Genomic DNA, 72,089 nt, shown 5'->3' with positions numbered 1-72,089 from the left:
GGAACACCAGGTGGCGGCCACCTTCAACCCAAGATGTAAGGACCCGAACGGTTCCTCCAAGAAGTGACATGGCAGATGGCCGAAGAATGTCAGCAGGTGGTAGCTCGACTGGCAGGATGACGTTGAGAGACCGTAGTTCCTGTGAAAAGCTGAATGAGTCAGACTCAGGCCAGACAGTAGGCTTAACTAAGGCCTCTTTCACACATCAGGTTTTCTGCTTCAGGCGCGATCCGGCCTAAAACCGGATCCGTCGAAATGCAATGCCGGATCCGGTTTCCCCCCCATTGACTTGCATTAGAGCCGGATCGAGCCGGATGGCCATGCGTTTCATCCGATTTTCGCCGGATCCGGCAATGTGACGCGATCCGGCGTCTGGAAAAAACGGTGACTGTAACGTTTTTTGTATCCGTCGAAAAAGCCGGACACACCGGCTCCGGCGTGTCCGGCTTTTTCATACAATGAAAGCCTATGAGCGCCGCAATGCGCCGGATCCGGCGACAGCCGGATCCGGCGGCCGGATCCGGTTTTTTTGGTCTGAGCATGCTCAGTAGCTCTGCCCACAGGACATATATAAAAGCAAGACAATGGGACCCTCAGCCACACCCAACATGCCACCCAAGCCAAGAACCAGGAGCAGGAGAAGGCAGCAGACATCTGCAGCAGCAGCACCATCAGCACCACCCCAAATGGAGCAGCATGCTGAACAACGGGAGGGGAGTCCAGCAGCAGATGAGAGACGGTAATTATCAAATCCCCCATTCCTCCAAACTAGGGCTATGGAATATCAAGATATTCATTGGCCCTTTGTTTCTCTTTATTCAACAGCCGCCCAATAGATGCAGCAGCAGCAGCAGCAGCAATGGCAGCAGCAGAAACACCACCCACAGCCATGGAGTCTGGCCATGAGGAAGACAGCACATCTTCTGGGAGCCCTCCCTCGCATCATCAGCGTTTGACGGTAAGTTTTTATTTCCAAAATCCATCATCTCTGTAATATATGTGTATTCATTGCCTTTTATTTCAAAACAGGAATCACAAGATGAAGAGGAGCTCCCAGAAGAAGAAGGAAGGGGTGGACAGACACTTGGAGTGGGCTCACAATTGGTAATTTTTTTGCATCAAACGCAGAAACACAACATCACACTACACACAACACATAGAAAACAATGTTCTGCAGACCACACACAGCAAACAAATGCCTACATCCAAAGACATAACATTTTTTGTTTTCTTCTCTAGTCTTCCCAATCTGGTGCTCGGCCAAGAGGTCCTCGCAGTGCCTCCCAGGGTCGTCGGCGACAGCAACGCGGCGGTCACCAGCGTGTAAGTATAAATATTTTTGCTTTTTTTTTTTTGCACTTTTTATTTCATTTCTTTTGTGGAGGCTAATTATGTTATTTTTGTCTTTTTCTTTAACAGCCTTCACAGCGTGCTCCCGACTCTGACGGTGAGGATGGAGGGATTGATGTGTAGCGCCTCATCGATCTCGTCAGAGAAAGGGAGCCGCTCTGGAATATGGCTGACCGCCGCCACGCTGACCTTATCGTTACCCGACGACTCTGGGAGGAAATCTGTTCGCTCCTTGTGGACCGCTGGGAGGACCTCGAAGCTCGGGCCCAGATTAAAGAGCGTAAGTATATACAGTACCGGTTGCTTGATTTAAACCTGTGTTTCCCGAACTCCAGTCCTCGTGGTCCCCACGGATCATGTGTTCAGGATTTCTATTTACTTTGGAAATCCTGAAAACATGACCCCTGGGGACCATGAGGACTGGAGTTTGGGAAACACTGATGTTGTATACTAACCACTTTGTCCTTTCTCGTTTCAGGGGAGAGAATTGTGAAGCGGTGGCGGTCTGTGAGGGATCGTTTCAAGAAGGAGTTCAATAAAGAGATGCGGGCCCCGAGTGAATCTGGAGGACGCAGGAGCAAGTACAAGTACGCACGAGCCCTGTCGTTCCTCCGGGAGACAATGCTCACCAGAAGGTAAATATTACACACCACATGTGACAAAAAAATGTTTAGATGTAACTTTTTTTTTTCAGCCAGGGCCATACCATGTCACTATTTTAATTGTTTTTTTTTTCTCTTTATTCCACAGCACGGTGAGCAGCACTCGGGAGCCTGCACGATTGGACCCTTCTGAGGTGATCCCTGAGGAGACCGGCACCGAGGGAGACTTTGACCGCCCCGGTACATCTGCACCTTCCCAGCCTTCCCACACATTCGACCCATCAGTCCCATCCACCAGCACAGGAGCATCGTGGCCGCCTACATTACATGAAGCTGCTGGTGAGGAGATCGCTTTCCCTTTACCCCACCCTTCTGCCCCTGCCACCTCTAGTACACCTGCGGGTACTGGGCGGCAGCGGCAGAGGGGTCAGGAAAAGACTTATGCGCCAGAGTTCTTGCATCTGAATGCATCTTTCCAGAACTGTCTAAAAGTCTTGTCAGAGCAAATCTCCGCAGGCTATCAGGCATTCAGAAGCAAGATCTTCGCCAAACCACACCTTTTTCAGGTCTGTTGTGGAGCGCATGGAAACGCTCTCTCCTGCCCAGCAGATGCATGTAATGCATTCATGCCACGCTGCTCTCCAGCAAGTTACCTCCCAACCTCCTCCTCCCACCACAGTAGTTCCTCCACCTGCACCCCCTCCAGCCACTTTCCATTCCATCCTCCCCCTCCTATTACATCTACACCCCCTCCAGCCACTTTCCATCCTCCCCCTCCTATTACATCTACACCCCCTCCAGCCACTTTCTATCCTCCCCCTCCTATTACATACCATCCACCTCCCCAGCACCATCCACCTCCCCAGCACCATCAACCTCCACAGCACCAGCAACCTCCCCAGTACCAGCAACCTCCCCAGTACCAGCAACCTCCCCAGTACCTGCAAACTCCCCAGTACCAGCAACCTCCCCAGTACCAGACATCTCCCCACTTCCAGCAACCTGCCCCATACCAGACATCTCCCCACTTCCAGCAACCTGCCCCGTACCAGACATCTCCCCACTTCCAGCAACCTGCCCCGTACCAGACATCTCCCCACTTCCAGCAACCTGCCCCGTACCAAACTCCTTCCCCATACAACTTGCCATCAACATCATCTGCTCCTACAGTCCCTGCCCAACCCTCCACTCCACCACCCACCACCTCTTCTGCTTCCCACATGTCCACCCATTCTGTAGTTTTTTCCACACCTTCACCTCTAACTGTTCCTTCCCCACCACGATCCCAGTCCTCTCTCCACACTCCCAGTGTCGAAGTGTCCCGCAGCCCCTACAGCAGTATTTCCACCACACACTACACAGATTTATAATGTGTGTATTTAAATAAAAATGACCAGTTTTATGGTTTCAGTTTTATAGTTTCAAAGCTTTATTAAACAAGTTTTTTAAAATTTTAAAAAAGTTTACTAAAAAAAACATTTTTCAATAAAAGTTAAATTATTTTACACTGGTTGTCTGTCATTTCTTTCTGGGTATTTAAAAGGTGAAATGGTATTCAAAACTAGGTATATAACTGTGGGTAAATTTTAGCTTTTTGCCACAGTTGTGTTCCTGGTTGTGTTTGAAGCAAAGTATTTCACCTAAAAAGTTGTGTTTATTGTTGGTGATTTCCTAACAATGTACACAACTTTTGTTAAAAGGTGAAATACTTTGCATAAAACACAACCAGGTACACACCTGTGGCCTAAAGATAAAAATAGAGACCATGACAAGATAGCCAACTTTGGTTGGCAAAGGTATATACTGTTGGTACAGAAGGTACACAAGTTTGGTTGGGCACAAATCTTTCACACTCTGTCATCCTGCCAGTGTACTCTGCCTTGAGGTGACATAAAGTATAGTGCAAAATTGTCCCTCATTACTGAAACCGTCACAGAACTTCTAGTGGTAATGTCATGGTAATCTTGCAAGGTGGTTTCTTCAGAGGTGTCCTCAATGGAAATGGGTTCCTTGCAGATAACAAAATTGTGGAGTACCACGCACGCTTTGATCACCTCGTCCACAGTTTCTGTCTTGAGGTTGATCGCAGTCAATAGGACCCGCCATTTGGCTGTCAGAATACCAAAGGTACATTCAACCATTCTTCTTGCTCTTGTGAGGCGGTAATTAAAAATGCGTTTTGGTCTTGTCAATCCTCTGCTAGAGTACGGTTTCAAAAGGTGTTCTGACAGCTGGAAGGCTTCATCCCCTACACAGACAAATGGCATAGGTGGACCAGATGTTTGCGGCAGCGGTCTAGGTGGTGGGAACTGGAAGGTGTTTCCATACAGTTTACGCCCCATGGCAGACAGTTTGAAAACTTGAGAGTCATTGGAGCGGCCATAGGCCCCAATATCAACTGCAATAAATTTGTATTCCGCGTCAGCGATGGCCATGAGGACAATTGAAAAATATTTCTTGTAATTGAAATATTCCGATCCCGATCCAGCTGGCTTTACAATGCGGATATGTTTCCCGTCCACAGCGCCCAAGCAGTTGGGAAACTGACATATCTGTTGAAACTTGTCAGCAATTTCAATCCACCTCTCTGTTGTGGGCTCTGGTAAAAACTCTTCAGCTAAGGAGTCCCACAGTGCACGGCATGTGTACTTCACTATTCCAGATATGGTGGAAATCCCGAGTCTGTACTGGAAATGCAGTGACGAAAGGGATTCTCCAGTTGCAAGAAATCTGTGGGGAATTAAAAAACAATAAATTAGTTTTAAATCACAGCATTACATACCAAAACTGAGCTATAACACTTGGAGATACAAACTACCACCAACAAGATTGCAGTGAAAGTGTGCTCTGATGCGATCACATCCAATACATGTGGCTTACCTTAAAGTCACCATCAGACGCTCTGTGGGTGAAACAGAGAAGCGGCAATAGGTGTCCGCTTTTCTTATGAGGTGTGCAATGCGCTCCACCAAGTAATCAAAATTCTCCATTTTCATCCTAACATATCCCAAAAATTTATCCGGGTTTCGTCGAAGGTCCATGCAGAGTGTAGAATAGACCCCACGCGTCATTCTCTTGGCTGTGATGGGGTGGATCCACAAACGTCGTCTACGATGCCTGATGCGCTGCTGTCTCGCTCTCTCCTTCTCCAGAACAATCACCCTCAAACAATTCGCCTCCGCTATAAAATCCGCCAAATTCTTCAAAATATTTCCAATGACAACATCCATCTTCGCCAATAACTTGCTCTTCTCTCCAACCTGCACTTTCTCCTCTACAACCTGTCAAAGAATGGCTGTAGGAACATGCTATATATAGTTTTCCAGTAGCCAATCCCGTTCGGAAGGCCACAAGGGTCAATTTTAAAAACCGGATCCGGCGTAATCCGTCGAAAAACGGATAGAAAAACGGATGAACCGGATGAGACGGATCCGGTTTTGTCTGTCAAGAAAAAGACGGATCCGGCAGAAAAACGGATCCGTCACATCCGGTTTTACTAAACATTTGCCGGATCCGGCGTTCCGGCACGACGCCGGATCGCGCCTGACGCCGAAAACCTGAAGTGTGAAAGTAGCCTAAGATTTATGACAGTACCAACCGAGGTAGCTGGTCGGGGAATGGAACAGACAGAGAAAGGAATGGGATGTCTAAACAGTGTCTGATGACGCAGACAGACTGTATCTGGAGTGCCAAAGATCAGAGCCGATATTCTGACTGCTGGGGGCGGGGAGGCCTAACGTAGAGATGAGGACGTATGACAGAGGGAGATGGTTCTCTCGACCTGTGGGGCAAGGTGTAATGAGTTCCCGGTCTCGAGATCCTGGGGTTATGCTGTGTGTTCAACCCCATAGGTTTGAACAAAGGGAGGAGGTATGTGGTGTAGGGGGCTAGGGGGCACTGTGGGGATGTCCGAGGAGAGAGGATGAAAGGCAGTGTCATGAATGACCATTATGTATCTCAAGGTGGGTGGCCTTGAGATGGAGACTGATGTGTGTATTGATCAGCAGTGATATTGCTGAGGTGTTGTTTCAATGTGTCAGGGAGAAGTCTCCAGGTAACTGGGGAGACGGGCAGACCCAGTTACCTACAAACCCACCCAGGGGGTGTGTTTAACGACGCTATTGCAAAGAGTGTGTGAATGGGTCAAGGACCTGTGATGAGGTCATAGCCATGTTACCCGGTGGGCGTGGTTACGGACCATATATGGTGGCCAGAGTTGGTCACATGTGGTGAATGCTGGGACCCGGTTGGTCCAGTGTGGTAGGTCCTGCTGAGATGGAGCTTCCTGGCTAACAGCCTGTGAAGTGGCTGTGAGTAATGGTGACGTGTGCCTGTTAGTTCCCTGGAGGGAATGAATGTGTGCAGCATGGTGAAGCAGCATGAGGAAACCCTGACAGGATGAGATAACTTGGGGCTAGGAAGCCTGTGCATTGAACACTGCATAACTTATATGACTATAGGATAACAGAGGGAATCTCTGTAATGGACGCTATGCTGATTATATGCTGTTTTCTGTTGCTGTGATGGTTTATGATGCTGAAAAAAACGAAAGGACTGTTATGAGGTTATGGAAAACCTGTGCCTGATCTGATTTTGTGGCTGCTGAGCGAGTATCCCCTACTTGAATGACAGCGCTACCTCACAAAATATATATATATATATATATATATATATTGTGAGGTAGCGCTGTCATTCAAGTAGGGGATACTCGCTCAGCAGCCACAAAATCAGATCTGGCACAGATTTTCCATAAACTCATAACTAGTGTTGAGCATTCCGATACCGCAAGTATCGGGTATCGGCCGATATTAGCTGTATCGGAATTCCGATACTTAGTTCCGATACTTTTTTCATATCGAATACCGGAATCGGAAGTTCCCATAATGCTAGGAGCCCGCTCGATTTGATTCAGCCAATGGGGATCCTCAGAAGTGTGGGCACATCCTGTTAGGCATGTAGGCATGTTAACTACTGGCATGGCTGTGATTGGCTGCTGAAATGATGTCATGATGCACTATAAAAACCGCTGCAGCCGCCATTTCTGGTCACTCTGCTGTGAATTCAGTTAGGGACAGGCTGCTGTTGAAGACTGTGAGGGACAGTTAGAAATAGCGATCATCCAAAATATCTATTGCTCTACCCAGGCTACATAATCCACCACTGTAGCATTTTTGTAGCCCAGCAGCGCTGTTTTAATAGCTGTCTGCAAGGACTGTGTTAGTGCAGATGCACGCTGTGTAGTGTGTCCTGCAGGCACGTCTGCTTGTAGGCCACCCAGCGTGTGTCTCTGCCTCATACACATTTTTCTTTTATTGCTGCTTTTTTTTTCTCCTGTATAGTGTGCTTCCATACGTATCCATATACGTTGGTTGCAAACACTAAAGGAGTGGACAGCGGAGCCTTTCAGCAGCCTTTCAGTGCTATAGCCCATTTCTCCGCACTGTTTTTGGCTGTCTGATAGGTCTCTCTGTGTGTGAGTGCAGCTCACGTTGCAGTGTGTTCTACAGCCACCGCTAGCTGTAGTCCGCTCAGCGTGCGTCACTGCCTCATACATAGTCCTTTTTTTGCAGCTAATTTAGCCAGATTTTTGCTCCCATATTAGTGTGCTTCCAACCGCATCCATTGTCATTGGTTGGTTGCAAACACTATATAGGATTAGATAGAGGAGCCTTTTTGCTGGTTTGTGCCCTTCAGGGCCAGCCAGACTAGTATCACCCTATTTTTTGGAGCCTCATCAATTGCATTGTAGGTTAGCTTCCTGCATTGTAATCGCTCCAAAAAGTTTGTGATACTATAGCTTTCAAACTTTGGTCACATCCTTTTCTTTCCCCCCCGCCCAAAAAAAAAGGAAATAAAGTTCACCAAACACTCCACTTTAGAGTTGTCTAGGCCACATTAGATCATATTAAAGTGTAGTACACACACTCTTAGCCAAATTAGTGTTTCTTATACTGGTTAGCAGGTGTTTAGGAATAAGAACACTAATCCACCCCTTTTTTACTTTTCAGCCTATCTTTATCAGTCTACCAAGATGAAGAAGGCAGGGAGTAAGGCACATGGTCGTGGCTGTGGAGTTTCAGCAGGGAGAGGACGTGGGGATTCAGCAGGGAGAGGACGTGGGGATTCGGTGTCTGCTGCGGCCACCAGTGACCCGGCATCCCCCACTTTTACCAGGCAACAGTCCTTCATGCACAGCTTTGTAGGACCTCGCCGTACCCCACTGCTGCGTGACGAACAAATTGAAGCCGTTGTCGGATGGATGGCAGCTAACGCATCCACTTCAATGACTTCCGCATCCTCCCAAGGCCAGAGCACTGAAGAGCAACCATCTGTCTCTTCACCACCTGCCAAATTGCCCAGGCAGTCTGAGAGCCCTGGACAGGAGCCATCTCAATCTTTACTTCTGTTCTCAGAATCTGTTGGCTTGGAAAGAGGTGGTCAGCCAAGCAGCATTCTAGAGCGTGAAGAAGAGGGAGTATGCAGTGATGCGCAACTGCTTTGTCCCTCTGAATCTGAAGAGGCGGGTGGGCCAGTGCCTATTGTCAGCACACCTCAGTGCTCATCTGATGATGATGAGACTCAGTTGCCAATTTCTGGTGCGTACGGTGCTGGCGAGACAACCCAGGACCAGCCGGTGCTTGAAGATGGGAGTGGAGATGATGAGGTCCTTGACCCATCATGGCGTCAGCCACAGGAAGGTGGTGGGAGCAGCTCTGAGGAAGAGATTCCCCAAATGGCCAAAAGAGGAGGGAGAGGGCGGGGGCAGACTTGGTTGCCTGTAGCCTCCACTTTGGCACCCGTGAGGAGCAATCCTCTTCCAAAACACAAAACGGGCGCTCCCAGGACTTGCAGTGTGTGGTCTTTTTTTGACACAGTTGCAGATGACATTTGCTTTGTCAAATGCAAGCTGTGTCATCAGAAAGTGAAACGAGGGAAAAATGTGAGCAACCTCAATACCACAAATATGTGGAAACATGTGCGTACCAAGCACGAGGTGGAGTTACACAGACACACTGAAGATGTAGGCCAACCTTCAGCAGTACCTACCACCTCTTCAGCTCGTGTTGGGTTGGGGCCTCTTCCTCCAGCTCACACACAGCTGGTTCGGCTTCCTCACTGGAACGCCATGGAAGAACCACTGCCACTGTTGTCCAGAGACCCAGTGAAATTACACCCACTGAACCATGTTCGCAGTCATCAGCACACTCCCAGGCCACTCACCAGCAATCGGTAGCACAGGCATGGGAGAAAAAGCGGCCATACTCGGCAAACCATCCCCGAGCACTGGCTCTGAATGCCGGCATTGCCAAACTACTGGCCCTTGAGATGCTGTCATTCAGGCTGGTGGAGACTGACACCTTCCGGAACTTTATGTCATTGGCAGTTCCACAATACAATGTGCCCAGCCGCTTTTATTTCAGCAGGCAAACCGTCCCTGCCCTGCAAAAGCATGTGGAGGGAAAAATTAAAAATGCGCTACTAAATGCCGTCAGTAGCAAGGTCCACCTGACCACCGATGCGTGGACCAGTAGCCATGGACAGGGATGATACCTTTCCCTCACTGCCCATTGGGTCAATGTTGTGGAGCCGGGTACAGATCTGGAGAGTGGCTCTGTACGTATTCTGCCAACTCCAAGGATTGCAGGAATGCAGTCTGTACATATTGAGTCCTCCTCCTACTCTAGTTCCTCGGAATCAGCACTGCGTGAGCCTGTTAGGCCAGATATGAGCACAGGTGTGGCCAAACGTCAACAGGCCATCCTTAAATTAATTTCTTTGGGGAATTGGAGCCACACAGCACAGGAGCTCTGGAATGCCATCAAGCAGGAGAGCGATGTGTGGTTTGTGCCAGCGAATCTCCAGCCAGGTTTGGTAGTGAGTGACAATGGCCGAAATCTAGTGGCAGCTCTGGGCCTAGGCAACCTCACTCACATACCATGTCTGGCACACGTGCTCAATTTGGTCGTGCAGAGCTTTCTGAGGGACTATCCGGATCTTGATGCACTGCTGCACAAGGTTCGCCTAGAGTGTGCTCACTTGCGGCGTTCCAGCATGGCAAGATCGCGCATTGCATCTCTGCAACGCCGATTCCGCCTGCCAGAACATCGCATCATATGTGACCTCCCCACCAGGTGGAATTCAACGTTACATATGTTGGAGCGGTTGTGTGAGCAGCAGGCAGCAGTAATGGAGTACCAGCTGCATCAGGCGCAAGTCGCACTGTGCGCCGGACACACTTCACCACCACTGAGTGGGCCACTATGAGGGACATCTGCCAAGTTTTGCGTGCCTTCGATGACTCCACGCGGATGGCCAGGGCAGATGATGCACTAATCAGCATGACTGTCCCCCTCATCTGTCTGCTTCAAAAAACCTTACAAGCACTAAGTGAGGAGGTTTTTGAAGAGGTCGAGGATGAGCAGTCAGAAATGCCATCTGCTTCTGGCAAGTCTGCGCAACGTGCTTCCACACAAAGGCCCAGGCAGGGAACACTTAGTGAGGAGGATGACGAGGAGTCAATGGAGGAGGAGGAACACATCTCTCCAGAGGAGGGAGGTACACAAGGCTCTAGTAGTCAGTGTGTACAGCGAGGGTGGGGTGATGCTGAGCAGGCAGAGATGCTGCCTCAAGCTGGGGACAGCGTTTCCGGTCCAGTTGGCAGTCTGCAGCACATGGTTGATTTCATGCTGCAGTGCTTGTTAAATGACCGCCGCATCGCCAACATTCTCCACACGGCTGATTATTGGGTGTACACCCTCCTAGATCCTCGCTACCGGGACAACTTACAAAGCCTCATACCACAGTTGAACCGGGAGCGAAAAATGCGGGAGTACAAAGAAACACTTGTGCAGGCCATCATGTTCTCCATTCCCCCCGCAAGTGTTGCTGGTAGTGCTTTTCAAAGCAGCCATGTGGGTAGAGGCAGTGGAGGAAGCTCTGCACAAAGAGGTAGCAGAGGCAGTGCCACAGGACAAGGCAAGGCCAGTATGGCCCAAATGTGGAAAAGTTTTGTGGGACCGCCACAAACGGCTACACCATCACAGACGGCTCCAGTCAACAGGAGGCAACGTTTCCGTCAGATGGTGACAGACTACTTGTCTTGCCCTGTTAGTGTTCTCCCAGACGGCTCTTCCCCATTCAAGTATTGGGTCTCTAAGCTGGATACATGGCCAGAGCTTAGCCAGTATGCATTGGAGGTGCTGGCTTGCCCTGCTGCCAGTGTATTATCGGAACGTGTCTTTAGTGCTGCAGGTGGTGTGGTAACAGACCGTCGCACGCGACTATCCGCCGATAATGTTGACCGGCTTATTTTTCTGAAAATGAACAAGGCCTGGATCTCACCTGAATTTGCCAGTCCTCTTCCAGAATAAATAATTGGCTGGCAACAGGATCCAGGTCTCCTGTTGTGTTCATGTTTCTATGACCTGAACTTTATTTCCTGGGCTACAGCAACGCCCGTTGTTGCTCAGAAGTGCTGTCCACACAGACAAGACACTCGCTCATGTGTAAGTGGGGTTTGGTAACGTCAGCTGATCCCCTGCTGTGTGTATGGCAAAGTGTCCTGCTCCCTCCACAGTCAAACAACCTCAGATTTACACCTGGCTCCAAGTAGGCCTCGGCCTACTACCTGATTTTCCCTGGGCTCCGACACCGCCAGTTGGTGCTCAGAAGTGCTGTCTGCACAGACAAAACACTCGCTCATGTGTAAGTGGGGTTCGGTAACGTCAGATGATCCCCTGCTGTGTGTACGCCAAACTCTTCTGCTGCCTACAACTTCTGAGTACCTCTGATTTAATATGTTCTCTGATTTTCCCTCTGTCTCCACTGTTTTGAGTATTTCCTCCGGCCTACAACACCGCCTGTTTCTGCTCTCAAGTGCCGTCTGCACAATCCACACTTGTTCCTGTGTTACCTGGGTCCTGTAACATCTGCTCATCTCCAGAGGTGAGCACGGCAATGTCTCCTGCTTTGTATACATTCCCACTACTTGTAGTGGAAATGTGGACAGAGCAGGAGACATTGCCTGACTCACCTCTAGGGAGAAGCTGCTGTTACAGAACCCCAGTAACACAGGAACAAGTGTGGGTTGTGCAGACGGCATTTCAGAGCAGCAACTGGCGTGGTTGGAAGCCAGAGGAAATACTCGAAACAGAGTGAAGACAGAGGCCTAATTGGAGTACGTTGACAGTTAGTAGTAGTCTAGAAACAATCGCAAACTGCCACCAAGTAGGCCTCGGCCTACTACCTGATTTTCCCTTGGCTCCGACACCGCCAGTTGGTGCTCAGAAGTGCTGTCCGCACAGACAAAACACTCGCTCATGTGTAAGTGGGGTTCGGTAACGTCAGCTGATCCCCTGCTGTGTGTACGGCAAACTCTCCTGAAGCCTCCAAATTCAAACAATGTCTTATCTTAAACTGCCTCCAAGTAGGCCTCAGCCTACAAAATGACTATCCCTGGGCTCCAACATCGTCAGTTGTTGTTCGGAAGTGCTGTCCACACAGAAAAAAACACTCGTTCATGTGAAAGTGGGGTTCGGTAACGTCAGCTTTGGAGGGCAAAGAAAAAAACACTCGTTCATGTGAAAGTGGGGTTCGGTAACGTCAGCTTTGGAGGGCAAAGTGCTGCTGCCTCCAAATTGTAACTACTTCAGATTTAAACATTCTCTGATTTGGCCTCTGTCTCCACTCTGTCTCTAGTATTTCCCCTGACCTCCAACACCGCCAGTTCCTGCTCACAGTTGCTGTCCACGCATTCCACACGTGTTCCTGTGTTACTGGGGTTCTGTAACGTCAGCAGATCCCCCAATATGTGTCTGCCACTGTCTCCTGCGCTGTCCACCTTCCCACTGCAAGCGGTGGGAATATGGACAGAGCAGGAGACAGTGGCAGACACACATCAGGGGATCTGCTGACATTACAGAACCCCAGTAACACAGGAACACGTGTGGATTGGGCAGACGGGTGCTGTTCGCATAAACTGGCAGTGTTGGTGGTCACGTGAAATGCTGGAAACAGAGTGGAGACAGATGCCTAATTGGAGCACGTTGAAAGTCTGTTGTAGCCTACAAACAATCTAAAACTGCCACCAAGTAGGCCTCGGCCTGCACCCTGGTTCTCCCTGGGCTCCAACAACGCTAGTTGGTGCTCGGAAGTGCTGTCCACACAGAAAAAAACACTCGTTCATGTGAAAGTGGGGTTCGGTAACGTCAGCTGATCCCCTGAGGTGTGGAGGGCAAAGTGTCCTGCTCTCTCCAAAGTCAAAATACCTCAGCTTTACACCTGGCTCCTAGTAGGCCTCGGCCTGCACCCTGATTGTCCCTGGGCTCCAACAACGCTAGTTGGTGCTCGGAAGTGCTGTCCACACAGAAAAAAACACTTGTTCATGTGAAAGTGGGGGTCAGTAACGTCAGCTGATACCCGGCTGTGTGGAGGGCAAACTGCTGCTGCCTCCAAATTGTAACTACTTCAGATTTAAACATTCTCTGATTTGGCCTCTGTCTCCACTCTGTCTCTAGTATTTCCCCTGACCTCCAACACCGCCAGTTCCTGCTCACAGTTGCCGTCCACGCATTCCACACGTGTTCCTGGTGTTCTGTTACGTGAGCAGATCCCCCAATGTGTGTCCGCCACTGTCTCCTGCGCTGTCCACCTTCCCACTGCAAGCGGTGGGAATGTGGACAGAGCAGGAGACAGTGGCAGACACACATCAGGGGATCTGCCGACATTACAGAACCCCAGTAACCCAGGAACACGTGTGGATTGGGTAGACGGCTGCTGTACGGATAAACTGGCGGTGTTGGTGGTCACGTGAAATCCTGGAAACAGAGTGGAGACAGATGCCTAATTGGAGCACGTTGACAGTCTGTTGTAGCCTACAAACAATCAAAAACTGCCACCAAGTAGGCCTCGGCCTGCACCATGATTGTCCCTGGGCTCCAACAACGCCAGTTGGTGCTCGGCAGTGTCTTTGGCACTGGTACTCCCTGTTGCCCAGCCTGGTTTCAGCACGCCAGCTGTTTCCGGGTAGTGTCAAGGTCACTATGCCACCAATCTGTTGTCCTGTCGTCTTGCGGCCGGGTTAGCCGACTCTACGGTGCCTGCAGTTTAGGTGACTCCTATGTGGGCTGCGGGAACTGGCACTGAAGGCTGGATCCGTAGTGCCAATGGGACATGGACCCCCTGTAGGACTGTGGGTTTCGGTAACTGCGGCCGGCTTGCGGCCTGGCAACTTTGCTTTGAATGGGTACCTTCTGCTACCCACCCGGGTTCCAGCACTGTCTGCTGGTTCTCGCCAGAACCTTTGGCCTAGGTGCCTCCATCTCAGTATCCGAAGTCCAGCACCGTCAGCTGGTCCTTGGTAGTGCTTTCTAGCACAGGTACCTCCTGCCTAGTAACCGTGGTCCAGCACCGTCAGCTGTTCCTCGGTAGTGCCATTGGCTCTTGTAGCTTTTGCTACCCATCTGGGTTCCAGCACCGTCAGCTTTGTTCTCGGCAGTGTCTTTGGCACGGGTACTCCCTGTTGCCCAGCCTGTTTTCAGCACGCCTGCTGTTTCCGGGTAGTGTCAAGGTCACTATGCCACCAATCCGTTGTCCTGTCGTCTTGCGGCCGGGTTAGCCAACTCTACGGTGCCTGCAGTTTAGGTGACTCCTATGTGGGCTGTGGGAACTGGCACTGAAGGCTGGATCCGTAGTGCCAATGGGACATGCACCCCCTGTAGGACTGTGGGTTTCGGTAACTGCGGCTGGCTTGCGGCCTGGCTACTTTGCTTTGAATGGGTACCTTCTGCTACCCATCCGGGTGCCAGCACTGTCTGCTGGTTCTCGCCACAGCCTTTGGCCTCCATCTCGGTATCCGAGGTCCAGCACCGTCAGCTGGTCCTTGGTAGTGCTTTTTAGCACAGGTACCTTCTGCTTAGTAACCGTGGTCCAGCACCGTCAGTTGGTCCTTGGTAGTGCCATTGGCTCTTGTTCCTTCTGCTACCCATCCGGGTGCCAGCACTGTCTGCTGGTTCTCGCCACAGCCTTTGGCCTAGGTGCCTCCATCTCGGTATCCGAGGTCCAGCACCGTCAGCTGGTCCATGGTAGTGCTTTTTAGCACAGGTACCTTCTGCTTAGTAACCGTGGTCCAGCACCGTCAGTTGGTCCTCGGTAGTGCCATTGGCTCTTGTTCCTTCTGCTACGCATCCGGGTGCCAGCACTGTCTGCTGGTTCTCGCCAGTTTCTCAGCCTTCTTGTACCTTCTGCTACATTTCCAAGATCAAGCTTTTTGAAATTGTCTTTGGTAATCCTTAATGATCTCCATGACGACGACCCTGATGACGACGACCCTGAAGACCACACCAAAGAAGACCAGAAATATGACCCTAAATAATAAGATAATAAGACCAAGAGGACAAAGAACATGAAGACAACCACCAAGATACAGAACAAAAGACAGAAGAACAAGAAGCAGAAGAAGCAAAAGCAGAAGAACAGAAAGCAGAAGAACATTAAGCATAAGACTAAAAATCAGCATAGAAGAAATCAAAATTATAAGCAGAAGAAGACTAAGCAGTAAATGGGGGTGAGTCCGTTCCTCCTCGTGGTGCCCCTGGAAAATGCCTGCTGCTGCAGGCCAAACTGAACGCGGACAAATCCTGTTGTAAATCTTTAGTGACAGGCAGAACGTAAGGTGTAATCTTAGAACTTTTATAGATAAGTACTACAGGAATGCCTGTCACCATAAGAAAATGAAGACAAAGAAGAATAGGAAGAAGATGAAGAAATAGCATATTAAAATTAATAATAGCTGAATAAGAAGAATATGAAGAATGGAAAAATAAAATTAATGGGAAGAAGATGAAGAAGAAGATGAATAAGGTGAAGAAAAAGTTGATGAAAAAAATGCTACTGCTGCGGATCATGAAGGAGAAAGTGTGGGAGAAGTACAAAAGAAGGTGAAGAGCATGGAAGTTGTGAAACATACATATCTGACAAAATCTAAAAAAGGTTAACATAGTCAATATCTTTTTAACTCCGAACGTCTTGAAAAAAAAAATTGGAATTAATGCTATGCCATGTGATTTGAATAAACCACTATGCCTTTAATGTCTCCTCCACCTCCCACAATACATTCTACATGATTCTCATTTGTTTTCAATTATGTAGAATTAGCCAACAAGGAAATAAAGGGCTTTTTTTAATTCCGATACCGGAAGTCCCATTGACTTGAATGGGACTTCCGGTATCGGAATCGGCGATACCCGATATTTTTTTCGTATCGGGCGATACCATCCGATACGATATTTTTGGGTATCGAACGGTATCGCTCAACACTACTCATAACAGTCGATGTGGTTTATTCAGCAGCATGAACCCATAGAAGCAGCATAAATTTCTTATACAGCATAGCGTCCATGACAGAGTTCAGCTCTGTAATTCCTGTAGTCACATAGGTTAAACATACACAGGCTTTCTAGCCTCAGTTATCTCACCCACGTCAGGGTCACTCATGGTTCCTTTAGCATACTGCAGACGTCCATTCCCTCCAGGGAATTACCAGGTACGTGCAGCCATTACACACAGCGTTCACTTGCTGTCAGAAGGCAGCCACACGAGACCTTCCAAACGGACCAATCGGGTCCCTGCATTCACCCCATGTGACCTACCCTGGCCACAGTATATGGTCCATAGCCACGCTCACCGGGTCACATGACTATGACCTCATCACAGGTCCTTCACACACACATATACACTTTACAATAGCGTTATTAAGCACACCCCCTTGGTGGGTTTGTAGGTAACTAGTCCCTGACACATTGAACTAGCACATCAGCAGTATCACTGCTGATTAACACACACATAAATTTCCATCTCAAAGCCACCCACCTTGAGATACATAACAGTAATTCAGTATCTTGCCATTCATCCACTCTCCTGGGACATCCATACAGCGCCCCCTAGTGGACACAGTGGTCACTACACCACATACCTCCCCACTCTGTTCAAACTTGTGGGGTTGAACACACAACATTACACCAGGATCTCGAGACCGGGCACTCATTACACCTTGCCCCACAGGTCGAGAGATCCGTCTCCATCCATCATACGGCCTCCCCTGACCCCAGCGGTCATAAGTCTTATTTAAGCCTGACTCTGACTCATTCAGCATCTCACAGGATCTACGGTCTCTCAACGTCGTCCTGCCAGTCGAACTACCACTTGCTGACATTCTTCGGCCATCTGCCATGTCACTTCTTGGTGGAACCCTTCGGGTCCTTACATCTTGGGTTGAAGGCGGCTGCCACTTGGTGTTCCGAACCTCTTTATTGATTCGCCGACGGTCCAGCCTCAACTGCTCAATCTCTTGCTGGTACCCCACTCGATACTCCAAGAGCATCCAAAAGTTTCACAAGCTTTCCATGGAGCCAACCACCAGGACTGGAATCCTACCCTCTTCACTGGATACCTGGTCTTCATCATCAGTAGGGATCCTCACCCTCACCACACCGGAGCTATTTACAAGGTCTTGCATTACCTTCCCGAATCTTCCAATGATTCTCCCAATCAGACCTTTGGGAACCGGAACTACCTCTTTCCGCAAACCCAACCGATCCATAGCCTCTCTTGCTAACTCTAGGCGTCAAGCAGCTTTCATATTACTCCCCCTAACCAACTGTTTGACATGGAGACACTGCAGATGCATGTTTTTCAGGACAGCCACCTGCTTTGCTGTGTCTTCCCTGGCTGACATTATCACCAACTGCCGAGTCTCAGGCGCCCAGTGCACCTTACACGTTTTGACCACCTCTTTGAAAGCCTCATGCACACCTTCCTCAGCACAGGCCTCTTGCATGTCTTTTGGTACATCAATCACAAACTTGAAGGTCGTGGCCTTGCTCTCTTCCTGGCTAGGAGGCTCTGGCTTTACCACAGACACTTCCCTCACTACAGTTGACCCGACCGGGTGACTGTCTTCTTCAGCTCTTACAGTTTCTTTGAGCTCCACGACTTCTTTCTCGAGCTCCTCGACCCTTATCTTGGCCAGTTGTCTCAGGACTCTTTCTCGTTTGACATGTTCTTCCATCTCCTCCCTAAGTGTCTTGTTCACGTTTTGCCACGTTGACAGGTGACCTCTGAGCTCAGAGACTTCCTTCTCTAGCCCTTCTATTCTGTGCTCTCTTTCTCTCCCAGAGCCATAGTCATCCCCAGAGTCTGAGTCACCCCGGCCTGTCGAGTAATTCTTCCAGTTACTTCTACATCAGACCTGTCCACTTTAGGAGGCGTCACCGTCTCAACGTCTGTTAATCCAACAGTAGAAACGTCTCCCTCATTCGACCATACATCATCAAACAACACAAAGTCCCGGCCCCTCTCCAAGGCATAGACTAAGTCACGTGGTATCCCGCCCCCTTGGCACTCACCACCTTTGCTCCCCTCGAACATTACTCTGTCTACTGCATAGTTCACCGTGACACCATGTTTACAGCGAACCCTGGTGTTTTTCTCGGTCTGAGATAAAATAAGAGGAGTTCCTGTCAGAGTCACCAGACTCTCTGAGTCCAGTCTACCAGAGACTCCTTCCTGGTGCAGCATCACGGTACACACCTGTGGGCCGTCATTATCCGGAAAATAAATGCCGTACTCCTCAAAACTCATACAGACACACTGCAGTTACCCAGACATACCCACTGAGGCAACCAGTGCTGCCATTTCCTGAACCACCCCAATTTGGGTCACCGCCCCCCTCTGGGATGCCACTTCTTTTTGGGTTACCACCCCAATTTGGGTCACTGCCCCCTTCTGGAACGCCACCCCCTTTTGGGCTACCACCCCAATTTGGGTCACCGCCACCTTCTGGGACTCCACCCACTTTTGGGCTACCACCCCAATTTGGGTCACCGCCCCCTTCTGAGACTCCACCCACTTTTGGGCTACCACCCCGATTTGGGCCACCGCCCCCTTTCCGGATTTCCCCATGTCTGTTATACCGGTCTTCTCAGACCACAGTTCACACCACACAGTTTGTCTCTTTTACGATACCACACAAGTCTCTGTTGGCACCACCACTGCTCCTGCTGTCACCGATCACCGACACCACCGGCTGCTGTTCACACACAGCGGCTGGTGTCCTCTTCGTAACCCCGCCGAGTTACAGGAAGCCGCTTGTCCCCTTCGTAACCCCACCGAGTTACAGCAAGCTCCTTGTCACCTTCTTGACTCCCACTGAGCCACCGCAGGCTGAGTTGAGAAAAGACAAAAAAAAACACACAAAAAACTCATGTGTTCTGTCTGTGTGCGATTCAGGACGTACCGTCTCCTCTCCTGAGACCGTCCAACACACAGGGCGCACCAGGTGCTATTCAGGGAGCGACCCTCCTCCCAGGGTTTCCCAACACACCGGCCACACCAACACACCACACAAAACTCACGTGTCCTGTCTGTGTGCTATTCAGGACGTTCCGTCTCCGCCTGAGACCGTCCAACACACAGGGCGCACTGGGTGCTATTCAGGGAGCTGCCCTCCTCCCAGGGTTTCCCAACACACCGGCCTCACCAGGTCCAGGGGCTTAGCGGGTGCTCTTCAGGACATCCGTCTCCGCCTGAGACTGCCCAACACTCACGCCTCACCAGGTCCAAGGTCATACCATGTGCTGCAGGGATCCGATTCTTCTCCCAGAACCTCCCAACACTGACCCTCCAGGACCTTGCTCACTGAACCCTCCAGGTACACAGTCTTTCCCACTTACCCAGGTCAGTACAACACGAACATCTGTCCGTTACCTGTGTCGGCCACACAGGTCCTCGGATACCTCTTCTCCACAGAGGCACCCTATAGCAATCACCAGTCTCTTTCTCACTGACCCCGGTCAGTACAACACGGCTTTCACGACCGTCACCTGCTGGCCGCGCAGGTTCTCGGACCCCTCTACCGCAGAGGTATCCTATAAGTCTCTTTCTCCTGGGGAAACGGCCGCACTGGGCTCATCGATCCGGACAGTGCCTTGCTCACTAGGCCACCCCACGGTTCCAGAACCACAGCTGGGCAGTGGCTTCCCAAATCGTCAGCCCTCCTGGCTCAGCGTTGCCCTTAGCAACCGACTTTGCAGTCCTCTTCTGTTGCTCCCAGCAACAAGGCTACAACAATGCCCATAGCTTTCTCCACCAATTGTGAGGTAGCACTGTCATTCAAGTAGGGGATACTCACTCAGCAGCCACAAAATCAGATCCGGCACAGATTTTCCATAAACTCATAACAGTCCATGCGGTTTATTCAGCAGCATAAACCCATAGAAGCAACATAAAGTTCTTATACAGCATAGCGTCCATGACAGAGTTCAGCTCTGCAATCCCTGTGGTCACACAGGTTAAACATACACAGGCTTTCTAGCCTCAGTTATCTCACCCACGTCAGGGTCACTCATGGTTCCTTTAGCATACTGCAGACATCCATTCCCTCCAGGGAATTACCAGGCACGTGCAGCCATTACACACAGCGTTCACTTGCTGTCAGAAGGCAGCCACACGAGACCTTCCAAACGGACCAATCGGGTCCCTGCATTCACCCCATGTGACCTACCCTGGCCACATTATATGGTCCTTAGCCACGCCCACCGGGTCATATGACTATGACCTCATCACAGGTCCTTCACACACACATATACACTTTACAATAGCGTTATTAAGAACACCCCCTGGGTGGGTTTGTAGGTAACTAGTCCCTGACTGTCACGTGGACCCGTCCTGTGTGACGCGACCAACAGGCCGGTAACTAAAACAACAGGACGTGGCTCGTGATACTGTCCTGTGTGACACGGCTCGCAGGCCGGTAACTAAAACAACAAGACAAGGGGTAGGGAAACAGTTACAATAGTGGGCCCTGCGATAGGGACAGGGGACATGGAAACCTCCTGCATGCCCCTGAGTCAGTTTCCCTAACGCTCCCAATGTTCCCCATGCCGGTTCCGCACCGGGCGCCGATCACGAACCTGTCGCCCTAGCACACCCTACACCTATCCCTTGCTAGGGAGCTGGGTGGCGCAGGCACTGGCCCCACCACTGCACTAATACACACTAAGGAGAAACACAAACAGGGAGACACCACTTAGCTTTACTCTGTTGCACTTGCTCCTGGCAACAGAGTCCACCACCAGCATGCAGCTCTCCTCAGAATCGCTGCAACCAAGCTCTGTCAGAGCTAAGGAAATCCCCTATGACTCTTTTCACACCAGGCTCAGTCAGAGCTGCTCTCCAGCTCCTTCCTCCACCAAGGATGGTTGAAATGAACACTATCACCAACCCTGATTGCAACATCTGTGACTCTTTTATAGCAGAGCCAGCAATCACACCTGCATTAATCATGTGCACTTAACTAAGAAACCAGAGTGCAATGATGCTCACCACCACGGCGGGGAAACTTAGAAAAATCGACACCACAGTGCAATAATCCTAATGGCCTCCGGGGGCAAAAACCCACCATAAGCACAGCTTAGGAAAAAAAACATATTTAGTATTGCCGCGTCCATAATGACCCGACCTATAAAATTGTCCCACTAGTTAACCCCTTTAGTGAACACTATTAAAAAAAACTAGGCAAAAAAACAATGCTTTATCCTCATACCACCGAACAAAAAGTGGAATAAAATACAATTAAAATGATGGATATAAATAAACTTGGTATTGCTGAAAATGTCATTTTGTCCCACAAAAAACAAGCTGCCATTTAGCTCCATCAGCAGAAAAATAAAAAAGTTATAGCTCTTAGAGTAAAGTAAAGCAAAAATTATTATCTATAAAGTAGTTTTTACTGTATAAAAGCGCCAAAACATGAAAAGGTTATATAAATGAGGTATTGCTGTCATCGTACTTATCTGAAGAATAAAACTGCTTTATCAATTTTACCACACGCGGAACGGTATAAACGTCCCTCCCCCCAAAAAATGGTACAAATAAAAATGTCAACTCGTTCTGCAAAAAACAAGATCTCAAATCACTCTGTGGGCCAAAATATGGAAAAATTATAGCTCTCAAAATGTGGTGATGCAAAAACTATTTTTTGCAACAAAAAGCATCTTTTAGTGTGTGACAGCTGCCAAAATAAAAAGCCGCTATAAATAGTAAGTCAAACCCCCCTTTATCACCTGCTTAGTTAGGGAAAAATAATAAAATAAAGAAAATGTATTTATTTCCATTTTCCCTTTAGGGTTAGGGCTAGGGTTAGGGTTGGGGCTAAGTTTTAAATAGCTGGCTTGTAGGTAACTATTTTTAACAGCAAACTGGTGTCAATAACTTTGCTAACACACTGCAACAAAATTTAAATGGAGGCCAGAAATGGCAGAATTTTGAGCACACTTATATGTGATCCGTGTGATGGACAAACCACAGTTTTAAATAGCTGGCCGGTAGGTAACTATTTTTAACAGCAATCTGGCATCAATAACTTTGCTAACACACTGTAGCAAAATTTAAATGGAGGCTAGAGATGCCAGAATTTTGAGCGCACTTATATGTGATCTGTGTGACAGACAAACCACAGATTTAAATAGATGGATTTTTAGTGAAGGAATATGGGAAGGATCTGGCTGTGTTCTGCAATGCCAACAAGCACATGAGCAGAAAACCGGTGTTCTCTGGATTGCTTTTTAAGCAAATAATCAGGATTAAAATCCAAAAAAAATTATTCCTGGCCCCTGATACCTGGGGCTTTGTCTAGAAATATCTGTAAAAGTAGCAGGAGCAGACAGAACTGGAATGGACCCTCTTGCTATATGCACTGCAGTCTGCCACATACACTGCCTGCCTGCCTAGTGCTGATATCTATAAGCTGGATTAGTCCTCAGAAAGACTGTTAGTTGAGATGGATATATGTATAATATATTGTGGTATACCTACACTATCTAAGAAACAAACAAATCTCTCCCTAGCTCAGCAGCAACTCTCCCTACACTGCCTGATTCCGGAGTAGACTGTGACGAGCATGGGGTGCCAGGTCTGATAAAGACCTAATGACGCTGTACGGCCAGCCAATCACTGTAATGCCACAACCAACATGGCTGCGGAATTACAGTGTGTGGCAGACAATCCCTGCATGTTCATTGGCTCTCTAAAGAGCGAAAAATATGCAGGGCGGGGACCCAAGCTCCCGCCGAGCAACCCAAGAAATACTTGGCGAGCTCCGAGCATCTCAAGCAGTGAGATGCTCGGGCAAGTACCGAGTAGTGGGGAGCATGCTCACTCATCACTAATGCCTACATATACAACCTCCTTCATTAGATATCTGTATCTTCTCCCCATTGACACACCAAATCTCATGAGTGTTTAAAAAACACAGGGGTAGTAAAACTTTTATTTAGGGCAAATTTGTCTTTATGAAATACAATATTACTTTTTGTCCATTCAGTGGACTTTTTAATTGGGCACATAAGATTTCCAAAGAACAGGGAAATGATATTGATATTAATTATCACTTTTATCCATAGGTTTTGATGTGCTATACTAAAGCAATGTTCCAGCTGCTATTTCTAATGAACTTCATGATCAAACAAGAACTTGCTAATTAGTAAGTTAATGAGGACAAGTTCATATAAATATTTAAGTCAGTAATTTTAAGTTTCAAAGAAATGCTGAAACAGTGCAAGATCACAAGTTTTGGCTACAACTGCATTTTATTGCATTCTCCCTTTGAATGTAGATATATAGAAAGCAGAAAGTCAGGGACTGAGACAGAAGAGGGGGTATGGAAGGATAAATAATTTCAGTCTTGCTTGAGATCATTTGTGATTATCATTGGCAACAACTTGGCTTGAAGAAGTCTCATCAAGGAAAAGTGGAGCATTCATGAAACCATTTCAACCAAGATAGAGGTGGGGAGCAGGAAAACCCTATGCAAAACAATGTATTCCCTCTGGAAGTGCCATTTGTCAACCATAGACCTATAGCAAACCCCTCACTAATATATTTGATTAATTTTAAGCCACAAATACTTAATCCTTTAGACGGGCTTATCTAGACAATTAAATGACTGTTGTTTGGCTTGATGCAAGACGATTGTCAGATTCTTAAGAAAAACCAAAAAAACTGAACTGGAGTAGACTGGAATGACATGCATGATGTAAAAGCATGTTCACACTGGCCAAAAAAGCAAACAAAACTGCTCTTATGGCCAGTGTGAACATGCTTTTACATCATGAATGTCATTCAAGTCTACTCCAGTTCAGTTTTTTTGGTTTTTCTTCAGCATTTTTGTATTCAGTACAAATAGGGTGTGGCCTCCTTTCTACTGAGCTGTGTAGTTCACTTATAGTCCCTCTAAAGCTGGGTGTCCGTTTGGGACCCAGAGACTCTGCCACTATTCACACTAGGTAGGTTTTAACCGTTAGTGTAGTGACTGTCTCAAATGGGTACATCTTGCCGTGGTGGGACAGCTTTATACTTTTTGATCAAAATAGTGTTTACCAAGATACCCTATGTTATTTAATGCACATGCTTTTTTACTTATTTATTTTCATTAGGGTATATACACACATTGGTTTTTGTGGTTTTGATTGTCAGATTCTTGCCTGTTTAGACAGGGTGTTGTACATTTTATAAGCACAGAATGATTGCTAATATGATTGATGTTACCCAATAGACTATTATATTATTGGCAGCATATCATCTGTTTACATAGTGCAATGTGCTGCTGATAACTGCTCTAAAATATGAACCCCGCCAGATCATAGGCCAGACAGCATCCACAGTGCCTCCATCTGCCTCATTATAGAGAATCTTCTTGTGGATGGTCCATCTGAATCATGTATTTCAGTGTATAGCGCTGGATAAATATGCGCCGAGCCTTACTGTGATCTTTGGGAGGCAGAATGAACAAATCAACAGCAGGTCAAGTATTGGTTTTATTTTTTTTATGCCATTCCTTGTGCAGTATTAGTGATTAGACAACTTTATTCTTTGGGTTGCTGTGATTACAGCGATACCAAATTTATATTGGGTCATTATGTTTGGCTGCTGTCACCTACTAAAAGATGCTTTTTTTTGCAAAAACTAGTTTTTGCATCGCCATATTTAGACAGCTATAATTTTTCCATATTAAACTAGCAGAGTCATATGAGGGCTTGTTTTTGTCTGACGAGTTGACGTTTTTATTGGTACCATTTTGAGGCACATGACATTTTTTGATGGCTTTCTATTCCGATTTTTGGGAGGCAGAATGAATAAAAACCAACACTTCGGGAATTGCTTTTTTTGTTCAATGTGTAGTAAAATTGATGAAGCAGCTTTTTTCTTCAGGTCAGTACAATAACAGCGATACCACATTTTTTAAATGTTTTTGTGCTTTTACACAATAAAATCTATTTTATAGAAAAATAATTATTTTTGCATCGCTTTATTCTGAGGGCTATAAGTTTTTTATTTTTCCACTGATGGAGCTGTATGATGGCATGTTTTTTGAGGGACAAGATGATGTTTTCAGCAGTACCATGCTTATTTGTATTCATCTTTTTTATTGCATTTTATTCCACTTTTTGTTTGGCGGTATGATAATAATGCATGCTTTTGGCCTTGTTTTTTTTTTTGCTTTTTTTTACGATGTTCACTAAAGGGGTTAACTAGTGGGACAGTTTTATAGGTTGGATTGTTCCAGACGTGGCGATACCAAATATGTGTACTTTTATTGTTTATAGATTTTTTTCACAGAAATATTTATTTGTGGATAGAACATTTTTTTATTATTTTTTTATATACTGTATATTTTTACAATTTTTTGTCACTTTTTAAAACTTTTCTTTAACTTTTTTTTATCTTTATTTTACCATGAAGGAAAATGGTTTGATCATACCACAGCTACTGAGCAGGAGCAGACACTTATATATACAGACATTACAGCAGGGGATCACAGCTGATTCTTTGTTTCAGGTAAAACATTGCTTAAAAACATTGCTTAAAAATTAGGCTGAGAAATGTTTTGCCTCAAAGAAAAATTAGTTGTGATGCCGTGCTATAATATCTTTTTGCTTCCTCCCTTTCCAAGGAACTGTGATATGATCAGACCATGTCCCTGCACAGTCAGACACAGCCATTACACAGTACACAGCAGGGACGCATTTAAAAGATTATCTCAGCACAGGAACATTATACTGAAACACATCTAATTCTAGAAATAATTATTATTTTTCCAATATTTATTTATTAAAATGTTGATTCAAATTAACTTTGTTCATGGGAAAACCCCTTTAATAAAAAGAAATGCATGCATAAAATAAAAGCAAGCATATGAGAGGTTGGTGTCATCACATTATTACCCTGTGTAAATTAAGGCTACTTTCACACATCCGTTGTGTGGGGTCCGGCGGCGTGCGGCGAAAAGCCGGGCCGCCGGATCCGGCCTGCAGCCGTGACACCGGATGTGTATGCGGCGAGACATACGGCTCGGACATGATTTAAAGGAGCTGCAGGAGGAGGTGGACAGAGGCAGCCGCTGAGAGACAGCTGCTGAAAGGGAGGTGAGGGGAGGGGAGGGGAGGAGAGGAGACAGAGGAGAGGGGAGGGGAGAGGAGAGGGGGTGGAGAGAGAGACATGGGGGGTTAACACTTAGTGTCCAGGCGAGAGAATCTCTCTCTCTTGCCGGGCACTTGTGGGGTTAACCCCACAGAGAGATCTCTCTCTCTCACCCAGACACTGTGAGTGTTAACCCCACAAGTGCCCGGCGAGAGAGATCTCTCACAAGTGTCCGGGTGACAGAAAGAGATCTCTCTCTCTCTCGCCGGGCACTTGTGGGGTTAACATTCACAGAGTCCGGGCATGCGCTGTGGAAAAAGCCGGTCCGGCGCTGACAAAAAGCGTTGCAGAGAACGTCTTTTGCAGATGCCGGACGGCTAATTTTTGCCGTGTCCGGCAGCAACCGGACACGACGCATAACCATCCGGCACGATGCAGTGACCATGAAAGCTTATGGGACAAAACCGGATCCGGTGCTGGATCCGGTTATGAAAAATTTCGCCGCATCGTGCCGGATTACAAAAACCGGATGTGTGAAAGAGGCCTAATCCTAAAGGTACCTAAATCAAAAGCACAAGCACTAAATCAAATGCAGTCCATCCACTTATATTAATAATAATAATAATAATAATCTTTATTTATATAGCGCCAACATATTCCGCAGCGCTTTACAGTTTAACAGTTTCAAAACACAAGTCATAAGTAACAACGCTAACAATACAATAATTAAAGCAAAATAAGACGAAATAAGACGACCCTGCTCGTGAGAGCGTACAATCTACAATGAGGTGAGGGAGATACAGAGTACAGGTGTGTATTTACAATGGTGTATTTACAATGAAGGTCCAGCCATCTTGCGGGAGTGAAGGATGGATGGAGATAGTGAATGGGCTACACACGCACACTTACACAGAGAATGACTTTGATTAGTGAATGTGATAAGCCGCTCTGAACAGGTGTGTTTTGAGGGAGCGCCTAAAACTATGCAAATTGTGGATAGTCCTGATTTCTTGGGGTAGAGCATTCCAGAGGATAGGAGCAGCACGGGAGAAGTCTTGGAGTCGGGAGTGGGAGGTACGGATTAGTGCAGAGGTTAGTCGAAAGTCGTTTGCAAAGCAGCGATCGGCTAGGCCGATAGACAGAAATGAGAGAAGAGATGTAAGGGGGTGCCGCACTGTGGAGAGCTTTGTGGGTGAGAACAAGTACTTTGAATTGGATCCTATAATGAATGGGCAGCCAATGTAAGGACTGGCGAAGAGCTGATGCGTCCGAGTACCGATTACCCAGATGGACGATCCTGGCTGCTGCATTGAGTATGGACTGGAGAGGGGATAGTCGAGTGACGGGGAGGCCAATTAATAGAGCGTTGCAGTAATCCAGGCGAGAGTGGATCAATGCAACAGTGAGGGTTTTTGTTGTTTCCATAGTGAGAAAAGGGCGGATTCTAGAGATGTTCTTTAGGTGTAAGCGGCAAGAGCGGGCAAGGGATTGTATATGGGATGTAAAGGAGAGATTGGTGTCAAACATAACACCCAGACAGCGCACCTGCTGCCAGGGTGTTATTGTGGTACCACCCACGGAGAGGGAAATGTCAGATTTAGGGAGGTTAGTAGACGGCAGGAGCAGAAGAAGTTCAGTTTTGGAGAGGTTGAGTTTCAGATAGAGAGCGGACATGATATTGGAGACTGCGGACAGACAGTCACTGGCGTTCTGTAGTACAGCGGGGGTAAGGTCGGGGGAAGACGTGTATAGTTGTGTGTCATCAGCATAAAGATGGTACTGAAAGCCAAATCTGCTGATGGTCTGTCCAATTGGGGCCGTGTAGAGAGAGAAAAGAAGGGGGCCAAGGACTGAGCCCTGAGGTACCCCGACAGCAAGAGGAAGAGGAGATGACGTGGAGCCAGAGAACAAAACACTGAAGGAGCGGTCAGAGAGATAGGAAGAGAACCAGGAGAGTGCAGTGTCCTTAATGCCTAGTGATTGGAGCCTAGAGAGTAGGAGATGGTGGTCAACAGTATCGAAAGCTGCAGATAGGTCAAGAAGAATGAGCAGAGAGTGGTCACCGTTACGTTTTGCTGTCAGAAGGTCATTGGTCACTTTGATGAGTGCAGTTTCAGTCGAATGTAGGGGGCGGAAGCCGGACTGTGAAGGGTCTAGAAGGGAGTGAATGGAGAGGTAACGGGTAAGGCGGGAGTAAACTAGGCGTTCCAAAAGTTTAGAGATGAAGGGGAGATTGGAGACTGGTCTGTAGTTGTTTGTGCAGGATGGGTCGAGAGCAGGTTTCTTTAGTAGTGGAGTAACGATGGCGTGTTTGAAGGAGGATGGGAAAATGCCCGAGGAGAGGGAGAGATTAAAGATTGTAGTTAGGTGGGTTGTGACGACTGGAGAGAGAGACTGGAGGAGATGTGAGGGAATGGGGTCGGTAGTGCATGTAGTCGGACGAGAAGAAGAGAGGAGTCTGGAGACTTCTTCTTCTGTTATGGGATCAAATGTGGAGAGTGAGCCAGGGGAGATGTAGGAAGGGATGGGAGTCACAGCACTAGGTGGTTGGGAGCAGATTTCTTGACGGATATTATCTATTTTTTCTGTAAAGTGGGAGGCCAGGTCATCAGCACAAATGTCTGTGATAGGGGCTTGTGCTTTTGGCCTGAGGAGGGAGTGAAAAGTGTCAAAAAGTTTCTTGGGGTTGTTGGCTAGTGAGGAGATCAGGGTGGTGAAGTAGGTCTGTTTGGCAAGGTGAAGGGCAGCGTTATAGGTTCTTAACATAAATTTGAAGTGGATGAAGTCTTCTGGTGTGCAGGTTTTTCTCCATAGGCGTTCAGCACTCCTGGAGCATCGCTGGAGAAGTTGAGTTTGCGATGTGAGCCAGGGCTCTTTTACTCTGTGTTTGGAGGTTCTGAGGGTGAGGGGAGCTACTTGGTCAAGGGTGCTTCTAAGAGTGTCATTGTAGTGATGAACAGCCAGATTAGGACAGGAAAGAGAGGAGATTGGGGACAGAGATGAGTGTAGGGAATCTGAAAGTGTCTGAGGGTTAATAGCTTGTAGATTTCTGACTGTGTGGTAGGTAGGAATGAGCTGGGGTGGGCGAGGATTTGTGAGCGTGAAGGAGAGAATGTTGTGGTCAGAGAGTGGAAGCGGTGAGTTGTTTAGGTGAGAGATTGAACAGAGCCGGCAGAAGACCAGATCAAGGGTGTTACCGTCCTTATGTGTCTCAGAGGTTGAAAGCTGTGAGAGGCCTAGAGAGGTGGTTAGTGATAGAAGCTGGGATGCAGATGTGGAATTAGGGCTGTTAATGGGAATGTTGAAGTCTCCCAGGATGAGGGTTGGTAGTTCTGAGGACATGAAGTGTGGCAGCCAGGCTGAAAAGTGGTCAAGGAAGAGGGTGGGTGAGCCTGGGGGCCGGTATATGACCGCTACCCTGAGGGAGAGGGGACGGAAGAGCCTGATGGTGTGGACCTCAAAAGAAGGGAATAAGAGTGATGGGACTGGGGGGATGACCTGGAAAGTGCATTGTGGGGACAGGAGTATGCCAACTCCACCACCAGGTCTGTTTGTGGGTCTCGGGGAGTGAGAGAATTGTAAGCCACCGTAGGAAATGGCAGCAGGAGAGACAGTGTCAGAATCCTGAATCCAGGTTTCAGTGAGGGCCAACAGATTAAGAGAGTTGTTCAGAAAGTAGTTGTGTAGGAAAGGAAGCTTGTTACAAGCAGACCGTGGATTCCAGAGGGCACAATTAAAAGATTGAGATGAGGGAGTGCAAGTAATGTTAATCAGATTATTGTGGTTTCGATATGAGGGAGGGTAGGGGTCGAGGTTGGGGGATGGTGGACCAGGGTTGGGGGAGATGTCCCCTGAAATCAGTAGGAGAAGGAAGATAAAGAGCCAATAGTTGTTGGAGTTGTAAGTAGTTTTTTTCTGCGATGTGTTTGGGCAAGATGGGCTGAGGTTTCTCAGGAAGGTGAGGAGTGTGTGGGAGCTGTACATGGGAGAGGGAAGTATAGAGGGGCTGATGTGTATGAGTCGTGATGGAGGGGGGATAGGGTGATGAATGTGGATGGCAAGGGAACACAGGAGGATAAAAATAAAGCACATGGTTAAAGGGGAAGGCAAGGTGTGGGTTACCTGACTCCTGCCCTGACTAACTAGCATGTATAACTGCCGTTTTGCTGGATGCTTATCTTCTGTGATGCTTTGCTTATGGGATGCTTGCGTGCTGTACCCCACACTGCGTGCTTCCCCTTAGCAACTACTACATATATAGGCCACACTACAGGGTCAGGAGAGAGGGATTGTGGGAGATGGTTGGGTATAATTTGGCAGCTGGGGCCAGCACACCAGGGGATGGTTAGATGATCAAAGGCACTAGACCAAGATGTGGCAAAATGCTATAGCACCTTCCACCTGATAAGATCTAGAAAGGCCCCAGTCACAGATCTAAAGCAGTAAGTATTACATACAGTGCAACAAATGAATTATACCAAAGCTTTAGCAAGCACATTTAAATATGCAGCAAAATGGTCAAGCAGCAGAAGTATGGAGTTGTACCATTTGGATATATTACAGCAGAGAAATAGAGGCAGCAGAGGTGGGAAGTTGTATCATTCAGGCTGCTTGCTGGCAGTGAATGGAGTAAATACATGCAGGGTGGCTCAGTTGATTACCATTTGGATATATTACAGCAGAGAAATAGAGGCAGCAGAGGTGGGAAGTTGTATCATTCAGGCTGCTTGCTGGCAGTGAATGGAGTAAATACATGCAGGGTGGCTCAGTTGATTACCATTTGGATATATTACAGCAGAGAAATAGAGGCAGCAGAGGTGGGAAGTTGTATCATTCAGGCTGCTTGCTGGCAGTGAATGGAGTAAATACGTGCAGGGTGGCTCAGTTGATTACCATTTGGATATATTACAGCAGAGAAATAGAGGCAGCAGAGGTGGGAAGTTGTATCATTCAGGCTGCTTGCTGGCAGTGAATGGAGTAAATACATGCAGGGTGGCTCAGTTGATTACCATTTGGATATATTACAGCAGAGAAATAGAGGCAGCAGAGGTGGGAAGTTGTATCATTCAGGCTGCTTGCTGGCAGTGAGTGGAGTAAATACATGCAGGGTGGCTCAGTTGATTACCATTTGGATATATTGCAGCAGAGGTGGGAAGTTGTATCATTCAGGCTGCTTGCTGGCAGTGAATGGAGTAAATACATGCAGGGTGGCTCAGTTGATTACCATTTGGATATATTACAGCAGAGAAATAGAGGCAGCAGAGGTGGGAAGTTGTATCATTCAGGCTGCTTGCTGGCAGTGAATGGAGTAAATACATGCAGGGTGGCTCAGTTGATTACCATTTGGATATATTACAGCAGAGAAATAGAGGCAGCAGAGGTGGGAAGTTGTATCATTCAGGCTGCTTGCTGGCAGTGAATGGAGTAAATACATGCAGGGTGGCTCAGTTGATTACCATTTGGATATATTACAGCAGAGAAATAGAGGCAGCAGAGGTGGGAAGTTGTATCATTCAGGCTGCTTGCTGGCAGTGAATGGAGTAAATACATGCAGGGTGGCTCAGTTGATTACCATTTGGATATATTACAGCAGAGAAATAGAGGCAGCAGAGGTGGGAAGTTGTATCATTCAGGCTGCTTGCTGGCAGTGAATGGAGTAAATACATGCAGGGTGGCTCAGTTGATTACCATTTGGATATATTACAGCAGAGAAATAGAGGCAGCAGAGGTGGGAAGTTGTATCATTCAGGATATATATATATATATTGGATATAGTCATGGATAGGCTTAACTGTGTCCATGGAAAAGATTCAGTAGTTCGGTTTGCTGTCCAAGCAAGGCATCTAAAAACAGTGAACAAGGCCCAGTGATTTTAGTCCTCCTGGCACCCAAAATATAAACTTTATATCTCATCAGACCACCCTTACTCTCAGTTATTTTCTTGAATCTTCCTGCAAAATGAAATATATACAGTATATACACTCACTGGCCACTTTATTAGGTACACCTGTCCAACTGTGTGTTAAGACTTAATTTCTAATCAGCCAATCACATGGCGGCAACTCAGTGCATTTAGGCATGTAGACATGGTCAAGACAATCTCCTGCAGTTCAAACCGAGCATCAGTATGGGGAAGAAAGGTGATTTGAGTGCCTTTGAACGTGGCATGATTGTTGGTGCCAGAAGGGCTGGTCTGAGAATTTCAGAAACTGCTGATCTACTGGGATTTTCACGCACAACCATCTCTAGGGTTTACAGAGAATGGTCCGAAAAAGAAAAAAAATCCAGTGAGCGGCAGTTCTTTGGCCGGAAATGCCATGTTGATGCCAGAGGTCAGAGGAGAATGGGCAGATTGGTTCGAGCTGATAGAAAGGCAACAGTGACTCAAATTGCCACCCGTTACAACCAAGGTAGGCAGAAGAGCATCTCTGAACGCACAGTGCGTCGAACTTTGAGGCAGATGGGCTACAGCAGCAGAAGACCACACTGGGTACCACTCCTCTCAGCTAAGAACAGGAAACTGAGGCTACAATTTGCACAAGCTCATCGAAATTGGACAGTAGAAGATTGGAAAAACGTTGCCTGGTCTGATGAGTCTCGATTTCTGCTGCGACATTCGGATGGTAGGGTCAGAATTTGGCGTAAACAACATGAAAGCATGGATCCATCCTGCCTTGTATCAACGGTTCAGGCTGGTGGTGGTGGTGTCATGGTGTGGGGAATTTTTTCTGGGCACTCTTTGGGCCCCTTGGTACCAATTGAGCATCGTTGCAACGCCACAGCCTACCTGAGTATTGTTGCTGACCATGTCCATCCCATTATGACCACAATGTACCCAACATCTGATGGCTACTTTCAGCAGGATAATGCGCCATGTCATAAAGCTCGAATCATCTCAGATTGGTTTCTTGAACATGACAATGAGTTTACTGTACTCAAATGGCCTCCTCAGTCACCAGATCTCAATCCAATAGAGCATCTTTGGGATGTGGTGGAACGGGAGATTCGCATCAGGGATGTGCAGCCGACAAATCTGCGCCAACTGTGTGATGCCATCATGTCAATATGGTCCAAAATCTCTGAGGAATGCTTCCAGCACCTTGTTGAATCTCTGCCACGAAGAATTGAGGCAGTTCTGAAGGCAAAAGGGGGTCCAACCCCTTACTAGCATGGTGTACCTAATAAAGTGGCCAGTGAGTGTATATATATATATATATATATATAATTATTATTATTATTATTATTTATTGTTATAGCGCCATTTATTCCATGGCGCTTTACATGTGAGGGGGGTATACATAAAAACAAGTACAATAATCTTAAACAATACAAGTCATAACTGGTACAGGAGGAGAGAGGACCCTGCCCGCGAGGGCTCACAATCTTCAAGGGATGGGTGATAATACAGTAGGCGAGGGTAGAGCTGGTCGTGCAGCGGTTTGGTCGATCGGTGGTTACTGCAGGTTATAGGCTTGTCGGAAGAGGTGGGTCTTCAGGCTCTTTTTGAAGGTTTCGATGGTAGGTGAGAGTCTGATATGTTGTGGTAGAGAGTTCCAGAGTAGGGGTGATGCGCGAGAGAAATCTTGTATGCGATTGTGGGAAGAGGAGATAAGAGGGGAGTAGAGAAGGAGATCTTGTGAGGATCGGAGGTTGCGTGCAGGAAAGTACCGGGAGACGAGGTCACAGATGTATGGAGGAGACAAGTTGTGGATGGCTTTGTATGTCATGGTTAGGGTTTTGTAATGGAGTCTCTGGGCAATTGGGAGCCAGTGAAGGGATTGACAGAGGGGAGAAGCTGGGGAATAGCGGGGGGACAGGTGGATTAGTCGGGCAGCAGAGTTTAGAATAGATTGGAGGGGTGCGAGAGTGTTTGAGGGGAGGCCGCAGAGCATGAGGTTGCAGTAGTCAAGGCGAGAGATGATGAGGGCATGGACTAGGGTTTTTGCAGATTCTTGGGTGAGGAATGAACGGATGCGTGAAATATTTTTGAGTTGAAGTCGGCAGGAAGTGGAAAGGGTTTGGATATGTGGTTTGAAGGAGAGATCAGCATCAAGGATTACTCCGAGGCAGCGAGCTTGTGGGACTGGGGAGAGTGGGCAGTCATTTACTGTAATTGATAGGTTCGTAGGGGGGGTCACGTGAGATGGGGGAAAGATGATGAATTCTGTTTTGTCCATGTTGAGTTTCAGATATCTAGTGGAGAAGAAGGATGAAATAGTGGACAGACATTGAGGGATTCTGGTTAGTAGGGAGGTGATATCTGGTCCAGAGATGTAGATCTGTGTGTCATCAGCATAAAGATGATACTGAAAGCCATGAGATTCTATGAGCTGTCCCAGGCCAAAGGTGTAAATAGAGAACAGCAGGGGCCCTAGGACTGAACCTTGTGGGACTCCGACAGATAGGGGGCGAGGTGAGGAGGTGGTGTGTGAGTGGGAGACGCTGAATGTCCGGTCTGTTAGGTATGATGAGATCCAGGAGAGGGCCAAGTCTGTGATGCCAAGGGATGAGAGGGTCTGTAATAATAGGGAATGGTCCACTGTGTCAAAGGCAGCCGACAGGTCCAGGAGGAGGAGGACAGAGTAGTGTCGCTTGCTCTTGGCAGTTAAGAGGTCATTGGTGACCTTAGTAAGGGCAGTTTCAGTGGAGTGGTGTGACCGGAAGCCAGATTGTAAGCGGTCGAAGAGGGAGCAAGAAGAGAGATGGGAGGACAGTTCAAGGTAGACGTGTTGTTCCAGTAGCTTGGAGGCGTATGGGAGAAGTGATATAGGGCGATAGCTAGATACAGAGGATGGGTCAAGAGAGGGCTTTTTGAGGATAGGTGTGATGGAGGCATGTTTAAAGCTTGAGGGGAAAACACCAGTTGTTAGTGATAGGTTGAAGAGATGGGTTAGGGTTGGGATGAAGACTGTGGTGAGGTTTGGGATGAAGTGGGATGGGATCGGGTCGAGTGCACAGGTGGTGAGATGTGATCTTGAGAGTAGAGTGGAGAGTCGATCTTCTGTAATGGTGGAGAAGTTGGTTTTGAAGGTGGAGGGCTGGGAAGTCGGGAGGAAGGGCTCTGGGGGTTGTTGACCAAAACTGTCCCTGATGTTATCAATTTTCTGCTTGAAAAATGAGGCAAAGTCTTCAGCTGAGATGAGTGGGGAGGGAGGAGGTGCTGGGGGGCGGAGGAGAGAATTGAAGGTGTTGAATAACTGTTTAGGGTTGTGAGACAGGGAGGATATGAGAGATGAGAAGTAGGTTTGTTTAGCTGTGGCGAGTGTGGTCTTGAAAGTAGTGAGGGACTGTTTGAATGCGATGAAATGCTCGTTGGAGTGGGATCTTTTCCATCTGTGCTCAGCAGCCCTGGAAGCTCGCCTCAGCTCTTTGGTCAGGCTGGTGTGCCAGGGCTGTCTGTTGATTTTGCGAGTTTTGGTATGTGTAAGTGGGGCAGCGGATTCCAAAGCTACAGCTATTGTGGTGTTATATAGAGCGGCAGCGTCATCCGCATTGTGTAAGGAACTTATATCTGTAAGAGGGAGGAGGGATTCGGAGAATGAGTGTAGGTCAAGGTGTTTAAGATTCCTGCGAGGGTGTGAAAGTTTGTGGGGTGGGGATTGTAGACATGGAGTGAAGAGGGAAGAGAATGTGAGCAGGTTGTGGTCAGAGAGAGGAAGAGGTGAGTTAGAGAGGTTAGATAGGGAGCAGAGGCGGGTGAAGATGAGGTCCAGTGTGTGGCCATCTTTGTGGGTGGCTGTAGAAGACCATTGAGTGAGGCCGAAGGAGGAAGTGAGAGATAGAAGTTTAGTGGCAGCTGAGAGGGAAGTGTCAATGGGGATGTTGAAGTCGCCCATGATGATAGTAGGGATGTCCGCGGAAAGGAAATGAAGTAACCAGGTGGTGAAGTGGTCAAAGAAGGTGGTGGCTGGCCCTGGGGGGCGGTAGATGACAGCCAGTTGGAGGTTGGAGGGGGAGTAGATGTGCACAGAGTGCACCTCAAAGGAAGGGAGGGTAACAGAGGGTGGCAGTGGGATTGGGGTGAAGGAGCAGGTATCTGACAGGAGAAAACCAACTCCTCCACCATGTTTGCTGCTGGGGCGGGGGGTGTGAGAAAGGTGGAAGCCGCCATACGAAAGTGCAGCAGGAGAGGCTGTGTCAGAAGGGGTGAGCCAGGTTTCGGTGATGGCGAGGAAGGAGAGTTTGGTAGTAACAAAAAGATCATGGATGTAGGAAAGCTTGTTGCAGACAGAGCGAGCGTTCCACAGAGCTCCTGTTAGTGGGACTGGGGAAGCGGGGGCTGGGTGAATGGGTATAAGGTTGGAGAGGTTACGGAAGGTTGTGATAGAGCGTGGATGGGAGGTAGAAATGACTGTGGGAATGTGGTGAGGAGGACCAGGATTTGGAGAGATATCACCAGCAGTGAGAAGGAGCAGAGAAAGTGTTAGCAGGTGGGAGCAGGAGAGGGCATGAGGGGGCTGTCTGTGTTTGGAGACAGAGGATTGTATGTTAAGGAACAGTTTTGAGGCGGAGGTGAGGTGGATGGGGAGGATTGAAGAAGAGATGAACAGTTCCTTACTAGGAGTAGGGATTAGGGGAATTAGCAGAAAGTGAAGGATTATTGGGGTGAAAGTGAAAACAAACAGAAACATTGTTTACAGTGACTGTGTCCAGTTACCTTCAGTTCCCTTCTGGTTCAATTCTGGTTTTAATTCTTAAATTAATCTTCACACTTCTATATATATATATATATATATATATATATATATATATATATATATGTTAGGCTTGGAAGCGTTAGTAGGCTGAATGTTCAAGTGTTATCTTCTGATGCCAGCCCATTCCTATCTTAGACACATTGACCTACAGTACATTACTTCAGTCAGTGGTGCAAGAAATCCTCTGAATATACAACAAAGCAATAATAAAGGCAGCACTCAAGAAGTCCAAATAGAAAAAAATTGAGTTTTATTCACCCATAAAGGTGCAACATTTCAGCTTTTACAAAGCCATCTCTAAGGATATTTCCTAATTTTATGCAGTGATGTAATGGATGCACAATAGACTTCTCAATCTGTATCTTAATTGTGTAGGATATTCAAGGCAAATGATACTGTATTGAATTTGGGATTTCGTTGGTTAGGAATGAGATCTACAGTTTGCCAGGAGGTGATGTAATGTCAGACATTGTTGCCCAACACTAACAGGAGACCAGAAGAAAAACAATAATGAAATCAGGCCATTAGCAGGAGACCTGCTGTGGTCCCACAGCTAAAACCTGCCTGTGGTTGAATTTCCCAGCATTTAGAGATGCTGTTTGCATTCTGTGGTTCTGATCTTGTGTGTTGTAACTGTTCGAAGGGGGAGTCTGCCCGCTGGGTGGGTTTCCTTTCCTTCCAGCCGCTCAGGGGAGGTGAGAAGGTTCCGTCAGGTCTCCCCCTTGATTCCCTCAGCATACAATAGATTTTCCAGCAGGTCCCTCTGCCAGGGAGCTTTACCCTCTCCCATCTCTCACACTGAGACATTTTTCCACATTTCCAGGATTATGGCCACTTTCACTTAGATCTATGTGTGTTGCATCCACATACAAAGAAGCACTTGGGGACAGGATTAGTAGGATTAGAAGAGATTCACATATGTCCAGTTCAAGCAATTGGCATTCAAAGCTTTACACTTTCAAATGCCACCAAGAGAGAGAAAAGGGCTTGAGCGCTCACTTTGCATTTCAGCACCCTCATGAGGAGGCCTGTTTGCTTCAGCTATAGTGGAGTCTACAGACTTGGTAACTGAAGATAAACAAAGTCTACTATCTGTTTAATCCTCTAACATTCACAGGCTGAAGTTTACATCACAAAAAAGCTCCAGCACCTCATAAATAGAGAAAACATTTATTTAGATGACTAGGATGTTGAGACCCAGGACAGCTGAAGATGACTCATAAACCATGGCTATCTTCTGGCACTAATATGAACTTTGCAATGAAACAAGACTGAGGAATTCTAAGTTGAACTTCAATTTTCTTAAAATTCTGGTGATTAATATTGGTTAAATGCTATTCTGAATTCAATAATATTGAGTCATTTATAGTAATCAGATATTAGAAAAAAACTAATAATAATAAAAGTCATTACTAATTCTGTAGAGGATCAGAGAACTGCAAATTGTTCACATAATATTGGGCCAGATGGTGTCCATACGACTTGTATTGCTCACGCCAGTCTTGATATGGGTGTGGTGTTATTAGAAGTGCCTTGTACATTAAGAGGCTCACAACTATCAATGAATAAGGCGCATCTTAAAAGTGGTGTCCTCATCATAAATTGTACTCCAGTCAGACACTGGAGTAAAATTTGTGGTGTAATGTGCAGCCACAACTTATCATGACTTAGACCAGCGTGTATTGCCAAGACATTTCCTGCCCCATCCAATTTGGTGGTACTAGCCGAAACTGGGGTGAAAACCTTAAAAGTCAGAAAACTTTCAAAGTATTTTAGACCACGTTTCTGGTGTAATCTCTTTGATTAATCAAGTCCTATAACGTTATACCTAAGGCCCCCATACACATTAGACTAAAGTTGATCAATCCACTATTATGTATGGCTTCAGCCGACAGTCTAATGTATATGGGGGGCCCCCAACAGATGATTGTTGAGGGAGTTAAGGTTCGGCATGTCCTATTTCAGACCAATGATCTTTTTGTTCGTTAGAGATAAGTTACCGCAAGAGTGAACAGAGCAACTTATGTCAGCCAAGACTACAGCCCTGGCTCCCCTCACACTTGGCGTAGTCAGCAGGATCTCGCAACCTTACAACGTGGGAATGCTGTGGATACAATAAAGAAAGATGAAAATATCGTTAATGTGACTGATACTCTGGATGTGACTGATACCCTGGATTTGACTGATACCCTGGATGTGACTGACACGTTAATGGTGGCAAAGATGGCGACTCTGAAGATGGCGGAAAAGGGCGCCAAGATGGAGGACGACAACTTTGATCTCACCCCTCATGGGTGTCCTGACTCCAAATTGGCATGACAGTCTGTCCAGCAGTCTGCGGCCTAAGTTAGAGATACAGGCCCCAGTGAATAGTGCCCGCCCATGGTGGGCATGATGGAGGAGAAGAAGACCTCGTCCCTTACAACAGATTGCAGAGAAATGGGTGGAGTGGCTGGAAGCGACCCAACCTTGGAACGGGTGGGGCCCAGAAAAAAATCTTGTGTGCAGCTGCGCGGTGCCATTGGAAGATACGGCACCAGCAGTGATGGACCACTTATGCACATGGAGTTGCGGTGGCATAGGCTGCATCTAGTGGAAATGGTGACAGGAGGAAAACAGGCCCGACCCAGAAGACTGAGGGGAGTCGCTGACGAGTTCTGGACCTACTGATTCCCCATACCTGCAGATGAGCGGTGGCGGCGGCTGCCAGAGCCGGAACAATGTCAACGGGAGCTGGAGGCCAGTGGACCGGAAACAGTGACTGACTCGGAGTAGCCCGCGCCGGAAATGGAGTCCAAGTCGGAGTACGCAGCTGCATCGGTGAAGGGATCCGACGGGCAAGGGATGGTCGCGGCCAGGATGCTGGAGCAAGTGGCGGTGAGTGATCCTTGGCCCCTGACCCTGGAAAGCTGGACTGTACCTCGGCCCCAAACTCTAGAGAGCAGGCTCATGCTCAGCAGCACCTTACCCTTCGGCTTGTCGCGGTTTCATCAGACGACAGAGGTTCCCTTCTCATTCCCAGGGCAGGCTGCCTGGATTGATGAGGTAATTCAACGTAAGAAGCAGCGGGAGAAGGAGGTGTGGGCAGAGCTGCGCCGACCAGGAGGGGGCACTATGGCCAGATGCCGTACCATTGGGCAGCTGGTATACCCGGATGTGGGCCACAGCTATGGCTTTATTCGGAAGGTGGACACAAACGCAAAGGTATATGTGAATGCCAGCTCCGTGAAGTATGGGAGGCCCCTGAAGGAAGGAGACTGGCTCTCCTTCTTTAGAGAAGACGGTCCTAGGGGGTACTACACTGTGGCTGTTAACTTTTGTTAGGAGGATGATGTGGAGCTTTGTGTGGGCCTGGAACAGGCACAGTTGGTCCCCTGTTCCCTGGCCACAAAACAGCTAAGGCCTACCCCTCTCCTGTCACTGCGGCAGGAACCCACAACCTCTGCGGATGCAGAGTCATCAGCGGTCAGAACACGGGCATGGTGCCCGATGGACAATAGAGCAGCACGGGATGCATGCTGTTGAAGAAACCTCAAAGCAAAAAATAATGGTGCTCGTTGCACAGTACAATAATAAATAGGACTGTTCCGCGTCCCTGTGAGCATAGGAGCCCTGGAGCACCCCCAAAGTCGGGTGCAGTGAGGCCGGTATGGGCCACAGTTGAACATTGTTTTCCCATCCCAGTTTTGTTCGGCCTGTTGTGCCCCTCCTGCTGAATGGCAGGACTTTGACCGCGCAGGGAATATGCCTGTGGACTGGGAGAGGACTGGGTGTCAAAGACTTGGCTTTAAAAGTTGAATGCAATGCCCACGGTTCTCCAGGGACCGTACTCTGCACAAAGGAGGGGGAAAGCCCCAATGACTAAGGACCTGCCGAGCAGGTCAAGTGAATATGGTATGGACTGCTTATATGCAGATACGACCGGGGCTCCATGGACTGTAGGTGCTGCTTGGAGGACTGTGCACCAGGCACCTAGTAAGAGTAAAAGGGAAATGAGCCCTTATGTGGCAGATGGTCTCCGGTGCCTCCCACTGGGACAAAAGACTTTGCTCACGTTGAGCTGATGAACTGCTACTATCCGTTCCCTTGTTTTTCACTGATTCTGTACATCTTTTTGTATCTGAACTGTCTACCTTGTTTGGATGTTTACCTCTCTGCATGGAGTATTATATTTTAAATATTAAAGTGTTGAGTATTACATGGTTGGGGACAACCATCCTTAAAGGAGGGAGAGTGTAAGGGGGGTTACAAAGACTGTTTTAAGCCTCACACACATCCCGGTTAAATGTTGGTAAATGTAAATGTCCTACTCTGTTTATGTATCTTAATGCTGCTATGTGTTCATTGTATATAGGGAGAGTGCAGTACTTAAGTTAGAGCCACTAGAGGGGGCACATTAGGACTGCATAGTAAAAGGATAGAAACTAGTTAAATTAAGAGGGGTCAACTGTGTGTAAGCCAGCGAGTTCCTGGCATTTTAGGCAGTAAGGTCAGGGAGCATAGACAGTCCAGAAGGGCCTTAGAGCTCAGGCAACACATTAGGCCACGTAACGTTCAAGCTAGGATGCCAGTCGTCAAGGGCTTGGGACCTGTAGGACACAGCAGTAGAGGAATGTAGGGCAGCACCAAGATGTGGCAGCTGACTACGTGGGCAGATGCCCTTATGTCTGGGGCAAAATGGACAGGGGAACTCCTGAAGGTAGTTAAGTTGGACAGAAGGAATGCTGCAGTACCAGACGAGTCAGTATGACCTGGCAGCATTCTAGAAGAAGTGGGGAAAAGCACAGGATTAGAAAAGGATGTGTACTGTGATGTTCCCTGTGATGTTGCTATAGCTGAGCTGGACGTACTGTCAATGGATTCAAGTAAAATTGTTTGTTACAAGTTGAAACTGGACTCTGTCTCTGTTTGCATGAAGCCAACAGGAGTGAACCCACAGCAGATCAGAGGGGACCCTGATGATTCAGAAGGTGCTAAAGAAGGTACACTGCAAAGGGGACATTACAGTATATGCATGTGGCGGGAGACCAGGGCGTGATTGAGCAACTTATATCAGCCACGACTATGGCCCTGGCTCCCCTCACATAGGCATGAGATGTCTTCTACCTTCAATTCTCAAGTGAGTTAATTTTTTCAAATGAAATAGAAAAATGTCTGACTTTCACATTCTGATCTGTGTTCTATGTTCTGCTGTGAAGAATATATGGCTATAAGTAATTTCATTCTTGTTTTCTTTTTTACAGTTTACATAGCATCCCAACTTTTTTGGAAAAGTGGTTGTATATTGGGGTCTACATTTAAAATGATTTTCTTGGACTCCAATATCAATGTCCTGTTTTTATGATAGATCATCAATATCACATAAAGATGAATTTTGCTCCCAGCACTCCCACCAATCAGCTGACTACAATGGTTATGGTGCTCAGGTACAATGTTTAACAAGGAAGGGGCTGTATCTGTGCAAATGTTATAGTAAATGGGATGGACCTGCAGTAAGCTTCCATGCCTGACAAAAGCCCACTCAGAAGTTCCCCCCCCCCGAACCAAAACCCTAGCTATGCTCGTGCCACCTTTTGGTAGTGGCTTTGTGATCATGAACTTGGAGTGTATCAAAAACTTTCCTGTAAATAGTTGCACCTCTTTAGGCACCCTCTCTTGGTTTTGCATAGGTCTTCTATAGATAAGGACTACCTCAACCGGGAGCCTAGCCCTAAACCAAAGGACACTGCAAGAAATCCCGTCTGGGAGCGGTGTCCAGCACTTTCAAGAATTATTGTTGTTTTGATGTGAAGTATTATACGATGTGCCTTATAAAAATGTTGATAGTAATAGAACAGATTTTATATAGAATTTAATTGATAGTAATAACTAAGTATCTGATTAGGAATAGTGTTGAGCATTCCGATACCGCAAGTATCGGGTATCGGCCGATACTTGCTGTATCGGAATTCCGATACCGACTTCCGATATTTTTTCAATATCGGAAGTCGGCATCGGAATCGGAAGTTCAAAGTTGATTGACAGCCTGACGTCATCATGATGCGCGGTGTGTGCGCATCATGATGCGCCGTCATTTCGGGCCTTCCGGGGGTCTCTGCTGGCCTGCCGGGGGGCTGTGCCGGCCTGCCGGGGGGCTGTGTGGACTGCCCGGGGTCTGTACCGGCCTGCCGGGGGGCTGTGCCGGCCTGCCGGTGGTCTGTGCACCCTGTGGGGGTCTGTACCGGCCTGCCGGGGGGGCTGTGCCGGCCTGCCGGTGGTCTGTGCACCCTGTGGGGGTCTGTACCGGCCTGCCGGGGGGCTGTGCCAGCCTGCCGGGGGGCTGTGCTGATGTCCGGGGGTCTGTGCAAGCATCGTCCGATGGGACTACAAGTCCCATCTGGCGATGCCTGCTACCATGACAGTGATTGACACATTAGCCAATGATGGGACAGTAGTAGTCCCATCATCCGGCTAATGTGTTAAATGTTAAAAAAAAAAAAAAAAAAATACTACATGCATACTACATACATACTACATGCATGCTACATACATACTACATACATACTACATACATACATACTACATAACACATATATACTACATACATACTACATACATACTACATACATACTACATACATACTACATGCATGCTACATACATACTACATGCTACATACATACTACATATATACTACATGCATGCTACATACATACTACATGCTACATACATACTACATACATACTACATACATACTACATGCATGCTACATACATACTACATGCTACATACATACTACATATATACTACATGCATGCTACATACATACTACATGCTACATACATACCACATACATACTACATATATACTACATGCATGCTACATACATACTGCATGCTACATGCGTGCTACATACATACTACATACATACTACATGCTACATACATACCACATATATACTACATACATACTACATACAATACATTCATACAATACATACATAGACATACAGTACATATAACATAGAGTAACATACTTACCAATACTTGTCACATTGTTCCCCGAAGCCATTGTCTTTTACGGAATAAATATTAACATAACAAACCACAAAAATACTCACCCACGATCCGAAGCAGTCCACGAGTGTGTCCCACGACGATCTTGGGTAGAGAACTGCAGCATCAGCTGTTGCTGCCGTTCTCTACGGGCTGCAGGAATCCAATGACGGAAGGTAGGTATCCTTCCGCACTGTATTCCTCCGCCACTTAAAAAAAAAAAGTCCCTAGTCTCACTTTATGCCATTGCTGCGTGGGAATTTCCCACACAGCAATGGCATAAAGTGAGACTAGGGACTTTTTTTTTTTAAGTGGCGGAGGAATACAGTGCGGAAGGATACCTACCTTCCGTCATTGGATTCCTGCAGCCCGTAGAGAACGGCAGCAACAGCTGATGCTGCAGTTCTCTACCCAAGATCGTCGTGGGACACACTCGTGGATTGCTTCGGATCGTGGGTGAGTATTTTTGTGGTTTGTTATGTTAATATTTATTCCGTAAAAGACAATGGCTTCGGGGAACAATGTGACAAGTATTGGTAAGTATGTTACTCTATGTTATATGTACTGTATGTCTATGTATGTATTGTATGAATGTATTGTATGTAGTATGTATGTAGTATATATGTGGTATGTATGTAGCATGTAGTATGTATGTAGCATGCATGTAGTATATATGTAGTATGTATGTAGCATGTAGTATGTATGTAGTATGTATGTAGTATGTATGTGGTAAGTATGTAGCATGTAGCATGCATGTAGTATGTATGTAGTATATATGTGGTATGTATGTAGCATGTAGTATGTATGTAGCATGCAGTATGTATGTAGCATGCATGTAGTATATATGTAGTATGTATGTAGCATATATGTAGTATGTATGTAGCATGTAGTATGTATGTAGCATGCAGTATGTATGTAGCATGCATGTAGTATATATGTAGTATGTATGTAGCATATAGTATATATGTAGTATGCATGTAGTATATATGTAGTATGTATGTAGCATATAGTATATATGTAGCATGCATGTAGTATATATGTAGTATGTATGTAGCATATATGTAGTATGTATGTAGCATGTAGTATGTATGTAGCATGCAGTATGTATGTAGCATGCATGTAGTATATATGTAGTATGTATGTAGCATATATGTAGTATGTATGTAGCATATAGTATATATGTAGTATGCATGTAGTATATATGTAGTATGTATGTTGCATGTAGTATATATGTAGTATGTATGTAGCATGTAGTATGTATGTAGTATGTATGTTGCATGTAGTATATATGTAGTATGTATGTTGCATGTAGTATATATGTAGTATGTATGTTGCATGTAGTATATATGTAGTATGAATGTAGCATGTATGTAGTATGCATGTTGTATGTATGTAGCATGTAATTTTTTTTTTTTTTTTACATTCAACACATTAGCCGGATGATGGGACTACTACTGTCCCATCATTGGCTAATGTGTCAATCACTGTCATGGTAGCAGGCATCGCCCGATGGGACTTGTAGTCCCATCGGACGATGCCTGCACAGACCCCCGAAGCCTGCACAGCCCCCCGGAGCCTGCACAGCCCCCCGGCAGGCCGGCACAGCCCCCCGGCAGGCCGGCACAGCCCACCGGAGCCTGCACAGCCCCCCGGCAGGCCGGCACAGACCACCGGAGCCTGCACAGACCCCCTGGCAGGCCGGCACAGCCCCCCGAAAGGCCCATACAGACCCCAGAGAGGCTGTACAAGGGAAAAACAGGATTTTTCTTATTCCGATACCGGAAGTCCCATAGACTTGAATGGGACTTCCGGTATCAGAATCGGCGATACTGATACTTTTTTTTAAGATCGGCCGATCCATTCCGATCCGATACTTTGAAGTATCGGACAGTATCGCTCAACTCTAATTAGGAATACAGAATTTACATTTATGGTAATGTTTTAATAAAGAGATGAAAAATTTAAATAAAGAATGTTATGCAGGCGACGAACCAGGCATCAACGGTTGTCACCCAAAGTCTATCAGAGACAGTGAAAATGTGAAAGACGGAGAAGAATATGTGTAGATGATAATACTTGAACTGGTAGTGAGTTTACTTCCATAGCAATTTAAATTAGGTAATATAGCTTTTAACATATTAAGTATAGATAGTTAGTTAAATTGTTTGCAACGTTCAAGAGTCAGTGCCTCCCAAATTGGAAAGTTTAGATAAGTATTGTTTATTTAGCATTCAAAAATTTTTGTATGTTCCTTATTTTTTTTCATCTTTGTTTCACTTGCAGCCCGCGGACGTGCTGTGTTTAACGGGGGGTATGTGGCGCCCTTGAGGGTTCAGTCGCCACAGAGGTACTGCACCTCCTCCTGAGGTGTGGTACCCCACTATTCAGGTAAGGTGGAGACCCCTGACCACACTCAAACACCTGAATCCCACACAACATAGTATTGTTATGGAAATATATATGTATATGTATTTCATATAGATCTCACTTGCCTGCTATAGGCTATATACTCCATATACTGCTATATACTCATGTACTCTTATATATTCTTATATGCACACAGATACATATTCACAGTTTGAACCTTGCAACTAGTTGGTGGAAATGACCTACTGCCCCCCATGAGAGAGTCAGGGGAGCAGATGGTATCTTATGATAGCATTGTCTTGTGATATTTGTCCCAGACATAGAAAGAGGAAGTTTAGGCCAGATGTGCCAGCCGATATCAGAACATTGCTGACATTGTAAGACAAAGAGCAGTATATCATCTGATGCTTAAGTCACCTTAGGTCAACACCCATATATGTTTATGCATTAAAACTGACCAATTAGCTAAGAAGTAAAGCCTTTATGTTAATGAGTAGCCACTCCTTTCTGTACAACTGATAAAGCCAAGTATATTCAATAAACTTTCAGAGTTTTGCTGGGAGGTATTGCTGCCAACCAAGTCTGTCATCTTTCCTTCTTTGAGCGCTCAATAAGACTCTGTCTAATTTGGGCAGGCCACAGTACGCACAGGGGTAAGTTTACCCAACTATAAATTTCCACATCAATTTGGCGCCCAACGTGGGGCCGTGGACGAAAGCGCACGGGGATCCTGCTGACCGGAGAGGACAGAGGTGCCGGCCAAGGTCTTGGCTCATGGGAACGGAGATTTGCGCAACTCCATAAGTAAGGTAAGAAAATCTTACCTGAATGTTCCCTGTGCCCAGTCCGGGTCAGCAACTCTAGCCGGTCAGTGTGGTCACCAAACCCAGGTAGTGTTGAAAAGCCCACGAGGAAATCCAAACCCTGTGATAAACTAAGTGTCTACTGTGATCCTGTGTGTCTGAGATCCGGGTGAAAGAGTTGGTGGAGACTGTGACTTGATTTGTGGCTGCTGAGACACCGATAACAAGACTGAGTCTCTCTGACTAAGTCAGATCACGTCCCCACACCATGCGGAGGTTTTGACTTAGACAGGATATCACAGGTGGTTTCCTCTGAAAAAGCTGTCACGGTCCCCGCACACACACACGGAGGTGTCAGCTTCAAGGAGGTATCACAGGTGAATCCCACGGCTGTCACGGTCCCCGCACACACACACGGAGGTGTCAGCTTCAAGGAGGTATCACAGGTGAATCTCTCGGCTGCCACAGTCCCCGCACACACGCGGATGCGGCAGACTGGGGGGATATCACAGACTGATCACTGGAGAGGTTATCACGGTTCTCGGGTGCACACGGAGGGGTGATAATCTAATGGGATATCACGGCTCCCGTCTCCCAGCAGACGGAGGGTGATACATCCCGGTGCTAACCAAAGCGCCATGGGTGATTGGCAGTTACCGGTTGTCAGCAGCTGTTTGACGTGTCACAGAAGGGCTTTCGATCTCTCTCCCCGGACGTCTATATGTGAATTTATTGCAGTTTTCCGCAAAGATCTGAAGCAGAAAGAGTTTTGTTTTTTTTATTGTAAACTTCCTCTTTTGCCTGCAGGGTGTGCCCCTGATATATATATATTTTTCATATTGTTATATTTTGGACTCTGTTCTTCCCTATTTTATCTTTTATTTTGCATTTTTGGTAGAGGCTTTTGTTACTGCAGTATGAGAATTTTCGGGAAAGCTGGGTCTTTTTGAGTCTGTGTTTTTTTTGGTTTTCCATTGTTCTCAGATTTCACTGAGAGATGCAGGCAAGGGAAAAAAAAAAAAAAAAGAGGAAGTTGGGTGCCTGCATTCTACATTCTACATTCTACATTAACCCTTTTATTGTTGGTTTAAAGTTTTATATACTATATACTTTTTGATTTTATCAATTTTTTTTTTTTGGGTTTCATCCTTTAAAAATCTTTTTAAGGAAAAAAAAAAAAGAAAAATTTTTCCTTTTTACTTTTTTTATCTCTTTTAATTTTTCTTCCGAGTTTTTCTTCCACGTTTTTTGTGACATATTTTATCAGTTTTTTAGGTTTTAGTTTTCACTTCTTTTTTTCTGTTTTTGTTAAAAAGAGTATTTTCACTTCTTTCTTCCGGTTTTTTGTTAAAAATAAGAATTTTGAATTTTTACCTGCTTTGGTAATTCCTGTGTTATCTTGCCAATTTTTGATTTTCAATATTCTTGTTTTCTTTTTGTTCCCTTTTAAGCAGGTTAAAAGGGGTTGCAAGGGGTTTAAAGGTTTAGTCACTTACCTTTTTTGAAGTTTTTGGAACGGACACAGTAGGTGTTATTCAGAAAGTTAAGCATGTCATTTTCTACGGGCAGCTCCGTATGCTGCAGCATGGTATGATGTACTGAAAGGAAAAAGGGAAGTAGCTAGTTGAGCTCAATTGCAGTCTGCATTTCTTAAAGTGACAGAGCATTTAACGCCGCAGTAGGTGCTAGCAGATAGTGTGAACAAGACAGGATTGTTTTTTTTTTTTGTTTTACGTGTAGGAAAAAGTGTTTTCATACTAATCTGTGCCGTCTGAGAAGGACCACAGGTCTAAGAATGCCTTCCGTGACGGCAGGGGGGGAAGCAGTCCACCCCCCATCTCCTCTCTCCTCACTCTTCCCTCCTCCCATCTCCCTCCTCCCTCTATCTCTGCTATTCTCACAATGCAAAATCTCCTCCCCTCTCTCATCTATCTCTCCTCCCTTTCCATCTTCATCACCAACGCCCACCTCTCATACCTCTCATCCACCGCACCCGTCTCCTCTTCCCTCCTCCTTGTCTTCACCATCTCCTCCACCCTTTCTTCTTCTTGTTCTTTTTTCTCACCCACCTCTCAGTTCATCATCACCCGCTGGCCCAGTGTCAGATCCAGACAATGAAGTGTCCCTAGTTCCACAGGGGACTCTCTCTAAAGAGACAGTTATGTCACCGGGAGAAGAAAGTGAATCACTCCCCACACATGACAACACAGGTGCTCTCCCGATACAACAGATAGCAGAAGCGAGGTGTGGGCCATCAGACACTGCATTTGCTGAGACTGGAGATCCTATGTGCCAAACGGAGCTGCAGTCTCAGAAGGGGGGAGTGCTATACACACACAGAAAGACAATCACACAGTGGCACAGTTCCTCCTCTGATGAACATGAAGAGGAGATTATGCTGCATAGTACTAGGGGCAGATAGAGCCAGAACTCTTACATTATGTGCCCTTCACCCCTAGTCAGGAGTTCAGTATTCTAAAATCATGAAGGATCACTTCAAGCTTCCATCAGAATTAGATGTGCATTCCTGGGAATCAGGATCAAAGCTAATTGAACAGCTTAGAGAGTGGGCCAACGCCAGACAAGCAATCAGCCTGCATAACATGAGCCAAGCCGAGACAGAGTCTGTAGACTAGTTTCATGGCAGAGTGAGGCAAGTATTCCAAATTTTAGGCTTCACTATTCATGATCAGATACACGGACAGATGTTGGCACAGGCCTTTGTGCATGGACTAAGAGAACCAATCAAGAAACTGCTGATAGTGGCCAGGCCTGAGTACAGGACAATAGCAGTAGATGTCCTGCTTACAGTAGCCAGAAGAATTGAGTCCCTCCCAGGAGTACGGAGGAGAGGCCCTCCCGTGATGGCCACTGACGTGGAGGAGCAACCACCCTGCAGAGACAGAAGACCTGTCAGGTGTTTCAACTGTGGCAACTTTGGCCATTTCCGGAACCAGTGCACAGCACCCCGGCAACCCAGGTCGTCACGCAGAGGAGTAGGCCAAGAAAGAAACACAGAAGACAATGAAGAACCCTGTCCATAGGACAGAGGCAAACCAGGTCCGCCAGACGTCACGCCCCTGACATGTGAAACCCCATGAGCGGACCCAATACCTCAAATCACTGGGGGCTGTCATATCTTTCCTTGTGGACACTGGTGCAGTCAGAAGTGAAAATCCCTGACCCCACCAGTCTATCAGAACACTCCGTGTCTTGTATGGGGATTAAAGGTCAAGACAGACGTTCCCCAGCTTGCAAGCCCCTAAGCATGAGGACACTGCCAGGACACTCCATCCTGTTCCTGTTTACGGTGGAGACCTGCCCACCCCACCTGATGAGCGCAGACCTACTGCAGGAACTGAAGGTGACCAAAGTGTCCCATGAAGATGTGACCTTGACCTCCTCTCCACCCCAGGCCCAGGAAGAATTAATCATGCTGGTGGCCCTACAAGAGCCTCGCTCGAATAGCCGGTGCAAGCCTACCCAAGGAGGTGCTGGACATAGCACCCAGAAGCCTATGGCCCAAGGGAGACTTCAAGTTGCGCCAGTGCGGGTGTCACTCAAGTCTACAACCCCAGACGCTCCGAAGGCCCAGCATCCGCAGCTCATCACCCAGAGCTAAACTGCCTCTGATTGCCCTGGAGGTTTAAGTGGAACTGCTGTTCAAGAAACGGCCTAAGAACTTTGGCATGGGCCAGGAAAACTCTCAACCCAGAGGGACCACACCCGCTTCGTGAAATGGCTGCACTGCTTCCGGCTCCAGCACCAGAGGATCATCTTGGACAAGATTCTGAAGGTGCTCCCTGAAGTTAATCCAGGCCCTGGACCAGAAGACAGCCACTCAGCTCCTCAAATTAGTTAACAAGATGCTGACCAGAAATCAAGCTGGGTGAAAGGAACTGCTGCAGGCTGGTAAAGAAGAAGCCCCAGCAAAAAGACCCCCTGTGAGAGCAAGAAAGCTCAGCTGAACGTCACCTCTGACGAAAAATAAGGACCCCAGCAAACGGTTTGGTTTCCTGCCAGCCCTGTGCCAGAAGATGGGAGTCACTCACGGCACTGTGAAGAGCAAGGCCAGATTGAGCCGCCTCACCCACGGGAATCATCATGCGGTCCCAGCTTCTCTCGATCAAGAGGAAGACTGTGAAAGGAGAACCAGATCAGATTGAATGGTGCATAACCTGAGGACTGTGAGTGAAGCAACCGTGTTTGAAACCCCAGTTGTGCCAGATCTGCACACTCTGCTGACAAACGTGCCAGCCACAGCAACGGTGCTCACGGCAATGGATCTGCCCGAAGCTTCCCTTAATGTTCCTCCTCACCTGGATGACCAGTTCCTGAAAACGCACAAGGGGGGTGCGGAACAAATGGACAGTGAGGCCCAAGAGGGCCCGGAACAGCCTTTCACAGCTCGCAAGAGCATTGCCCTCCATCCCCACCAACTGGATTGCGGAGCATGCAGAAGTCATCGACACCGCTACCTGCACAGCGCTTTCCATGTCTCCTCTACTCTGCCTGGCAGAGCAGCAACGTAAGTTCTGCAAAACAGAGTCTAGTGGTGTCAAAAGCAAGTTCCTGAAGACACTGTATTGCCCACTAGACGAAACACTTGACAGATGACCGGAGGGCCGCGGAGGAGAAGATGGCTCCCTCAACAACTTCGAAGATGCAGTCCTTCCTTAGTCTAGTCTCGTACTGCAGAACTTGGATCCCTGGTGCTCCAGGCTTAATGCAGCCTCTGTACAATTGCATCAATGCATTGCAACCTTCATCTCGTACAGGAAACTAAAAGACTTCATAGTCTCTGCACCAACTCTAGGTCTCCCTGATTACGAGAAGCCATCCCGTCCTGACCAAAACGGAAAAAGAAGGACCAAGATGGAGAAGGTCATGCTACTGGCCAGGCTTAAAACAGACCCACGGAGGAAAACCAGAGGTCTCTAGACTACCTCTCATCTGGCCTGGATCCAGTTGCAAGGGGGGGCCCTCCTGCATGAAAGCAATACCCGCAGCACATGCCCTCCTGATAAGGCTGCTCTCCACCACTCTTCAGTGCTCTCAGCCGTTACCTGTCTCTACTCCCACTCCCGGGGGGGATGCGGATACGGACCCTCAGATGAAAAATCTGCAAGATACCGTACATGGCTCCAGTCTTGCAAATGATGAAGGAAAGTTCCACACGGGATGTGCAGCGACCAGCAATCAGGACATTCTATGGTCCAGAAGGTTGTCAGCCCAAGAGCCCAAAAAGCGGAGCTGATAGAGCTGACGAAAGACCTGCCAGATTGCGAAGAACGAAAACTTCCAGGTACTCGCATGACATGGCACCTGACTTCGGACCCATCTGGGCTGCAAGAAACTTCATCACAGCAAGCGGATCGACCGTGAAGCACCATGGAGCCATCAGAGACCTGCTGGACGCCTTTCAACTACGTGGCAGCCAAAAAAGCAGCCAGAGGAAGACAATATGGAAAATGGGAGAGGTCGTAGAGCCGGACGGTTACTACATGACGACTGAAGACGAGAAAACCTGGCAAACAGAAGTCAATGGGAAAACCGTTGAAGATGCCATCTCTGAATTGGACAGAAGTGCTGCCTCCTCCTCCACCAGCCAACAAGCTGAATCACTTCCAGGACGAAGACTCTGACGTGGATATGAATTCTAAACAGAAGAATGGTGCCTACCTTTCCAGAAAGGACGTATTTGATGGAGAACATTCCAGAAGATTGTCCTCCACCACCCTCTCGTGGGGAAGCTTCTTCTCCAGCACAGTCCTACGGTCAGCAGTCCACGGCAACACTTACCCTGTCCCCCCGAGACGAGCTGCATGAGTCCGAAGGCATCCCAAGGCTACAACAGCTTGACCTTCCCCCTCATCCCCGGAGAATACCGGCTGGACCTGTACCAATGCAAAGAGTCCCAAGTCCTCCTCTGACACAGTCTAACCAGAGTCTTCATACAGAGGGAGGCGCGGACAGAGACAAAACCTCAGCTAAAATCCCACCATCAGCTCAGAGAATGTCAATTACCACAGCCCAGTCACTAAACCTGACAAAATGACTTCTTGAAACCTGTACAAGAAGTAACAGGATCAGACTCGGAAGGAGGAGAAGGAAAGCTGGATGCTGAAGGCCAAAAGCACTGGGCTCCAAGAAACTGTCTACATCAAAACGTCTACCTCAAGACAGGCCTAGTATACCTCAAACCGTCTACCTCAAACCGTCTACCTCAAAACGTCTATCTCAAGACAAACCCAGTCTATCTCAAAGTGTGTACCCTACGGTGGCTCAATGGGCACATGGCCCCCACACAGAATTGAAGACACAGATGAATGACCTGATTGGACTCAACTCACACCTAAACAGCGAAGATTCCCAGCAGCTGTTTGGCCACCGACAAATTTAACATCGGACAAGCGGGAAAAGTTCCCCCACATCATCTGGCCTGAAGACTTCCCAGTAAGGAACCAGTTGGTGAAGACTACTGCAAAGAAGCTACTCTCAAAAATAGTGTGCAGATATGGGGTTTCCAGAAGCAATAGCAAGTGATCAGGGACCCCCATACACAGCAAACCTTAGACAAGGGATCTGATCAGCAGTAGGATCAGACATAGGCCTACACACTTCTCACCATCCCACACCATAGACTAGGTGGGACACTTAAGAGCAGCATGCTAAAAAATCTGCCCAAGAGACAGACAAACCCTGGCATTAGACACTCCCATAGGCTTAAGAAAAGCTGTCACCAATATGAAACTTTATTTGTGTCAAAACCCAGTTTAGGGGTATTCTTTACTTAGCAGTTGACTATGCAATATAATACTTTGTCTGCATGTGTAATTGAATGTATCAAGAATCTTGCTAATGTCCATTCTCGAGTTTTTTCTCCTTCATTGCCAGGTCCAGATTCAGTGCCTGGTATGCACATCCTGAAGTCAGGAGACTGCTGAGTGTTGGTGAAAAAAACGTCTGTAAAGAGAAGCACTCGATCCCAGATCCGATGGCCCTTCTCCAAGTGCTGACGCCACCGACCTGGAAGGAAAACCCCGCCTGGATCCACGCATCGCATTGCAGGAAAAGGCTTTCATACCAGAAGATACACCTGAGCTGGAATGATGCTGTGGATGACCTCCCTGACTGAATAAATTACCTACCTGAAAGAAAATACACATGCATTGACTGCATAGACTGCTAACTAAGAGACTTTGATTACATTGCACCACACCCCTTTTAGGGACAGATCTCCTGACCGCCCATTTGCGAAAGTCTGTACAGAGGAGGATGTATGCACTAGGCATATGTCAGTCTACTGGCAGCATAAAAGAGTTGCAGCACTTTGGGCCAGGAGCAGGGTTTTAGGGCAAGTGATATCTAAGGGGGGATTGTTATGGAAATATATATGTATATGTATTTCATATAGATCTCACTTGCCTGCTTTAGGCTATATACTCCATATAATGCTATATACTCATGTACTCTTATATATTCTTATATGCACACAGATACATATTCACAGTTTGAACCTTGCAACTAGTTGGTGGAAATGACCTACTGCCCCCATGGGAGAGTCTGGGGAGCAGATGGTATTTTATGATAGCATTGTCTTGTGATATTTGTCCCAGACATAGAAAGAGGAAGTTTAGGCCAGATGTGCCAGCCGATATCAGAACATTGCTGACATTGTAAGACAAAGAGCAGTATATCATCTGATGCTTAAGTCACCTTAGGTCGACGCCCATATATGTTTATGCATTAAAACTGACCAATTAGCTAAGAAGTAAAGCCTTTATGTTAATGAGTAGCCACTCCTTTCTGTACAACTGATAAAACCAAGTATATTCAATAAACTTCCAGAGTTTTGCTGGGAGGTATTGCTGCCAACCAAGTCTGGCGTCTTTCCTTCTTTGAGCGCTCAATAAGACTCTGACTAATTTGGGCAGGCCACAGTACGCACAGGGGTAAATTTCCCCAACTATAAATTTCCAAATCAGTAGTGTAGCAAAGCACCTTTGGTGGCTCCCTGCTTGGAACACGAAGAGTGCTGGGAGGTGGGTGGAGCTTAGTCTGCACCAAAAGAATGGGAAGATATTAGGACTAGGTCAGTCAGTCTGACAGGGAAGTCAGAGAGAGAAGATCCCCTGAGAGGGATGGGTGAAGGAAGTGCTGCAGCAGACTTCAGTGACCTGAGTCTGCTGGCACAGGAAAGAGTTATTCAGAAAGCCTAATTCTCCATAAGAAAGATTAGAATGGAACATAAGGAGAAGAAGAGGACTAAGGACTAGGGTCAGAGCAGGGCCCTTCCTCAAGTTCTAAGCGCAAGGCCGGGGTCCGATCCCCGAGGTTGTACGGACACTAATGGTCCTGCAGCAGACACCGGAGGAATAGAAGTTGTCACCACTTTATTCTCACACAAGACTTGGGGGCACAAAAGCAACGAGTGTGAGCCGGGACTAAGTAGCAAGGAGTCCCGGAAGCAGGCTACAGCTGTCTGCCATACAAGTAGAGTTCTAAGAACATCAGAAAGGAGGAACTCCAGTGTAACTCAGTACTGTGAGTACTTCACTACGAGTGCTAAGGAGGGAGACGTTCAGGAAAGGCACATGTTGGTGGAGTGCTGGAATGGAGTACTTCATCTTGCCTGAAAGTTGACTGAGCTCCTGCCCTGGTGGACATGGCACAGACGCGGGCACCTGTACGCACAACAGACTGTGAGTAAAGCTTTAGAACTACATGCCCTGTGTCCTCCACTTATTCCTGCGCCAACACACTCAGCACTGCTACATCGCTGTGCCTGACTCTGCAGCATCTGCGTCTCCTCCCTATCTCCTCACCTACACTGCCCTGGGACAACTGCCCTACCTGTAGAGGGCCACGACATCACTGCTGCACCATACCATCTGTCCCAGAGGATCTGTCTGCAGCGTCGGCTTAACATCTTCATTGCCGAACACCACAGGTGGCATCACGAACCATTCACTCATAAACTTTAATCATCATCCACACGTTCAAACATCCTCCTTTTTACAATGGACGCCCAGGGCCACGGACCAGGTCACAGCTGCGGTGACATCTCCCATTGAAAACCCACGGGCCCGGCTTCGAGTACCCCGTCGCCCTGGGTGCGAGGGCGATCCAGCCAGTGGCTGCAAAGATTACTTTACCACCTGGTCAGACAGTGCTCACGTTGCCAGTGCAAGCTTGTACACCTCTAGAGGGAGTGGAGGTGCATATTAAGCCAGCAGCGATGGATGAAATACCCCCTGGATTGCTCGCCACTTGAACACTAGCCACAGTTCAAGACGGCAACGCTGTAGTGTTGTGTGTCAACCTGGGGACCGAAAGTATCACCCTTTTACCCAAGAATGAGATGGCCCAGAACCTGGACATGCTAATGCCACACAAAATAGTACAACTGGCCGTTGTGCGAGGGGATCTGTGGACTCTAGCAGTTACAGCCACATCGTCGGAGTCTCCGCCTGGCAGCCAGAAAGAAGTTCATAGAATTTTAGAGCCAATGTGGGCAAAACTGATGGGACAGTCACCTCAACAAGTGCAGCAAGTGGAGGATGTACTGGAGTGCTATCAGGAAGCTTTTTCCCGCCATGAAGATGACTTCGGTTGCACAAAGACCATCGCTCATGAAATTCCTACCAGGAGTGCAGCACCAATCAGAGAGAGATATCGCCAAATATCCCCCCAGATGCACAGGGGGGTAAAGGAGATGCTGGCTAATATGTTGCAAAGTGGAGTACTGCAAGAAAGTCACTGTCTGTGGTAGGCTCCCGTTGTGCTAGTCCGGAAAAGGACGAGACCCTGCGGTTCTGTGTCGATTATAGGCGGCTGAACACCTGCACTGTGTGAGACTGTTATCCGTTACCTCAAATTGAGGAGTCCCTCTCTACCCTGGGACAGGTGAAGTATTTTTCCACCCTTGATCTGGCCAGTGGGTACTAGCAGGTGCCAATGGCAAAACACGACGGCTGAAAACAGCATTTGTACTGCCCATGGGACTGATCGAGTTTAATCGCATGCCTTTTGGTCTGACTAATGCCCCAGGGACGTTCCTATGCTTGATGTAGACATGTTTGGGAGCTTTGAATCTTGAGGCTACTTTGATCTACCTTGATGACATCATTATCTATGTGCCCACCTTTGAGGAGCGCCTACAGTAGCTAGAACAAGTGCTGATCCAGTTACATAATCATGGCCTGAAAGTGAAGCCCCAGAGATGCCATCTGTTCCGCAAGCAAATTGAGTATTTGGGGCATATTGTGTCAAGTGAAGGAGTAAGACTTGCCTGAGAGAAAGTGGTGGTGGTGCAAGAGTGGCCCACTCCTACGTCAGTGAAATATGTACAGGCTTTCCTATGGCTTACTGGATACTACCGGCGATTTGTGAAAAACTTCACCTGTATAGAGAACCCCTTGCTGGAACTGCTGAAGGGAGTGTCGGCCGGCTCGGAGAACTGAACCATCCAGTGGGGCCTACATGGCCTGGGAGCAGTCCTAGGACGGTCCAGAGATGACTGTATCCAACTCCAACAAATGGACAAAGACACTACTCAGCTGCGACAGTGAGTGGAATTGATACAACTTCCTAGTCCGAGGGAGAGGAATGAACTATCCTCAGGTGCCCTGGGGATTCTGGGACAATAAGAAAAACTCTGCATGAGAGAAGAATTGTTGCATTGGAAAGTACAGCTGTTGCGAGAAGAGGGAGTCACTTGGCAAGTAGTACTACCAGAGAAATTTATCAAAATTGTGGCTACTGAGGCACATGAGCAGAGGGCTCACTTTGATGCAGAGAAAACGTTTCGATGGCAACAGAAATTGGTGTATCACCCACGACTGAGGAATGTGGTGGAAGATGTGTGTCAACAATGCAGAAGCTGTGAGCTGGCTAAACCCCCAGAACAGAGGGCTCCAACACAGACCATTGTGATCTCCACCCCTTTGGAAGTATTGATGATTGACTACTTGACTGTAGGGCCTCCACATCTTGGCTACGAACATTGTCTGGTGATGACCAACCACTTCACCAAGTTTGCTGTGGTAACTCCAACTACAGATCAAACCGCCGAATCAGCTGCACAGGCTATCTGTCGAGATTTCCTCCATGTGCCCAAAAAGGATCCACTCTGATAAAGGTGCCTGCTTTCAATGACAAATCATGGAAGAACTGCTCCATTTGTATCAGATTGGGAAGTCCAGAACTACTCCCTACCACCCTCAAGGGAATGAGGCCTGTGAACTCTTCAGTTGAACATTATTCCAAATGTTACATACTTTAGAAGAAGACTGGAAGATATGATGGCCTGAATTTGTGACAGAGTTGGTGTGGGTGTAGGACAACCGAGTGCACAGCACGACTGGGTTCACGCCGTACACCTTGTTGTTCAGGTGAAAAGGACAAGAGATTACAGAGCAGGAACTGGACTCAGAGGAGGACTACCCGTGGATGGGGGTGTCCTCTTGGGTTAAGGAACATCAGCACTGATTGCAGACTCTCTGTCGACTGGTGCAGATGAAGTTTCAGGAACTTAAGCACCAAGAGGCACCACCTATTCACAGGACAGCTCTGAGAACTGGGGACCAAGTCTTGGTCCAGACTAGTTTAAGCAGCCCCGGGGAAAATTGGAAAGCCGGTGGGAGCGTACTCCACTCCACACATTGGGTTGGTCCCAATGGTCCGGTGTATGAAGTTCAGCCTGAACAGGAGGGGGAAGCACCCACTAGAGTAGTCCATTGTGGCATGTTGTGGCCCTGCTTTCCAAGGAACCCAAAAGTGGGGAAGAGTTGAAAAGAAACAGGGAGGTGCTCCCAGCTTCGGTCCCCGACTTCGATGAAGAAGAGGGAATGTTAACTCTGTGCCCAAGCCTCAATGATGTGCCACCTACCCTCTTGGGGAGATGAACACTGTGTCGCCCATGCTGGAAATCACAAAAGCAGCAGAATATCCCTTTACCGCCAACAAGTCAGCCTGATCTATGCCGGTCAGAGCGAACCACAGCTGGAGTGCCTCCCACCCGCTATGAGCAAGATCAGTTTATCTGGAAGAGAATTCTCCAAGAAGTCGAGAAGTGTGACTGGTGAAGGAACTCTTGTCCGTGGAATGGCGAGCGAAAGGAAAGCAGTGATGTAGAAGGGAGGACTCGGGCTGCTACGGCTGCTGAAGCGTCACGTCCGGTACTGCAGGGGCCGAACCTCCTGTTCCTGGGGGAACGAGATTGCAGCCGGAGCGAGCCAGTAACCAGGGTGAATGGGGTGTGGCCAGTCAGTGTGAGGTAAAATGGGTTTCACAGTAACAGAAGCGGTCTTCCTGCCAGAAGGCCGATGAGGTACAGACCTCAATCGCTGTGAGGGGAACGATGGGCTACAGTGTGAAGAGAAAGGGCAGCATAGTGAGGGACTTGCCAAAGCCGGCACGTGCACAGGGGAGCATGTGATCGACAGAACATCGCAGTACGAACGTCCGGGTGTTGGCTGATATTCAGAGAGGCGCACGCCGGGTAAAGCATTGCAGCATAGCCCTTGAGGTCAGGGTGGCTGCTCATGGAGACCCGCGCAAAGAGGAATCTTGTGGGGAGCTCTACTCTCTTACTCCACAAATATGTGGACTAGGGGCTCAGCAGGCAAAATTGGAGACCGCCCACTGCCTCCAGAAGTACCATGTGCTAGGCGAGGACGCCAGCAGACATTACACTGGACACCGCCGGCATTCTGAGACCCAAGGAACCTTCACCAAGTGACAGACTGCGGAGCCATGATAATTGAAACTCTTAACCAGAGACGGTTTAGTTAAACAACTGTTTATTCAGTTTCATTTTGTACCCTTTTACCCTGCTATCTCCCTGTGAGGAGTTCCCTACTGTTCACTAATTAAATATCGGTAACATGTGCTCTGCAGCATTTGTGTTACTGCATCCCAGCACCTGCATATTACATTCGCATGAATTCAAATCGCATACTTGCGGTCACATGACCGGCCACTCCAGACACCGTAGAATCCTCACAGTGTGCGATACACACACTCACTGCAGACTTTAACATCAAACCTAGATAATCCCTTTAACTAAAACCATTGTACTAGGACTGATATCACCACCATGCAGTGACCTTATAATGGTAATATCAGAGCTTCACCAGTTCTCTGCAGACATTTTATATGTGTACTTTGAAACTTCTCCTAGTGACGTCTCACTGATTGCCGTCATTCATTTTCCCTTTTTAATTTCATTCGGTCCAGACTGCCATGACCTCTGCTACCGTCCATAATTTGTCCCTGTAAAATATAACACAGAGACATCTTTATGCTTTTCCAGAACCCTCACATTTTACCACCTCTATGCAATCCACAACTTGGCAAGCCTTATAATAATTCACCTGTGCCTCCTTACAGCAGCATGCAGTAATAATTTTCCCTAGTGCTACCTTATAATAATTTCCATGTGAATCCTTTATTAATACTCCCCTTGACCCCTTATAATACTGACCATGCACCTACTTATAATAATGCAAACACCTCCTGTGTTTTCTTATAATAATAACTAGCTGAAGAGCCCGGCGCTGCCCGGGCATAGTAACTAAATGTGGTTAGTTATAGCAAATTATAATTATCCCCCATCCCATAGGCTCGTGCCCATATACCCATCAAACATATCCTCCATCCCATAGTCGTGTGCCCATATAACCATCACACATCCTACATCCCATAGTCCCATGCCCATATACCCATCATACATATTCTCCATCCCATAGTCCCATGCCCATATACCCATCATACATATTCGCCACCCCATAGTCGAGTGCCCATATACCCATCACACATCCTTCATCTCATAGTCCCATGCCTATATACCCATCATACATATCCTCCATCCCATAGTCCCGTGCCCATATACCGATCATACATATCCGCCATCCCATAGTCCCGTGCCCATATACCCGTCATACATATGCTCCATCCCATAGTCCAGTGCCCATATACCCATCACACATCCTCCATCCCATAGTCCAGTGCCCATATATCCATCACACATCCTCCATCCCATAGTCAACCATTATGACATCATAATGAGCAATGGGGCTTGGAACCTATGATGACATCAGCGTCGCCATGGCAACCATTATGACATTATAATGAGGGGCGGGGCTTGATACACACACTTTTTCCCCATTATGTAGATAGGGGCAAAATTGTTTGGTGAATTGGAACGCGCGGGTTTAAAATTTCGCCTCACAACATAGCCTAGGACGCTCCCGGGGTCCAGACGTGTGACTGTGCCAAATTTTGTGGCTGTAGCTGTGACGGTGCGGATGCCATCCCGGACATACACACACATACATACATACAAACATACATACACACCCACATTGAGCTTTATATATTAGATATAGAGTTGAGCGAAACGGGTCGAAAAATTTCAAAAGTCGCTGACTTTTGGTAAAGTCAGGTTTCATGAAACGAAACCCGACCCTAGGGTGAGGTCGGCCATGAGCTCGGCGACTTTAGCGCCAAAGTCGCGTTTCAAAAGCTTGTTTTCCGTCCTTTTTCAGCCAATCAGGATCCACGGACATTGTGGGCAACGTGATGACATAGGCAGGGGTCACCACTAGAGTTGAGCGACTTTTGTTTTTTTAGGGTCGCGTTTCGTTTCGTGAAACCCGACTTTTCCAAAAGTCGGGTCGAGCAAGATCGTCCGATTATAGGGAAAAGTCGGGGTCGTCCCGAAACACGAAACCCAATGTAAGTCAATGGGGAATAAAAGTCGGCAGTGAGAGGAGGACAGGAAACACACCTACAGTGCCCATTTGAATGCCAAAAGCATCAATTCTTCTTACTTAAGCTTGTCAACCTTAATTAACTTCATAATACAAGTTACGCACTGAAAAATGGGGGTTATTTGGCTAAAGTTGTGGGGGGGGAGGGCTGGCTGCAGGTTTTCATGTGCCCTGGGCGAAAGAGCGCCCCTTTAACACATACCACAACTCATCATGCTCCGATACGGCAGATAAATAGCGGTATAGTACAATGAAAAATACCTCACTTTTTACATCTCATGACGAGGCCCATCTATTTCTCCATACAGAATCATTGGTCCCATATAATGTTTGAAACAGTATATGATGAGCTCCACATAATGCTACAGTATATGTTGGTCCCCATGGATGAAGCTCTACTGTCTTATGGGCCCAAATAATGCTCCAAACATAATGGGCCCCATTTCTAATGCTCTAGTGTATAATGGGCCCTGTAAATGCTGCTCCAGTGTCTGATGTCCACCTTTGGAATGTTCCAGTGTATGGTGGGCCCCATCTATCATTCTCCAGAGTATAGTGCTCCCCAAAAATTGCTGTCCCAACATTGAAAACAATCAAATAAGTCTCCTCGCTAGGGAATCCCTGTACTTGTCTGGACAGGTGCTGTAGCTTGCTTAACAGCTCGCCAGCCGTTCTCACGCCCAGTATGGATTGCACGTGATTGCACAAATGTTAGAAAGGGTACCGTATCCCTGGATAACATGTATGGATAGCGTACACATTCAAAATATATGTCTCAGGAGGCAGGCTCAGACGGTGTCAGGCCCAGTATGGATTGCACGTGATTGCACAAAGGTTAGAAAGGGTACCGTATCCCTGGATAACATGTATGGATAGCGTACACATTCAAAATATATGTCTCAGGAGGCAGGCTCAGACGGTGTCAGGCACAGTATGGATTGCACGTGATTGCACAAAGGTTAGAAAGTGTACCGTATCCCCGGATAACATGTATGGATAGCGTACACATTCAAAATATATGTCTCAGGAGGCAGGCTCAGACGGTGTTAGGCCCAGTATGGATTGCACGTGATTGCACAAAGGTTAGAAAGGGTACCATATCCCCGGATAACATGTATGGATAGCGTACACATTCAAAATATATGTCTCAGGAGGCAGGCTCAGACGGTGTTAGGCCCAGTATGGATTGCACGTGATTGCACAAAGGTTAGAAAGGGTACCGTATCCCTGGATAACATGTATGGAAAGCGTACACATTCAAAATATATGTCTCAGGAGGCAGGCTCAGACGGTGTCAGGCACAGTATGGATTGCACGTGATTGCAAAAAGGTTAGAAAGGGTACTGTATCCCCGGATAACATGTATGGATAGCGTACACATTCAAAATATATGTCTCAGGAGGCAGGCTCAGACGGTGTTAGGCCCAGTATGGATTGCACGTGATTGCACAAAGGTTAGAAAGGGTACCGTATCCCCGGATAACATGTATGGATAGCGTACACATTCAAAATATATGTATCAGGAGGCAGGCTCAGACGGTGTTAGGCCCAGTATGGATTGCACGTGATTGCACAAAGGTTAGAAAGGGTACCGTATCCCCGGATAACATGTATGGATAGCGTACACATTCAAAATATATGTCTCAGGAGGCAGGCTCAGATGGTGTTAGGCCCAGTATGGATTGCACGTGATTGCACAAAGGTTAGAAAGGGTACCGTATCCCTGGATAACATGTATGGATAGCGTACACATTCAAAATATATGTCTCAGGAGGCAGGCTCAGACGATGTCAGGCCCAGTATGGATTGCACGTGATTGCACAAAGGTTAGAAAGGGTACCGTATCCCTGGATAACATGTATGGATAGCGTACACATTCAAAATATATGTCTCAGGAGGCAGGCTCAGACGGTGTCAGGCACAGTATGGATTGCACGTGATTGCACAAAGGTTAGAAAGGGTATCGTATCCCCGGATAACATGTATGGATAGCGTACACATTCAAAATATATGTCTCAGGAGGCAGGCTCAGACGGTGTCAGGCACAGTATGGATTTGACGGCCCAGATTACACAGTGGAGGAGCAGGGAGAGGTAAAGATTGCAAATGCTGGGGCCCTGCCCAAGCAAGGGGGCCCCACTCGTGGGCGTCGGTACTGGCACTGGGCCCCTCATAGTACAGCGGTGTGTCTGACGGCGGGTGTGCACCACCACCGTCAGAGACACTTGATTGCACTATGAGGGACCCTGTGCCAGTGCCCGCGCCCAAGAGTCGGCCTACCCACCTGTCCAGGGCAACGGCACTCGCACGGTGTCGTGCGGTAGGTGGTGACCCCGGCCATGGGGGGGAGGCAGCACAGTTAGGGAGTTTTAGAAAGTGGCATATGTTGATGTTGGACATTCAGCTGATGCACAAGGCAAAATAGGTGAAGTACCAGGAAGAGGTGGACCAAAGCAAGCCATTTTTCTGTCACCCTATGTGTCATCAGGGGAAGGTGGGACAAAATCCTTGGAAACCCATGCGTGGTTCATTTTAATGAAGGTTAGATCATCCACATTTTGGGTTGACAGACGGGTCCTTTTTTCTGTCAGGATTGATCCAGCTGCACTGAAGACTCTTTCCGATAGCACACTTGCAGCTGGGCAAGCGAGCTCCTGTAAGGCATATTGGGCCAATTCAGGCCAGGTGTCCAGTTTAGTGGCCCAATAGTCAAAGGGAAATGACCTGTGTGGGAGAACATCGATATGGGAGGAAAAGTAGTTTGTAACCATAGTTGACAACTGCTGTCTCCTGTCACTTTCCATCGATGCAGTATTACCAGTTGTGTGAGCGGTATTTGAAAAATCAGTCCACAACATTGTCATGAAACCCCTGTCTCCAACGCCACTTCTGCTGTGTGCACCACGAACACCTCTGCCAAGCTGCCCCCGGCCCGTACGGCTCGTGTGAGAACCATCACCGCTGCTGTGTGCTGGGAATGCCTCAAGCAACCGATTTACCAGAGTTGCTTGTTTATTAGCCAATATTAGGTCAGGGTTCTCCTGTGGCATGATGTTTTGTAATTTGCCTTTATAGCGTGGATCCAGGATGCTGGCCAACCAGTAGTCGTCATCGTTCATCATTTTGACAATGCGGGGGTCCCTTTTTAGGATCCGCAAGGCATAACCTGACATGTGGGCCAATGTTCCCGGTGTCAATGATGCACTGCGAGTGCTGGGTGGAGGAGCACTTTCTGGCAAATCCACATCCCTCCAGTCATGCACAAACCCTGTACCAGACCTTGCCACGCCAACATTTTCACTTGCCCCACGAGATGCATCCTCCTCCCCTAAGGAATCATCCCCATCATCCTCCTCCTCCTCCTCTTCTTCCTCCACCTCGTCCAGGAGAGGTCCCTGAGCAGACAATGGCTGAATGTCATCAAGGATTCCCTCCTCCTCTTCCTCCTCATCAACATTGGCTGCAGACGCCTGCTCCTTAAGGTGCGTCAAAGTTTGCATGAGCAGACGCATAAGTGGGATGCTCATGCTTAGGATGGCGTCGTCTGCGCTTACCAGCCGGGTGCATTCCTCAAAACACTGAAGGACTTTACAAAGGTCTTTCAGCTTCGACCACTGCACGCCTGTCAACTCCATGTCTGCTCTCAGAGTGCCTGGCCGTGTATCCTCCCACAAATGCATTATGGCCTGCCTCTGCTCGCACAGCCGCTCCACCATGTGCAGGGTGGAGTTCCACCTTGTTGCAATGTCGATAATGAGGCGGTGGATGGGAAGGTGGAGCAATCGCTGCAGCTTCTGCATACGAACGGAGTGTACAGGCGACCGGCGGATGTGCGCGCACAGTCTTCGCACCTTCTGGAGCAGGGCTGTTAACTCCGGATAATTGTTGAGGAAGCACTGCACCACCAGGTTCAAGGTGTGAGCCAAGCAAGGTATGTGGCTGAGTTTTGAAAGGGCTATGGCTGCCACAAAATTAAGGCCGTTATCACTAACTACCTTGCCTGCCTCAAGATGTACACTGCCCAGCCATGACTCAGTTTGTCGCTTCAAGTACTCGGCCAGAACCTCGGCGGTGTGTCTGTCGCCCAAACATATCATCTGCAACACAGCCTGCTGACGCTTTCCACTAGCTGCTCGATAGGGGGACACATCGTGTGCAACAGTGGCAGCTGCAGATGGAGTGCTCGTACGACTGCGCTCTGTGGACGAGCTTTCGCTTCTGGAGGAGGAGGAGGAGGAGGAGGAGGAGGGTCGAACGCCTACAGCCAACTGTTTCCTATACCGTGGGCTAGGCAGCACTGTCCCACCACCGCTGTCCCCTGTGGACCCTGCATCCACCACATTAACCCAGTGCGCAGTGATGGACACGTAACGGCCCTGGCCATGCCGACTGGACCATGCATCAGTTGTGAGGTGCACCTTTCGGCTCACTGACTGCTTGAGTGCATGGACAATGCGGTCTTTCACATGATGGTGGAGGGCTGGGATGGCTTTGCGAGAGAAGAAGTGGCGACTGGGTAGGTCATAGCGTGGTACTGCATAGGCCATGAGTTCGCGGAAAGCTGTGCTTTCCACCAACCGAAAGGGCATCATCTCAAACGAGATTAGTTTGGCAATGTGGGCGTTCAAACCCAGTGTACGCGGATGAGAGACTGAGTACTTTCTTGACCTACTCATAGTGTCTGGGAGGGTGAGCTGGACTTGAGAGCTGCATATGGTGGAAGTAGCGGTGGACAGGGCGGACTGAGAGAGGGTTGATGATGGTGATGGAGTTGGTGTTCTTTCTGATGGCCTATAATCAGTCTTTCGTTGATATAACAGTGGGATTCCCTGACTGCTGTGGTCTTGCAACGACACCTCAACATTTGCTGCTGTGCTAACCGGTGGGCTTACAGTGGGGGAAACAATGTAGCGTTGCTGACTACCTTCGTTGTGATCAGTTGCACATGTGGCACTTGAGGTTTGGTGTTGTGTCCACGCTTGCAAGTGCATGCTGGTTAAATGTCTAAGCATGCAACTGGTATTCAAATTTTTCAGATTTTTCCCTCGGCTAAAGGTCTTTGCGCACTTCTTACAGATAACCTTGGCCTGATCATGAGGATTTTGTTCAAAAAAGTGTCACACTGCACTCTTCCTACTTTGGCAGACATTTTGCGGCCTAGCACGCTGTGATCTTTTGACCCTCTGGACACGCTGTCCAGCAACTCTTTTGATGTTTGGAACCTGTCTTTGGAGTGCTCCGGGCCTGCCAGATAACAGCTGTTGCGATGTCGATGTCTGCTGTGGATGCTCCTCATCTGAGCTATTGGAAGCAGCACCCTCTTCCCCCAATGGATGCCAATCTGGGTCAACAACTGGGTCATCCATCACCTCCTCTTCTATGTCATGTGCACCTTTCTCTGTGTCACCGTGTATGGTGGTATAGTGTGCGGGAAGGGGCACCTGAGTCTCATCAGGGTCAGAATCTGGCTCTGTACACTGCGAGGACAATGTAGTGCTCTGAGTGAATGTACCAGCAGAATCATCCATCAGCGGCTGTGCATCAGTGCACTCCATGTCAGATTCATCTTGGCCTGGGTAATTCACCATTTCACTTGATAATCCAGGCATGGTATGTGAAAACAGCTCCATGGAGTAATCAGTAGTATGGCCTGCGTCATCCTTCAATCTTGGTTGGGGTGAAGGACACAAGGAAAGGTGTGGTTCATGAACATGAGCCTCCAATGACGACTCAGTGCTTTTACTTTTTACAACTGAAGAAGAGGAGGCGATAGAGCTGGAGGCTGAGTCAGCAATGTAAGACAAAACTTTTTCCTGATGCTCTGCCTTTAAAAGCGGTTTGCCAACTCCTAGAAAACTAAGCGTTCGAGGCCTTATGTAGCCAGACGATGACGCAGGGTCAGCACCTCCTGCATTCGGTCCTATTTTGCTCTTGCCACTACCATCAGATCCACCACCAACACCATCATTACCAGCTGCCAACCCCCGCCCAATTCCACGGCCTCTTCCACCAGCCTTCCTCATTTTTGGTAGAAATGTAGACAAAATTCAACAAACTATATAGTAATGTAAAACAAGGTACAAGGTGTCTATAGGACAGGGGAGATTTAGAATTTCTGCACACACTTGTGGACAGTGGACACTTTTGGATTGTGTGAGGCCCACTGATATCTGAGCGCTATGTGACAGGCTCGATGGCACAGCTGCCTGTGACCAAAGTGACGAGAGGATAATGGAGATTTTGAATCTCTGCGCACACTTTTGGACACTGGACACTTGTGGATTGTGTGAGGCCCACTGATATCTGAGCACTATGTGACACGCTCGATGGCACAGCTGCCTGTGACCAAAGTGACGAGAGGATAATGGAGATTTTGAATCTCTGCGCACACTTTTGGACACTGGACACTTGTGGATTGTGTGAGGCCCACTGATATCTGAGCGCTATGTGACACGCTCGATGGCACAGCTGCCTGTGACCAAAGTGACGAGAGGATAATGGAGATTTTGAATCTCTGCGCACACTTTTGGACACTGGACACTTGTGGATTGTGTGAGGCCCACTGATATCTGAGCGCTATGTGACACGCTCGATGGCACAGCTGCCTGTGACCAAAGTGACGAGAGGATAATGGAGATTTTGAATCTCTGCGCACACTTTTGGACACTGGACACTTGTGGATTGTGTGAGGCCCACTGATATCTGAGCGCTATGTGACACGCTCGATGGCACAGCTGCCTGTGACCAAAGTGACGAGAGGATAATGGAGATTTTGAATCTCTGCGCACACTTTTGGACACTGGACACTTGTGGATTGTGTGAGGCCCACTGATATCTGAGCACTATGTGACACGCTCGATGGCACAGCTGCCTGTGACCAAAGTGACGAGAGGATAATGGAGATTTTGAATCTCTGCGCACACTTTTGGACACTGGACACTTGTGGATTGTGTGAGGCCCACTGATATCTGAGCGCTATGTGACACGCTCGATGGAACAGCTGCCTGTGACCAAAGTGACGAGAGGATAATGGAGATTTTGAATCTCTGCGCACACTTTTGGACACTGGACACTTGTGGATTGTGTGAGGCCCACTGATATCTGAGCGCTATGTGACACGCTCGATGGCACAGCTGTGACCAAAGTGACGAGAGGATAATGGAGATTTTGAATCTCTGCGCACACTTTTGGACACTGGACACTTGTGGATTGTGTGAGGCCCACTGATATCTGAGTGCTATGTGACACGCTCGATGGCACAGCTGCCTGTGACCAAAGTGACGAGAGGATAATGGAGATTTTGAATCTCTGCGCACACTTTTGGACACTGGACACTTGTGGATTGTGTGAGGCCCACTGATATCTGAGCGCTATGTGACACGCTCGATGGCACAGCTGCCTGTGACCAAAGTGACGAGAGGATAATGGAGATTTTGAATCTCTGCGCACACTTTTGGACACTGGACACTTGTGGATTGTGTGAGGCCCACTGATATCTGAGCGCTATGTGACACGCTCGATGGCACAGCTGCCTGTGACCAAAGTGACGAGAGGATAATGGAGATTTTGAATCTCTGCGCACACTTTTGGACACTGGACACTTATGGATTGTGTGAGGCCCACTGATATCTGAGCACTATGTGACACGCTCGATGGCACAGCTGCCTGTGACCAAAGTGACGAGAGGATAATGGAGATTTTGAATCTCTGCGCACACTTTTGGACACTGGACACTTGTGGATTGTGTGAGGCCCACTGATATCTGAGCGCTATGTGACACGCTCGATGGCACAGCTGCCTGTGACCAAAGTGACGAGAGGATAATGGAGATTTTGAATCTCTGGGCACACTTTTGGACACTGGACACTTGTGGATTGTGTGAGGCCCACTGATATCTGAGCGCTATGTGACACGCTCGATGGCACAGCTGTGACCAAAGTGACGAGAGGATAATGGAGATTTTGAATCTCTGCGCACACTTTTGGACACTGGACACTTGTGGATTGTGTGAGGCCCACTGATATCTGAGTGCTATGTGACACGCTCGATGGCACAGCTGCCTGTGACCAAAGTGACGAGAGGATAATGGAGATTTTGAATCTCTGCGCACACTTTTGGACACTGGACACTTGTGGATTGTGTGAGGCCCACTGATATCTGAGCGCTATGTGACACGCTCGACGGCACAGCTGCCTGTGACCAAAGTGACGAGAGGATAATGGAGATTTTGAATCTCTGCGCACACTTTTGGACACTGGACACTTGTGGATTGTGTGAGGCCCACTGATATCTGAGCGCTATGTGACACGCTCGATGGCACAGCTGCCTGTGACCAAAGTGACGAGAGGATAATGGAGATTTTGAATCTCTGCGCACACTTTTGGACACTGGACACTTGTGGATTGTGTGAGGCCCACTGATATCTGAGCGCTATGTGACAGGCTCGATGGCACAGCTGTGACAAAAGTGACTAGAGGATAAGGGAGATTGGATTGCTTTTAAAAAAGCAGTTTGCGGAGCAGTGGGTAAACAGCAATGCCAGCGTGTCAGGAAGCCTTAAAAGGCAGCCCAACAACCAACACCACTGATACACCACAATATAGCCTCCCCTTGCACTGCACACACAGTGACTTGTGTGTTGTGCAGGCCAAATCGCTAGCAGCAGAAGCAGTTTTTTTGTCTTCTTCCCTGCCTAACGCTCTCCCTACAGAATCAGCAGCAACCTCTCCCTATACTAAGATCGGCAGAAGTAAGATGGCGGTCGGCGTGCATGCCCTTTTATACCCCCTGTGACGCCCACCAAAGCAAGCCAATCACTTGCATGCCCTTCTGAAAGATGGTGGTGACCCGTGCCTAGGTCATCACGTTGCCCACAGTGTCCGTGGATCCTGATTGGCTGAAAAAGAGCGCAAAACAAACTTTTGAAACGCGACTTTGGCGCGTAAGTCGCCGACCTCGTGGCCGACCTCATCCTAGGGTCGGGTTTCGTTTCATGAAACCCGACTTTGCCAAAAGTCGGCGACTTTTGAATTTTTTCGACCCGTTTCGCTCAACTCTAGTCACCACCATCTTTGAGAAGGGCATGCAAGTGATTGACTTGCTTTGGGGGGCGTCACAGGGGGTATAAAAGGGCGTGCACGCCGACCGCCATGTTACTCATGCTGATCTCAAAATAGGGAGAGCTGCTGCTGATGATGATTCTGGAGGGAGAGCGTAAGGCAGGGAAGAAGACACCAAAAACTGCTTCTGCTGCTAGCGATTTTGCCTGTACAACACACCAGTCACTGTGTGTGCAGTGCAAGTGGAGGCTATATTTTGCTGGATCAGCTGTGTTGGTTGTTAGGCTGCCTTATAAGGCTTCCTGATAGCTGCATTGCTGTTTTCCCACTGCTCTGCAAACTGCTTTTTTAAAAGCAATCCAAATTTTTTTTTCTTGTCCTGGTGAGGTACTGAGCGTGCATTTTTTCACACCATACAGCGGTGTGCGCTCCTCACACAGTACCATGTAACAGCTGCTATCACGGCCACAGTGAAGCTATCTGTGTGTGACTCTGTAAGAATAAGTCGAGGACATGTTCCGTTCTTACAGACCTCCACCTTCTAGTTTTGTCTGTTTTTCAAACAGTTAAGTATATTTGCTGTTTGATCACATTCAAAACTATAGAGAGACAGCATGTGTCAGTCCGTATACTTAAAAAACACGGAGCTTGACAATTTTACGGACACCGGACAGCGGTGTACGTGCACGCTCCTCTCTCAGTATCGTGTAACGGCTGTTATGACGGCCACAGGGAAGCTATCTGTGTGTGACTCTGTAAGAATAAGTCGAGGACATGTTCCGTTCTTACAGACCTCCACCTTCTAGTTTTGTCTGTTTTTCAAACAGTTAAGTATATTTGCTGTTTGATCACATTCAAAACTATAGAGAGACAGCATGTGTCAGGCCATATACTTAAAAAACACGGAGCTTGACAATTTTACGGACA

The sequence above is a fragment of the Dendrobates tinctorius genome, unplaced genomic scaffold, assembly GCF_039654945.1.
Source record: "Dendrobates tinctorius isolate UK_male_01 unplaced genomic scaffold, ASM3965494v1 ptg000046l, whole genome shotgun sequence".
Lineage (NCBI taxonomy): Eukaryota > Metazoa > Chordata > Amphibia > Anura > Dendrobatidae > Dendrobates > Dendrobates tinctorius.
This window is presented reverse-complemented; position numbering follows the sequence as displayed.